At 45.9% G+C, this 72089-nt stretch overlaps 1 protein-coding gene across 9 annotated transcripts; it reads right to left on the bottom strand.

Annotated features, from left to right (window-relative positions):
* Positions 1-12463: 12463 nt before the first annotated feature.
* Positions 12464-64705, bottom strand: pbx3b (pre-B-cell leukemia homeobox 3b). 9 transcript variants are annotated; one of them, XM_029829893.1, is made up of 11 exons: positions 63237-64705; positions 62802-62881; positions 24258-24499; positions 23212-23402; positions 22091-22226; positions 21377-21406; positions 17843-18008; positions 16960-17037; positions 16111-16223; positions 15399-15488; positions 12464-13929 (listed from the first exon to the last, which is right to left on the bottom strand). In XM_029829893.1, the coding sequence occupies exons 1-11, from the start codon at positions 63482-63484 to the stop codon at positions 13837-13839; spliced, it is 1467 nt and encodes a 488-aa protein (XP_029685753.1). In that variant the 5' UTR covers positions 63485-64705; the 3' UTR covers positions 12464-13836. The 9 variants fall into 9 exon arrangements, with proteins under 9 accessions (XP_029685753.1, XP_029685754.1, XP_029685757.1 ...); XM_029829894.1 differs by having other exon boundaries at positions 62802-62875; XM_029829897.1 differs by lacking the exon at positions 16111-16223.
* Between the last annotated feature and the right edge of the window lie 7384 nt (positions 64706-72089).

The following is a 72089-nucleotide window of genomic DNA, read 5'->3' as shown; positions in this document are numbered from 1 at the left end:
ATTAATGATTTTCAATTTGTAAATCTGAGCCTGCCATGTTCTCAGGAGCTCCGTGGAAATCACTGAAGGCGGAGAGCGGGGTCCGTGCTCTGCTCCTCAAGCACGATTACTTTATCAAAATATAGCTGGGTGTGACTTACATTTCACTTCCTTTCCACACCTGCGGAGGCTTCATTTCTCTCCTCTTTGCTGTGAGGATTTTTCAAAAAACGGCGTCTAAACAGCAGAGCCGCATCTTATGCCATTGCTTGGCTAATCTTTTGAAGTTAGACGTCGGAATATTAGTTCCGAGTTCCTGACACGTGCACTTTTGAGGGCCCACTGTGTCAACATGTCAAATGGATGTGGCGGCCAGACAGCTGTACATTGCAATCTTTCTCAGTGTTGATGAGGAGCGCCGCCATCATCATCACTTTTCGGAGATAGCCAGCTCTGTGTTAATGTTTGCTCTGATGTCACATTGATGCATCAGGACGACTATTTGACTTCCACTTAATGTGCACGCTCACAGCAACTAGAATCTAATCTGCATGAGGCATCCTTTGTGTGGCATATGCCAACTCAGACATGAATAAGAATGGCACTTTGCTAGCTAGCACAATGACCACACAGCAAGACGTATGGCCGTTTGCTGAAACGTGCATTTTCCGTGATGCCATTAAGAACAAACATGTTTGATAAGCCTAATTAAATCCTTAATACTTCATATAATGACAGAATGATGGTTTTGCAAGCCTTTCTCATTTTTCCTCACACTTTTTCTTCTTTGTGTGGTGCATCTCACTTCCATCAGACGGTTGCTAATGGCGTTCCGTAGACGTGCTCCCATAAATATAACCCTTCACCACAGCCGAGATAGTGCCAACATGACTTCGTTTGTACTAATGTCTGTTTACATATTCAGAAGAGGGAGGTATTTGCATTGTTTCCTCTCCTCAATAGGACGGATGTTTGTTGTAATATGGACATCCACTGAAAGTGGACATGACCAGATAATACATTAACGTCCCCTTTGCAGGACAAAAGATTTTCTTTTTCCACTGTGGTAATCATGAGTATTACAACATTAATAAAAACCTACATGGGGAGATCAAATTGAACCGTTTTTTTAATTGTGAATAAACTGGAATCACTGTAAACAAAAGTGCTAACGAGAAATATCAGCATCTTGGCATTTACTTCTTGGCTACAGTGGCTACAGGATTCCCAGCCAGATCACAGCATGTTGAATTTGGACCAAATTCAGTGCAAACTGTACAAGATATTCTCTGTATTAGCCACTTTTGCCTGCTGAGCTCCTGTTGGAAATGATAGAAAACAATGCCCAGAACTGCCCATTTACCACGTCCCAATCTCTGTGCTCTCATTACAGAAGGCTGATTTAGGCTTGATAAAAACAGAAAAAAAGTCTGTTTTCTTAACTGCATGATTAATATGACAATTAAAATGCAACTCTTACATTGATCTCTGGAAAAATCTTTTACCTTTAATACCATTTTGTGAATTTACATGTTCTAAAACAGCGCGCGTGGGAAATGTTTGTCCTTAAATTGTGATTATAGTGAAAAAGTCCTGACAGTTAGAACCAGCGACGTACTGAGTACAATCCAGAGTTCTAACCGACTCAGCAGCGCTGTGTGGAAGATGCGGAACAAAAGGAGCGAGCAGACAGCTTTGTGTTCTAATGAATGTTTGTCAGCTCTGGAATAATAGGAAGGAATAGATTTGCTTCAATGTTCCACAAGGGAAGGACGCACATTGTAAAACGTTACACTGGACTAATCAATCAATTATGTCGGTTCCCAAACTCAGCCGACAATAAACAGGACGTTTGTCTTGGCATTCAAGTCTTCAATACGCTTGAAATTCACTTTTATTAATTTGTATGGAGTCATATCAGTTCTAAATGATAATTAATACAGAGCTAAGTGCCTAACCGTAAATAAAATACATAAAAACTTTGTAAAACTTATTTTCTATACCTGGACTGTTAAATTCAGGTGAATGTTCGTCCACTCTCACCCCCGGGAGCTTGTTTTAATTTGCAGCACTTTATCAACAGGACAGTTTTTAAACATAGAAAGATAAAAACCAAGAACTTAACAATAAAACAGCAAAAACATTCACTAATTAAATAATAGAAATTATGGACAATCACAACACAGCTTCTCATTCAGAGAGAAAAGCCAAAGAGAAGAAATGTGTTTTAAAGAGGCCTTAAAAGCAGGACGTGTCAGTTCCCTTTCACAGCTTGATGGATCACTTCAGATACTGTAAGAGAGGCTGGAGATGAGCTGGATCCAACCCAAACACCTGGACGGGACATCAGCCTATCAGAGTGGGTCCAGCTCTGCCTAAAGAGGGACATCGATTCTCCGTGTGTCCAGTGTACAGGGACACTGATGCAGTCTGGCTGTAACTGGGAGGACAGTTCAGTCTCATATCAGACACCTGCTTTATTGATGACAAACTACATTAGTTCTGATCTTCCAGATGTGACAGAGTCTGTTTAACTTTTTCCTCAACTAGAACAGAGAGAAATCAGCTGATGTGTTTAAGTTTGAACACTGAATCAGGTCGATTTAGGAATGAAGTTTAGTTTCTTTCCTAGTTGTTTGCCAAATTGTGAGTCAGTGTGAAGCACTGTTGTTGTCGTTGATTTTAAGTAGGGGTAATTATCAGACGAGTGGGTTGCAGCCAACGAAGTGAAATAAGGGATGGAGTCTCACTGTCACACTCCTTCATTTGTTTTACCCGTTTCTCTTAGGATGCGATTCAGGCAGGACCAACACAATATTTTAATTAACTCAGATAGCTGATCGCTGATCAGATCGTTCCTATGAACAAAAGGCACCAAACATACAGGCCATGATCTCCTGGTGCCCTACCAGGCTTCTGCGGATGGTCCTGGTAAAAGTTTTGCAGGAGGCTGCTATCCAGGAGGAGCCCAAGACCTTTCCTCAGGACCCCCCTGCCAATCAACCAAGAACTGGAGGTCACGTCCCCGCCGACGGACATCCAAATGTGTCGGACCATGTAGGCTGGGCCACCATCAATAACACGGGGCAAGGTGGGGGCTCGGCTGGAGGGACCAGGTTCGACTCAGAGACCGGCTTAATACGAGAGACATGGAACGTGGGATGAATCCAAAGTGAAGGAGGCAACTTGAGGCGAACCGAGAAGGGGTTGACAATGCGGTCGATCGCAAATGGTCCGGTAGATAGGACGGGGCTGGAACACGGTGACTGTTGGCCTGCCTCTGGCACTGTGAGGAAGCACGTAGAAGGGTAGAGCGGACCCGCCCCCACACCCTCTCGCCGGTTGGCCTGTACAGGAGGCACTGCCACCTCCTACTCCTGGAACTCAGAGGTGGCTGATATCCAATGAAGGCCATAAAAGGAGACATCCCCATGGAGGCCATGACCAACTAGTTGTGGGCGTACTCCACCCAGGGCAGGAAAGAACTCCACGATGCCGGATGTTCAGGTTCTCGTCCACGTACCGTCCAGGCTCCCGCAATGCCGTGCCAGATGCTCTGTTTTCGCCCGATCCCTCTCCCTGAGTCTAGCTCTATTTTATCGCCATCCTGCATCTTGGGAGCTGCCACCTGGCAAGTTGAGAGGAGGGTCCTGGAGGCCCAACGGACTGTGCCAGACCCGGGTAACGAGCCTCCCAACCGTCTCTTTGTTCCAGACTCGGTCCGGTCTGATGTCCTCCAATGGGGGCATTCTTCATTCCTCAGCTCACCTACAATCCTGGTCTCACTAGGACCCTTCACTTTCTTCAGCGATGTTTTTGGTGGCCCTCCATCGTCTGAGATACCAGGGCTTTCATCTCAGCGTGTCCCGTATGTGCCTGGGGGAGTTCCTCCCATCAGCCTCCAGCTGGCCTCCTCAATCCTCTCCAAATTCCACAGCGACCCTGGTCGCATATTGCAGTAGACTTTGTCACTGGTCTTCCCCCTTCGGACGGAAACACCACCATCCTCACGGTGGTGGATAGGTTTTCCAAGGTGGTCCACTTCATCCCTCTTTCCAGGATTCCATCTGCAATGGAGGCGGATAACCTCCTGGTCAGTCACGTCTTCCGTCTTCATCGCTTCCCGAGGAATAGTGTGTCTGATCAGGGGCCGTAGTTTACGTCCCTAGTTTCGAAGGCCTTCTGCAGCGCCCATTCCTCCGATTGAGGGGCCTAGGAAGGGAACACGAGAGGATACCATTGGCCCACGTTTACCACAAAGCCGATGAGAAAGGTCAGACTTTGGTGATCAGCAGCAGATGTGACGGTCACCAGCGAAAGGTACCCACGTGAGTCCACCACACCCCCTAGTGAGAAAACCAGGAAAACGAAACCCCAACAACAGGCACCAAACACACAGGCTTAGTGATGTCCAGGAGTATTTTGGGATTGACATGAACGTGCATCAATAAAATGTCACTTTTGCCGTGACTGCAAAGCATCAAACCACATCCTAAACCACGTCATCCCTTCTGGTTCTACATGCTGGACCAGAAACAACCAATTCTCAAAAGCGTAGAAGCAGGAAGACTTTATCCCTGGGTCATCTCTGGCTCTGAAGGTCACATGTGTCTCAATATAACTGAACTTTTTTGGTGAGAGGACACTGTCCAGCAGAGTTTTTACCCTATTTTCCGCCCTCCAAAACTTGCCGCCTGCTCACTGGCCGCCGGCCTGCGCAGTCCTGACAGGCTTAAAGAAGGGAGCTGCAGGCTACCAGACCTGACAAGTGCCTCTGACAACCACACAAATTGAGGATGACTTATGATGAAGAATTGTGGTCTGAGGGGCAAGACAAGAAAGCATCACAACTTCATTTGCGTCAGCCTCACAATGATGCTAATGAATTCCTGTGGTTTGGATCGCACTCTGAACCGATGCCTCAGAATCCATGCAATGAATATACTGCATGTATTCCGAGGCATTTATTGCATCAGACATACCGTCTCTCTGCTGTATGTGAATCTATTCTTCGATTTTATGTCGCTGTTGATTTCGTAAACAAGGTTTTTCAACCGTTGTGGGCTCAGACCACAATTTTAAAGCTCATTTTGTGCTGTAAGGTCCGCAGGCAAGCCTGATCATTTTGTCCATACAGTAAAGGACCTTTTATTGAGAATGTCAATAGGAGGATCTGGTTACCTATGTTGAGGGAGAGGGAGGAACTTAATTGCTCCCAGTGAGCGCAGGCAGAGGACTTGATTAGACCTTGAACCACTTCTCATGTTTTTCATTTGTGTGGTGATGACCTTCCTCCTGACTGGAATCACCCCGATCTCATTCCGTGTCCACCGCTCTCTGGAGATTCATGCCCCAGTGGCTTCAACTGACTGCTGACTTCATTCTAGCAACTCTGAAAAGGAGCATATTATGTTAACTCTAAAAAAGGTAGGGAGTTCAGCACATTTGTTCCGAGGGAAAAAACTTCTACCCATAACTACCTGCTGGTTCCAGTGAATAAAGGGATTTTAAAACGGGCTTCTCAAGAGCTACACAATGTATGAAACATAAGTCTAAATTTGATTAAATATCAAGAACAATAAAAGAAAGCATCAACATGTGCACTAAGTACACTGTTAAAACTGGCCTATGGATATAGAATTGTTAGCAGTACAACTTATGCTTGTGTTTGTGTGTGTGTGTGTGTGTGTGTGTGTGTATGTGTAAGCATACAATTTGCAATGTTACATTGACATGTATTATTTCACAAACCTAATATTGCTCACTGTTATATAACATAGAGTATTTAATGATGTACTGAGGTCTGTCTCATTTTTCACTATATGACAAATAGACATTTGTATAGAATATAAAACATAAACTATATTTTTATATAAATCCAGAGGCTGTTCATGTATGAGTGACCTTATATGCAAGTTTCTGACTTGATCTTTAATTTTCTATTCTATTCTATAATAATATTATTCTGTATTTTGTTAAACTGTTGATGCCCAACATGCTTCTTTACATACAAAATATATATAGAACCACTAAATAGAAGCAAAGAAAACAATCCAGGATTATAACACTCAGCTGACCCACCTGCCATTAGCAAGATGAATTAGCTGGGTTCACACTAGTGACAACAGCTACAGAGGGAAAATGATCCTGGTGCCTCCTAGACCCTCAGCTCCCAGACACCAGGAAGTAGACAAGGGCCACCCGGGCCCCAGAGACTCTGAGTGAGTGAGAGACACAGAAAGAGAGGGAGAGAGAGAAACACATTAAGTCTGTGATTGTATGGAAGACAAATAGGGCTTTATTTGTGCAGTGAAGAAAATATGCAGCACAGTGGTGCAGATCTTTACAGAGCACCCCCACCCACACACACACACACGCATACACACACACACACACACCCTGCTTTAAAGACTCTGCAGCTTAATGCAGAGACATGTTAAAAGCCTCAAGAGACGTTAAGAATGCAAATGTGCACAATGTTGTTTGAATGCCAATACCTGATTTACCACCGAGCTCACAATTATCCGTGGCTGCTTTGGCCAGTGTCAGTGAGTCCGTTTATTCTGCTGCTCGCAGCATGCAGTTACTGTCTGGAGCTGTTAATGAACTTCCATTATGAGCTTGCTTGATGACCCTTATCTGATGTTGTGTTGTCAGAGTCAGCGCGTAGGGAAGCGCTAACACCCAAGTATGATATACGTTACAGAAACGATGCATGGCACTGGGTCAGCCATCTTTCGGGACACAACTCCAATCAAAATCTGCTTTAAAAAGATCTTTTTGAAATGACCAAAATGGGCCTTTGAGGTGAACACTTCTCATCTGCTCGCATCCACCCTATTTGCATATCTCTTGAATAATAAATAATTAAATCACATTAACAATTGTTTGAAACAAGGCTCCACGCGTAGATGGCTTCTGGCCAGGTGTGCTGGCCACTGATTGGTCAGAATCACTGTCTCCACGGTCACCCGCTCTGCCCAAACATGCAGCCTGCAACACAGATTCAGCAGGTTTTGTGTTACCACCAGGAGCTCCTCTCACGGCTCCATTGATTTTTCCACGTTGTGTAGGTTCAGAGCGCTCTCTGCACATCACCGGATTCAAGCGACAACAGTCCACGAGAGCACGAGCAGCGTTGCAAATGAAAAATCATGTTAATTTCTTTGTCACGATGTTTGCGCTCATCATGGGTGCACTCACCAGAATAACTGATGACATCATGCTGGTGGGCAGTTCTGCAGGAGTGAGATCATGGTCTCACAGTGAACTCCTCAGGGTTTGCACCAGGCCTGCTTCTTTGCTCTGCTTGATTACGTTTTATTTATTTTTACGTGCGTTACCAGCCCACGGAGCAAAGTTCACAACTGGGTCTTGAACAGAAAGGCTTTGACCTCTGACGACACTCTGATGTCTCAGTAAAAAATGGTTTAGAAGAGTGCGGCGACACTGGGCTGACCTATTTCAGACATATTTTACATCCAAATTCTACTTTTTGCCCGAAATGAGTACCAACAGGTCAAAGGTCATCTTCTGAACTTAAATGAACTTAAATTTGGAAAGTGAAGCCTGTGAGTTTTGAACGTGAATAAATGAAGGGAATTCAAACACAAATCTACCATTACCACACGCCGTCCTAACTGGTTTTAATTTTGAAAATGAAGGTTTTAAACAGACTTACTTGAAATGTAATTAGAGCTTGTGGAGGGAAAAGACGGCGCTGATGTTTGCTTGGTTAAACCTCTGGCCGTCCTCGATGACACATGTGTATTTGTTCTGCTCTGAATCATAGGTGGCCCAAAGCTGTCTTGATAAATAGCTACTCCAGGCAAGTATGGTGTATGCTCCCTGACACTATAGGTCACATAACCTTGTTGTCGGGACTAAGACTAATGCAATGTGAAGTGTCAAGTTATTATACTGGAACTAGACTGTGGAGCGGAACCTGAGCTACTGCGGTGATAGCAAGTAGGTGAAACAAGGCAAGGTGAATGTAAAAAGGTCATAAAAGGAAGATACTCAGCAAATGAGAGGGTATGGGAGGGAAAACGCTCGACACTAAGTGGGTCTTGTTGGTAGTGAAAGGGGGCACCGAGGCTCTCAACACTATGCCAGGAAGGGAATGTGTTTGTTTATTTGAGGAGAGCTAAATAATGCAGTAATAATCCCCCGCACCGTGTCTCCTGAGCAAATGCCTCAGCACCTGTCAAGAATTTGCAGCACGTCGTCTGTTGAGAGATTCGCAAGAAGGAAACATGCTATCATTACAAAGCCAAGTGAACGAAAGTAATTGTCTGCAGATGGCAAAAAACAAGCTGCAGCTGTTAATACAGTGTGAAACATAAAATATGAAATATAAATGTAGCAGCGAGGGACCGAGAACAAACTGCATTAAACCAAAAAGTTAATGACTTCCCATTACACAACCTAGCCTATAGCAACACTGCAACAGTGATACAAAGATCAGTTGCTTTTCCAGATAATTACTGGAATCAAAGCAGATGCTGGCTGGATTGCACATTTGAAGATATTTTAATTCTTTTTTTTTTTCTGCTCTGAAATGCATTTAATTCATTTTCAGTGCATCTTCACACCATGTGATGAGCACCAGCACTGACTCAGAGAAGGCTAGACTACCGGTATGCTAAATGAGCTTAACTTAGCATAGATGATCGTAAAAACACAGAGCACAAAAACGATCTCACTCTTTTAATGCCTTTATTTGTTAAAAATGGAAAAATAGGGTTTATTTTCATGCGCTCATGCAGTGTTAAATAACAGAACTGCTTTATGTCAACTTATCAGAGCTTCCTTTTAGCATAAATGACAACATCGGAAGATTAGCAGGCATGCATGCAGCAGTACGAGGACAGCATATTTTACCCAATTCATATCTATTATTTAATACTGTTACCGCCACACTTTGCAAACATTCAGACTATATTAGTGGCGGTACTAACTAGCCGTATTCACGTTAGCTCAAAAACCCTTTCCAACACAATGTCTTTATTGTACAAGAACTGCAACGGCAGCCTGAATCATCTGCATTTACTCCGCCTGACGGGATGGTTTCTGCCTCTTTTTAGCGGCAGTTAAAATGAACTTTGTTCTTGGCTCTCAGTCAGTGTTGGATTGAGTGTTGAGGAAAATTAGACCCATATGGACCCTCCATAAACTTACTGCCATCGCGAAAGAATGATAAAGTATCACTGGTACATTTAAAAGTATGGTCATATCTGAAGTTTTATAGAAAAATAAAACCAAGTGCTAAAGAAACAATGATGAGTTCACTCCTTTATGAGCTACTGGAGAATCAGGCCTGGTGACGCTTCCTCTGTGAACTGGTTACGACCCAGAATAAACTGTGTTTTGCACTTTAAGCGTCGCAAGTTGTCAGATCTTGTAACTGAAGCACAAAAGGAGGTCTGTGGGAACACCATTCCCTTCTCCACTGTATGGAATACCTGTCTCACATTCACTCTTTCTGGCATAAAACTACTGTCACAAGCAACTAAACGTGTAAATTCTTCACCCACTCTAGTTAAGCATGGACTTTAATATAAAAATAGCTGACAGTAAAGTCCAGACTGGCTACATACGCGTTTATATGAAGACGGGCATCATATAAAGGTTCCATAAATACTCAACTTTGGTTTAGTCCTGCACACATTGTACATGTGAGCAGAAGCGCAGATGGATAAGAAAGTATTAGGCTTTTATTATCACTCCTGTCACGGAACCTGACACGACAGCAGTATGATAAGCTACCACAGGTACAAGGATGAGGCAGCAGATGACCATTAAGCAATCTCCAATGCCAGAAATGGGCAAATGAACTCAAACAGAAAATGAACTTAAGAAGGAGGAAGGATCAAATGTTAATTAACTCCACTGTTTTGAGCTCAAAGGCCACTCAGGACTCATCTCTTAATAGGAGACAGTGCTGGTGAGGAGAAGGTCCATTATGCCCAGTAAATCAAGCCTCTGTAATCCTCTTCCAATCATGTCTCATGAAGCATGATCTCAATGTGAACAGGACACGGCGGCTCCTGTAAAGCTGATTCTCAAGGCCCTGACTGTGAAGGGATCTGATCAAGGACACTATAACATGCAAATAAATAAGTACCGGTACACACATTTGGAAAAACTTGGACACCGCATTCAAAATGGGACCGTGAGCTTTGTTCCTAGAATGCTGTATTTCAACATGTCCTCCTTCAGATTGCTGAGCAACAACGTTCTAACATGTGAATCTTGGTGTACGCTGGCACCGACCCCCCCAACTGTGATTAGTTGGGGGGGTAGTGAGTCAGGCAATAACTGGCAGTTAACCAAACATTGAGGGACGTGGGGAGATGAACTAAGAGAAATAATCCAGGTGTGGTTTCTGTCTCACTCAATGAGGTTTTAATGTGTTATGTCGCTTTCAAAACCTTAAAAAAAAGATCCTCACTAATGAATTTGCATAATTTTTATATTCCATCCGAGACACGATGTCTGTATTAGAATATCAAGGGGCTGTGAACAATGACATGGAAGCTTTACATTAAAGATGCATCTTATATTTAAGCTAATACATCCTCTATCCCCTAATAATATAAACGATGTCATTCTCTAATTTAATTGGCACTAGATATGCTCATATTGCTAATATAGCCAGATTTGCATATTTAATGATGCATGAGGTTCATGGTGAATTTTACTTCGAAAATGTCTCCTTTAATGAACCTTGGAGGAATCTTTAATAAGCATAAGCTCAGAAAGTGTAACTTCTCTAATTGAAAGGCTGTGATGACAATTTTGCTGAGTGCGGAGTTTCAAAGGCAGCAGCGGAGTTTGAAAACGTTTCTGTTTGTAAAGGTAGAATGAGCAAATAGATCTGAATTAAAATAGTGGTGGAGAGCTGTCAGCGGTGGACCTCAACCTCCGAGGAGAGGGGAAGATGTGTGGAGCCTTTTATCAGGAAGGAACACTTGGGGGAGGAAATTCAATGTTGCAAGCAGAATTCTGTCATTATTAATATTTATAGCAAATACAAAAATGGTAAATGAAGTTTTATACACATCTGGTCTCCTGCGAAGCATCTTAACTGTCCTCCATCTTGGTTACATCTCTTTTCTCAACACAATGTCTGTTTCTTGCCATGCACAAGGTTGCCATGGTGTTTGAGACACAGCAACCCTGGACCAGAGCGCAGGAGTAAGGCAGGAATGAAGAAGCTGCCAGGAAAATGGGGATAAATGGACGTCAATCTCCATGTGGAATTGCTAGCCAATGATCCATTAAGGCAGCCTTTCCACAACAGACAGACAGAATAGCCTGAATTAGAAGTGGCTGACATTTCAGTTAATTGCACTAACCATGTCGACCCACAGGAGCTGCAGAGCAGGTTTATGTCTGCTCCTCCAAGCACCAGAAACGGGAGCGACGACCTTGAAGAGCCACATTTTAAACGTATGGCTCAGTTCTAACGTCGTCCGAGTGACAGTTAACACCCGATTGTGTAATACGATGCTCTCAAGTGCCTTGCTACGCAGTGGGGGGGGGGGGGGGGGGGCAAAATATCTGGAGTAGGAGCAGAAACTCATAAAGCTGTCTGGCCGTCTGCCTCCGTTGTGGTTCTGGAGATGAGTCTATCAACCAGACCTGAACTTAGAGTCCAGGTATGATGTGATCCAGTCTGGAGGAGGAGGGCGTCCAAACATCTGAGGCGAATGTGGACTGGAGAAGTGGTCGTGCTGAGGCTCCCCAAGTCCGTTTTGAGAAGGGAGCTGCCCTCAGCTTGAAACCACCTTCGCTCTTCCTCGACCCCCAGAGGAGCAACGGAGGGAAATTCTTTCTTCTAATTCAGGGGTCCCCAAACTTTTTCCTGTGAGGGCCACATAACTTTTCTCTTCTCTCAGGGCTCAGTTTGTAACAGAAAAAGTGTGAGGATTGCAGGGGTGCCTAAACGTAAAAATTTATTGTTTTCAAGAAAGCACAATCCAATAACCCTTTCTGGATTCTTCACAAAAAAAGCCAGGAAATAAATAACACTATTTATGAAATAAATAATAACCAAATAACCCTCTCTGGTTTCTTCACATAAAAAAAGTCCATGGAACATAAAGTTTCCATTGTGCCGTGCACAATCTTAACAGGTCCAAGTTCAGCTTAGTTGTCAGAGTAGAATCTCTTACTTAAATGACTCATACGAGCAGTCTCTAAAGTCCAACTATATTATCAAATACAAATACATATATATGAAAAAAAAATCAAAATGCTTTCTGGTATTGTTCAGGGGGCCGGACCAAATGTGGAGGCGGGCCGTATCTGCCCACAGGCCAGAGTTTGGGGGCCACTGTTCTGATTGGACTCAACAGAAACCGCCCCCCCCCATCTTTGAGTGTTCCATGATATGGTCATCAGTAGTTTAGTGGTCTTGACCTGCACACCAGCAGGTCTGTGGAGCTTCTGCAGGATGAAAGAAGCGCACACGCCGGCATCATGAAAGCAAAAGGTTTATTCATGTTTGAAATTACACAACTACCACTAGGAAGACTTCTCAGTCCAGGGTGTAGTCTGGTTAGAAAGTAACACTAAACATCTTTAATACGTTAGAATCACTGCCACAAATCATTTGTTATGACTTCTCAGATTCAGAATCACATACAATAGAAAAAAGAGAAAGACGCTTTTGAACCCTGTTGAACAGAGCCGAAGATGTACAGTTCAGAATACTGAAACCTCTATGCATTACAGTTTCCATGGTGATTTTTTTGATTTTTTTCCTTTTATTCATGATTTAGTAACAAGATGAGCAACATTCAAAATGCTTTTTTTTCTTTCTTTTCTTTTTTCCCCCCAGTATTTACAACAGTTTTACTGTTAGGTTAATTTATCAACAATGGTCATCGCCCCCCCACCCCCACTGCATAAAATCCAAAAGCAAACAACCCCACACCCCCCCCCACCCTCCTTTACTCATGGTATTAATATTGTTCTGGTGTTTTTAATCATTTTAGTTGCAGTACAGCAACGTCATTTTATAAAAGATTAGAATATACATTAGATTACATAGAGAATGAAAAGTTTACAATGTTTAAAGATGTCATCAAAGTAAACTACATTAAAACATGAAATGAGGAGGAAACGATGACACGATGGTGTTGGTTTTGTTTAGAGGTAGTAAGTGAGCACTCTAAGCTACAGGAAGGTCGGGAGTTATTGGTTTGTATGGATCTGAATGATGCAATAAAGCCGCGATCGGACAGATCTATAATCAAGCTGTATCATAAATGACTTTTCATGAATACTGTGGCCATTCATCAGGATCCGTTAATGAGAAATATGGAATTTTTAAAAAATGAAGAGTTTACATACGGTATGTACACACTGAACAAAGAAATTCTGAAGGATGGAATGTTGTCATTTAAAGTCAAGCAATCAATTATTCCTGTATGTTCCAGATTTTTAGGTTGTTTCCGTCGACGTTTGCAGCTGTAAGGCAAAATTGGAATCTTGATGGCAACTAACTCTCTGTGGATAACGCCGGTGTTTTACTTAGCTTAACGTGTGAAACGGAGACCAATTATCAAAGTGGGAAGCAGCAATTAAATCCACATTCAAACCAATATCCAAGTCATACTGTACTTAAAATCCAGATGGTCTGTTTAATGTTTGGGTGTGCTAACCCCTACAACAAACACGTGTTTAATAAAGATTTGTGACGACAGAAACGATGCTGCCTGCGGCGGGGTCGGAGGAAAAGCTCGTGGAAGTTTTCTCCACGTGTTTTTTTTAATGCTGTTGTGATGTTTGTCTTCTAATGGAAAACGTCCATGTCTGCGGTGTGGCTGATGATGCATTAAGAACGGATCAGTTCGAGGTATCGGAGTGCACACTTTCTGGCCCTTCTGTTGGCAATATTACTGAAGATGGAGTCGTTGCATCCTGCCATCCGCCATTACCCTGGAACAGAAACAGGAAGAGGGTCAGTCACTTTAAAGGGGGAAAGAGATGGAGTCGAGCACGGCGTGTGTCCAGAACACACCTGTGACATTACAACAAACTATAAAAGCAGATAAATGAAGATAAGACATCGCTGCTCTGACGTTAGCCTACTGCTGCGTTTTAGCACAGCACAAATTTGCAGTGACTCCTGACCAATGGCGGCGCTGCCTGAAATCAGTGTCTAAGCAGATTTCTGCTACGGCCGACAGCTTGTCGCTACATATTCTGCTGTCAGTCAGGAAGAGGGAGGGCTCGTGCCGGGCGAGGTGAGGGAGCTGAGTGGAAGTGACAAGGCCGGGCCTCTCGCAGAGAGAGCCAGTCTTAGCCAGTCTGACTCTGCTTTGCTCCAGGCGTGACCTAGCCTTTACTGGATCCATCTACGTCATCACAAACAAAGCTAAAGGTTAGGCTATGCTAATATCTCCATAATGCATTTTTATGGCTGCGGCTGCTGCCGCTGATGTGGAGTCAGAACAATGCTGCCATTTATGACCAATATTTGGTGATTGTGCCGTTCGTTCCGATTCGGTCTTTTCCTGCACCGCGGTTGTTGAGTGAGGATCACACTAAGCTGGGCTGAGCCGGTAGGCACAGGTTGACACCCTGCACGGAAGTGAGAAACCTTGTGAGAAAGTGAAAAACACTTGATCCTGGTTGGAGTTGACGTGTCTTAAGAGCTTACAGCCATGCGGCTTCAGCAAAAACTGTTCAAAGCTGAAAAGGACCTTTCTGGTTTCCTTTCATGTGTAAAAAATCTTTACAAATCTTTTTTTTTTGTGATAAATAAATCATAAATATTTCATCCTTTTCTCATGCATATATAATATTCTGTCTATCTAGACTTTGATGCAGGATGTATTAGAGATGCAATCCAAGTTGAAGTTTTACTTGTGCAACTAAGTGGCTTATCTGCATTCTCATATATTGCGTAACTCTTAAATTTAGTCACAGGGATTTTTATTTTATAAATCTGCCTTTAAATGACATCTCACTCTACTGGATTCCAAGCTTTTTAAAAGCTTTAGCTTTAGATAACATTAAATATAATTCTTAAAATGCATTTTTCCTGTAGGCACAACATCACCCAGCAAAAATACCAAAACTGTCACTTTGAGAGAGAGAGAAAGGCTCTCTCATCTTCTCATCAATTAAATTAATCTTTACTCCATCAGCTTCAGATAATCGACCGCTTTTCCAAAAAGGCGCCTTATCAAAGGAGATGGAATTCATATCTGGGAAAAAGCTGCCGGCAATCACGTGTTCACACCTTATCGCCGTGATATGGATGTGGAAGACTCAGTGAAGCGTTTCAAAACAGTAACTTTTTCATTATTATTATTTTAAAAGTCGGATTTTGTGAGTAATTAAAGGGTTTCCGCGGTAAATGGGCGACAGCTTGGCATTCCGTCTCTGTCTCGGCTACTTACATTCAAGCTGTGGGGACTGTACATGGCGTTCCCCCCGAGAGCATCATTGTATCCTGCCGTCTGACTGATAACATGGCGCATGGTATCCACCTGATGGGACAGACAAGGTGGACAAGCTGGTCAGCAGAGTGTCTGAGAACGGAATGACACTGACTGCAAACATGCTTAGCGAAGCGACAGATGCTGACTGGTGTGCATTTACCTACAGGCTCTATGGGATAACAGGAGTGATGGTAATGTAGTGGGTATTCTATGGCTGCTGAGCATTAGCTTTGATTTCTGAGGTTTTTTTGGTGTGTGTGTGTGTTGTGTGACTACGTTACGCAACTTATAAAATGGAGGACAACAAGACACAATAACAAGATGAGACAGCAATATTGGAATACAGGAAAAAAGGGGAGAACAACATACCCCCAAAAAAAACAAAAAACCCTAATACCAACCCAAGAGTTCAAGTCAAAGCCAAATGCATTCACATAAGTTGAAATGTTTGGAATTTGAGCCAATAACCTTGCCTGAAAGCAGTGGGGTCGGCTGTATTTTGGCAGGCAAAACGTTCCACCCACAGCAAAACATTCAATTGAAGGTCAGATGGAGCTGACTTTTTGGTGCTTGAGACGGCACTGTGGATGTTTGAGTCCAGCACACAGGCAAGACACGGACAGCCCTCTGCACTGCGTTATCAGGAACCGTCCCTGGTTGGTGGTCCTACCTGTGACTGTACATTGGCTCCGACTTGTGCCCCTTGGTAAGAATCCCCATTCAGACTCTGCATGCTCAAGAACATGTCCCCAGAGTTTGGGAGGTTATAAGAACCTGAAGAACCTGGAAAGGGAGGATGTAAGCAGCTGAATACACTAGAAGGCTATAAAGGAGCACATACACACACATACACACGAGAAGAACAGCCCCTCCAGAATTTCACATTATAGAAATGTGTTTGTGTGACGGCACTTTTAAAACAGCAGCTGTGTGTCAGGGTGACATATCGCCACTGTTGCTGCCTTTGGTTGGGGCATTCCTGCAATGGCCCACCATTGTTTACCGCCGTCTCCAGGCGGAAGGCCTCACAACTGTCCCCCAACGTGGGACGAGCGCGTCACACGCAGCGGCTGCGTCACAGCCGCAAACAAGGAAGCGGCTTGACTGACGTATGGCTCCGCATTATGCGCTGCTCTTACTGATAAAACTCAGCGTGATCGCTGCGATTCGCCGAAATTTGTAGAATGTGACGATCCCAGAGGGACTGGATGTGGATGACACACACACACACACACACACATCTGCATACACACATCCGACCCAGGCGGAGGGATACACCGAAGGACTCCCATGAAAGCAAGCAAGGGTGAAGGAAGGAAAGAGGATCTTTTCACAAATGCGGTTGATATAAATGAAATGAGAAGCACATGACACGTGGGGGGTGGGGTGGGGGGGGGCGGGGGTGGCACTTAAGCTCCCAGTCGTTCCACATCACCTACTTCCAATCTAACGTTGGCGTGAGGGTAACACATGGTGTGATGACAAAAGGACAATAAGAAGCTTATGAAAAGAGCAGTACCAGTAAACATGTTGGTTAAAAGAGTGTTTTTGCTCTCTGCAGAATCCAGCTGATACTCTTCATCTTTCATCTGGAATCCTGGGTGCAAGAAAAAGGGACCACTTCATAAGCTCGCCACATCCCAACGCAGCTCGACCAAGTCCAGTAAGCCAACTAAACATGCTTTATTGAGGCTCAGGGCCTTTTAAAACAAGATATTTACCATAGGGCTGATCAATGAAGCTCCATCTAGTGTGTGTCACAGTGCAAAGATCATTGGGAAGACATCTTCATCATTTAAGAAACTCAAATCTGCTGATATAAATAGTGTTTTCACCTCTGCTCTGTATGGATCTGGCCCAATACTTTGTCCATTACTATTGGAAAGTACCGAATTCAAACGCTCTGATGAAACATTGTGATGTTTATCGCTGCTAAGATTTATTAAGGACTTCTGTAGAAAAATAGCAAATGTGTTATATTGTGATATAACCACTTGAATGTCTGTTATCAGTATAATTCAAGGGCCTAATCTGGATATTATTTCTGATTCACTACTGTTAATTAAGATTCCCCCACTAATTATTCAGAAAAGCAACTATTCAGAGCGCCTACGTACCCTTACGATCCAAATGACAGGAAGTTGACAGAAAGACATGGAAAAACAACTCCCATGACATCCTTCGATGATTCTTATTCCATTTTAGCGAAAAATACATATGTTTTCGGTTCACAAGTCAGGAACGCTCTTTTATGCATGAGTTTGCTCGGCATCAACTGTCTTACGACAGGAGACACTGTGATCCCAGAGCTGGGAGCACAGCCTGTCGCTCCGACAGTGCGGGAGAGAACAAGGCAGCGGAAAAGGGCACACTTTGTCTTTGTATCTAAAAGCGGTGCCTACCGGAGTTAGGTGTGGTCGGGGAGTTCGCCTGGCTGTTCTGCGCTGCCACGGCTGCAGCTTGCGCTGCATTGACGGCGGTCTTGGCGGCGTACAGGTTGGCCTCCTCCTGAAACTTGCCGATATTTTTCTTGTATCGGATGCGCTTGTTGCCGAACCAGTTGGATACCTGTGTGAGAGGAGAGCAGAAGAAGGAGGAGGAGCAGAGGAGTCAGACATCAAGCAACCACAGCAGCGTGCACCGAGCAGTGGGATTGTTTCAAGATGTCATGTTTAGGTCCATCAAGTACCAAATTCCCAGCCCCTGCAGTAATGTCCGCCGGGTACACAACCTAATTAAGCCATAATCAGGAGCCGCTTGTGTCGTCTCATGGATGGGAGCGTGACACGCTCTCGAGCTCCGTCTCCAGACAAAACCAAAACACAAGGGACTCCGTCTGCACTCATGGCAGAGCTGATTGTAAAAGATAGAACTCCCTCTTGAATTTTTAGGAATGTTAATCTTCCACCCACTTACACGCTGACTTCAGAGCAGTGGGTCTGGGTGATTGACACCGGGTCTTTTTAAATTACAGTTGCTGATATTGAATGCCCCCGATACATTTTCCTGCAAGTGAATGGACCTGAGTATTGCCAGCACAAGACAACACGAGTTGAATGTGTTTCATTGTGGATCACAAAAGAACCCCCCCCCCCCCCCCCGGCTTCTTCTGCAAATTCTAAAACACAATCTGCAAAGCGGCGACAATTTCAATAAATGAAGTAATAAATACAGCTCAGTATAAAACCTCTTCATCAGATATGAGATGTGCCTCATATTCAACATTTCACAAAGAAATTGGGCTCAATCTGAGATCGACAATAATAATAATAATAATAACAGTAATCGTAACAAAGAATAACCCGCGCGTTTCAAGGATGTGCCTAATAGTAAAAGAAACATCTTATCCAGGTAAAAAAGGAGACAACAAACATCAGTGATAAGTTGTGTGAGGGCTGGACCCTGTGTGTGAGCACCGCTGCTGCAATAACCATGGAATAATAATGAGATGATGCCCATTTTTAATGGTTCTATAAATTAGAGTGTCTTGTCGCTGTACTGCTGTTGGCCCCCGCTCCCCCTCTCTGGCCCTAAAGCCCACGGCTGGACCAGCCAAAGAGCAGCTGCCCCTAATGATGCTTTATTTAATTTCCACCCATGTGCTTAAATTTTAATATCCCCCCAGCAGCCCATCGTTTCTGCGATGTAAAAACCGACTGCATTTGCGGGACATCAGATCGCTCCTATCCTGCACGTCTCTGCACCTCTAAATCTTTAATATCTAGGCAATTAAAATTAATGACCATTCAGGTGAGGACCACTGTTGGCAGGGCTTTCTTGACATCAATTGTTTGATGGGTTTACCTAGAGGTTAAACTAACAAGCTAGGTTTAATTGGAAGCAATGAAAGCCCAGGCCATCATCCTTTTTACTTAACCTGCTTACACCAAAGACGATGCAATATTCTGGCAGGTTGGGAGCGCTCGGAGAGTGGCCAACCCCCCCAGAAAAACTGCAGCAAATGTTTTCTAAACCTCATCAGCTTGTTTAATCAGACAAAATGTCCAGGCATGCAGTGTATTTACCCGGCTACATTTATTGAAGTGCCAGCTGGAGTCTGTTTGCCCACAAAGACATATTTGTGCCATTAAGCGACACCAATATGGCAGCAAAGCGCGCGGATCGTTGGGTTCCGGGTTCAAATGCGACCGCTTCCTAAGTTAGCAACGGCGAACGCGTCGATTTTAATCTATTTAATCTTTACGATGAACTCTCTGTATTAATTGCACCGCGCCGCTGTGCAACGTTTGAGGCTCGGACACGCCGCTGGTACCAAATCCTCCCATCCCAGCCGCTGGACGTCTCCGGCTCAGTGAACTCTGGCATTAGGGATTCTCCGGGTTCACATAAATATTGAACAAATACACTACGCTGGTGGGCAGAGCGCAAACCATGTTACAGAACTAATTCCCTTTTATCTTGTGGCAGGCCATGCATTCAATTGACTCCTATGTGCGGTGAGAACCAGGTTGTGAGATTGAATTACCTGACACCGGCAGCCTCAAAGGCGCCCGTTGTATAATGACCGTGCAGACCCATTGCCTTCAGTGCTGCCCACTGGAGAGGCCCTGGGAGTTGTGGTTAATAATTTAAACTATTTCACCCTATTTCTGGTCAAAACGAGGCAGCCCTTCGTCTACCATCGTTCTGAGTCTGAGGTTAGAGCGGCCTAAACCTTGAACACAGATAGGTGATGCCATTAAATATACATGCTACGCTAATAATGAATGAGGCTTCAAATCAGAGACTCTGGTTTCACTGTGATCTGCGATTGACAAATGGAAACGGTGGTTTAAAATCACAGAGATTATAGAACCCCGGAGTCCTGCACAGGACTTTCTACCGTGCTCTCATCGCCTTGGTAACGTCTGGTAAAATCCCATTTTAAATTTCATTTTCAACATCCCTGTGCCGTCACCGTCATAAAATAAAAATAACACTACGCAGTTTTGATAAAGCAAATCGTTATCTTCAGTGGAGGGTGGTTATAGTTTTATGTGCTTCTTTCTTTAGTCTTTTCAGGCATTTTACTCCCAAATAAATAAATAAATGCACTCCAACCCTGCATTGATTTCATTTTAGATGACTTTTCTCTAATCCAGCATTGCATTTCATCAGCAGCCATGCAATAAATGGTGCAGCAGCCTGATATTGGTGTCCTATTTACAAGGGATGTTTTTAACTTAATGAACTGTGGGCGCGCTCTCAACTGAGTCTGCGGAAAAAAGTTTCGGGCTTCGTGAAAAATGACTTGGCCGAGGCCTCAGAAAGTCCCGAGACACGGTGACAGATAACAAACTTACCATGCACTTAGCTGTCTGCCAAGCCCCTGACTTGGTTATTCACTTAAAACAGACTAAATCACCAAGAATAAGTCAATAAGAATGTCTACTGCGACCTCTGTGTGTCAAGAAGCCTGCCACTAATGGAGCCTGAGATGAGCTCAAGTGCATTTTTAAAAGCCCTCTAATTTCTGTGCGGCCTGATTTGTTCCCATGAGAGTCAGTGTAGAGAACCTGTTTTAATCATGAGGCAAAAGCAGACATTCAAGGCACTCTAGCAAACAGAATATATATATATATATAATATATATAATGTGGTAAACAATAGTCAAAAGTTCATAACACATTTGTACACACATAATATGGTGACATGGGTGTAATTTACAAATATGAATTATAAGTATCTGCTGTGTAACTCAGGGGTGGGATGTAAATGTTGACGGGTACACTTCTCATCTGTTTTTTTTTTCTTTTTAATATATATACATGTAAATATATATATATAACACTGCAACTCATCATAGCATTAGTGTTGTGATCCATCCAGCAGTGTAAGGGAGGGAGGGTCTGTGTAGTGGAATCACATCACTGTGAGGCTTAATATTACATACAAAAACAATGGAAGACAGTGGATCAGGAGAAGTCATGACATACCTGTGATACTGTGATGGTGCTTCCCACCCCCTGAAGGCAAAAAAGAATGGGCTTTTACAGTATCTGACTCTGCATGACTACACCCCTCCACACCCCCTCCCCGCACAGAAGAAAAAAACACTGTAGATTATTGTATAGATTCATGTGGTGTCTCAAGAGGACAGCCATAGAACAATAGAGTATCAGAAACCATCTAGTCACAGTGATAGCAGACAACAGAGATGTGGGGGTTAGGTGTGAGAGATATTGCCTTCAGTTTACCCAGAAAAGCGTCTTTTCTATATCATAAGTGTGACGGTTGGTTCTCTCAATGAGCAGAACTATCACCCTGTCTTTCTGAAGCACCGAGTTTTAACTAGTTGGGGGTTTTTTGGTTGTTTTTTTTTGCAGTAATGGATGACGCCATTTGTCTCTCCAGCTGATGACCTAGGTGCAACTGGGAGAGGACACATGGTGGATGGGAATGTGCTGGCAAAATGGCAGGGGACCACAAGGAAGGACAGCGTGGTGCTTTTGATTGAGGCCAAAATGATGTACGTACACCTCCTCCTGTCCCTGTGGCCCCGCTCTGACTGACTGGGACCGGTGTTGACTGAAGCCTCATTAGGCAGCCACAATGTCAAGGTTAGCTAAGGACATTGGGTTTTGGCGGTGTGACCTATACTAAAGAGCCCTCGTGTACCCACCAGGTACTGTTAGATGAACATTACCCACCTGGGAAACTGTGATGCTGCATTTCTTAGCCAGCTCCTCTTTAGCCTCCTCACTGGGATACGGGTTGCTGAGGTGCGAGTAGAAATACTCGTTCAAAATTTCTGTCGCCTGCTTGCTGAAGTTTCTCCTTTTTCGCCTGATTGAGGAGGAAAAACAGGAGAAAGACAGAGCAGGCCTATTAATGGCAGACCGGCATTAGCGCGTCCATTTGGAGAGCGCGAATCGCACAATCAATCTCACACATAAAGGGTTCAAATAATGAGGGATAGGCTCCGAGAGGCTTTGGGTGCAGGATTCTGTGTACGGCCGTGAATCCTGTCAGCGCACACAAGACCAGACTCTATCTAGTACGCTAACAAGCCCACATACACACACACACACACACACACGCATGCACACACAATGCTAAATGTGGTCTGTTAGTCTCCAATCTCCAGTCCAAGCATGTAATGTGTGGTGTTTAGCGTGGTGGATGGTAGGCTTTGTGACGAAGCGCAAAGCCCAGTTGGAGGGAATCTCAGAGCATTATAGAAATCACGGCATGCACAGTTGAGCATCGCTCCTGACGTGCCGCCGCCCCGGGGACCCCCGGGAGAAACAAGCAAACTCTAACTAGCTCTGGACCCCCCACCCGCCCCGTGCCTCCCAAGGCCACTACTTATGTTGAGCATTTGCTTGCCTTGTTTACCGCGGCCTTGGAGCGGCAGTGGGCAGAAAATTCGCTTCCACGCGGCTGCTCGGGACAGACTCGCCGCAGTGCCCGGCGCAGCTCCGCGCGGTCCGTGATTAGAGTAATCACAGCACCTGCTGGTGACCTCCCCTCCATCCATTACGCACTACTTCCCCTCCCCATTTTATTTGGCCTTAACTGCTCTCAGGTGCGGGGGGGGATAATCTATGGGACACAATCACAGTCATGCATCTCTGACAAGCTCACGCTGCGTCCTGAGCCAGAAAAGTTTGCCAGTTCGTCGATGAAATCCTGATTTCTCCCATTCACAGATATGTAATAGTTCTGTTCCTGTCTAATAGCTTTGCTTCCTGTTATCAATCTGTGGATCGGTGTTGTTGGAGGACCCAAGGAAAGAGCCCGGAGACTCCCTTACACGTCCTACACTCACCTGGCGTCAAGGAATCTGGAGCGCAGGATCATGACGGCCTCGCAGGTGCTCTGCTTCAGCTGCATCTGGATGGAGCTGAACTTGCGGTGGATGATCCCCACCATGCGCTCGATTTCTTTGGGCGAGATGGGCCGCGTGCGGGACTGTTCCCTCAGCAGGTTCATCACGTGAGTGGTGAATTCATTGCAGGCCTGTTTAAATGAAAGAGCAGAGAGCTCAGCGGTGGACCTTAAACCACTCCCCACAAGTAAAGCGTTCAAATAGGATTCATTGTTTTAATATCAATTATTCCCTCACGGTGTTTAAAGTCTTGCTCTATATGTAAACTGGTTTGAAGGCTTGGAAAGAAAATGATTTTCTTTATTTGTCACAGCGATTAGGTCGTCCACGAAGAGCTTTCAGGCATGTGAAATCAAATCAAAGCAAAGCAAATGAGTCCATTACACATTTTTGCTTCGACATAACAGGTGAAGTCATTTTAGAACATGTAGATTTAACAATGCGCTGAAGTCTTAATGGAGACTGAATTTACACAGCCTCATGTTAAACCACTACTTCATACATGATGAATTAGAATCACTCATTTGCACGGAGCACACTTTGGCTCATTATGCTAAATAAAATTTGTTAAGTATTTACATTTAGATAATTAAAACCTGGAAACGCTCTGAAGAAAGATGCATTTACTCCATGCAGAGTGCTTTGTAGCCACATCCTCTTTCATAGAGTGCCCAGTAAATTAGTCTAATTTACCTTCCTGGCTTTACTGAAGCACCACTCTTTTTCACCCATAATGCTCTCATGTTTGATGAGAAGCTCAAAGCATTGGTTCATTCAGAGCAGATGTCGCTCCACCACGACATAGTTAATAACTACAATGCTAATATTAGCACGCAGATCCTGGTTTAGGATGAACTGTGTAAAGAGGAGATCCAGATTGGAGCCCAGATCTGTCTCAATTTGTACAAATCTCAAAAGACTGTGTGTGCGTGTGTGTGTGTGCGTGCGTGTGTGTTAGTATAAGTATTAGTGGACTGCCCATTTACCTGCTCATATTTCTCCAGCTCTGTGTGGTAGATCTGTCTGATCTGGGTGAGTTTGGCTCTGTAGTCAGAATGTTCGATGGAGTTGTCTGCGGTCCCGCCCGAGGCCACCGCCGCAGCTGCAGCAGCTGCAGATCCGCCGCCTTTCTCTGGCCCGGCCACGCCCTCCGCCAGCAGCATGTTGTCCAGGCGCATGAGCTGGGGGTCTGGAGGATCCTCCTCCTGGGCACCACGAATGCTGAGACCTGCAGCAACAGCAAAACAAAGAGCACAAAGGGTCAGCAAGTGGTCTCCGAGAGCGAGACGTCACGATGCAGAACAGAACCAGATCAAAGCATCTCCACGGTCTCTTGCATCCGCAGGTATGAACCGGCTGCCTCCCCTTTACGAACCGTGTCGCTGTCGCCCAAGTCTCTGGCTGCTCTCTTTTATTTACACACGGCTCTGCACACTGTGTGTACAGAGCGGCTGACATGACAGCAACATCCATAAAGTGACAAATGCTCAGTGGTGAAGTGGCACTTGTACTCTGTGAAAGGATGCTAAACAGAAAAGTCTACCTGCAGAAAGCATCTGCCCAGCAGCCAACAAAACCCGCTGCATTATTTTACTTGCGGGTGACTTTTAAAACAAACACACCACTTATTTCCACTAGTCAGTCTGCGGATCCGAATATCAACAGCGTGCGTGCGCGACTTAAAAGCCCAGCAGTGCGACGGCGGGCGCTGCAGCGAGGTAGACAAAAGAAGCTAATGGTCAGAGCAGCACTTGTGAGCGATCCACGCTCACGAGTGGAGAAAGACGCGCCTGGATGGGCAGTAAATACTGAGTGGCTACTTGAACATTATGATTACCAGAGTTGTTTCGATTCAATAATCCCACAATTCAGGGATTTTTAACAGCTCATTACAGCTTCATTAAGATATGGTCAGCCTCTGGATTCTAAATAAGAAGATTAGCGGCTCCATTGTGTCAGGCAGGAGGCGTGCAATCAGAGAAGGCCCTTTTAGCGGCCTGCCACTGAGTGACCCTGCACAGTCAATGCTAGGGAGCAAACAGCAAGTTCAAAAACAAAGAGAGGAAACCCGCTAAACGCACCATGATGGAGGCACCCCACCGATGTCGTCGGAGATTTCTACAGCCTCACGCGCGCAGAGATAAATTTGCCTCTATTTCCAGAAGGACTGGCTTGCGGTGGTTATGGTGTAATGGTGTGAGAGGACTGGATGAATGTGGCTATTTGTGTTGGAAACACTGAGACGCTGGACGTTTCTCCATCAGGCTTCACGGAGCCAAGCCATCCATGTGGACAACACGCTGCTGCTCCAGTAAACCTCACCCTCATCATCTCCGCCCGGACCTCCTGGTCCCGACAGGCTCAACTTGTTCCTCCCCTACGCACGTTTTTATGTGGTGTAAAGCGAAATAATGGGGTGGGATTTATGTCGCCACATTGGAGCTAGACATTTTCACATGATGATAAAAATAAATATATCAACGCTGCTGTATTTGTGACCTCATGGGGGGAAACGGTGGCTAAAAAAGGAAAGAACCAGTTCATTTTTAAGCGTTCTGGTTTCTGAATCGCTGGTTTATGGACGTTTTAACATGCTGTTTTTATATTGTCGCTATTTTCCGTCAAGTCATGTAAGAAATTGAGGGTTTATTAATCATTACGTGGATCGGCAGATTGATAAATAATGAGAATAATCACTACAGGAAAGCCTGTTGGAAGGCTATTTTTCAAACTGAAAGCATCGTGACAGCATGAAATTGAGTTACCAAGAGAATAATCATAATGCTTGATAGACATTGAGGCTTTGCATCGATTCATCTTAGTTCAAATATCAACCATCTCGTCGGTGCGTCGGCCACCGCTGCTCCAATCTCTATTGTTCTGTTTACTCGCTAGTGGTAAGTAGGTAGGCATGTTTCCCACGTCAGGTATATTAAATATAAGTCTGGGGACATAGCGCGCCTTTCCACAACGAACCCCAGTTGTCACTTCCACTCCACTCCCCCAGTATCTACGGGGAAATGCAACTGGGGGAATTTACAGGGCTTTTCAGCTAAATGGGCATAAATCACCAGTTTCATTCAAACTGAATAATCACAGGCCATAAACTGCCACTACACTCTTACCATATATTACCTTAAAGTTCCTGCGCACAATAACGCGGCCGTTAACGGCAAAGGAAATACAGAGCGAGACACGGGAAAGTGACACGTAATCCTGTTAGCCCGCTGACATGTGGAGTGGCCGTGACACTTTTATCATACGTGCCCATTTCTATTTGGGAAATCAGTGGGATAAAAATGATTACTGGGCTGCCCCGAGATATGTGCAGCCCTACAGGAGTCCACCAGGGTGCATTTGTGCCACAGCGGCTGCAGCCGGCCATTCATAACGCGTTGGGAGGCGTGACGGCTCAAGCCCGTAAACTGTAAAATGAAATTTAAAAAAAGACAAGCGTAAATAAGAAAGGATAGCTGACAGAAACCAAACTATTTAATTAACAGCTTTATCTGGGTAGCATTTATTGGGAGGGTTCCCCGTCCGCGCTCAGAATCATCACACAACTCCCACAAAATAGGCTCCAGCCAAGATAATATCTTTAATTTGCTGTGCGGTTGACAAATCTGTGTAGCAACTCCGCAAAGCCACAGTCGCATGCTAGCAGCTCAAATCCTTATCCTGTTTTTGTCTGATGATACGGGTATTAAAACAAGTTTGGGCGGCCGAGTTTAGCTCTAATCCACCTCCACAGTCAAAGCGGGATTATTCTCAGTGCAGAAGAGAAAACGGGAGACGTGTCACCTTGGTGGGAGCAGCGTAAATATAAGAATGAGGAGATCCAAACGAGGACGACGCTGGTTCGATTAATTACAAGACAGCAATGTGTGAGGGAGGGGAAGACAACAGATGTAAAATTCCAACTTTCATGCAACATCTGCCTCATTTGTCCTTTAATAACACAGGTGGAGGAGCGGAGGAAAGAGCACTCGGCCACATGATTGTCCCTCATTTCTCCTGCGTGAGGCCGATAAAAGCAGATGCTGCGATTACTCCATCCCTATCAGTCAGGGGGAGCTCTCTTTTTTTTTTTGCACAGGTTTCAGTGGCGCTATCAGACGCGAGGAAGCAACAAATTTGACAGATAAAGACAATACAGCCCCTTTTCTCTCATATAGTCTCTCCTGTTCTCTGTTTATAATCATTTCCGGTCCTGGGCTGTTGTCTCGTACATCATCGCCTGCTTGAAGCCCTGACAGTGATCTGAGCACTGCCTCGGGCCTGCTCTCTTTTCTCCCCGTGCCTCCCCCCTCCTGCCCTCTTTATTCTGTGGGCTTTGCTGACCTTTGGCCCTCTGCTTGTTTACTCTCATCACTGAAGTGTGAGCAGGAGAGCCATAAAGCCAGAGCCCTGCTGGGTTAATGTGGCCTGCAGAACAGGGAAGGGGCTTCACTGCTGCGCTAACGCTGCTGTCAGACAGTAGAAGAGAAAAGCTCTTAAAGACAAAACTGGGTTGTTGCTTTTTTTTGCAGTTATAGAATATAAACACATCGCAATTGCGGAAAACTGAGAGGAGCTTTGTAATTTTACAAATGGAACATTTGTTTTGGGGTCAAGTCAACGTATCCCTGTGAATTTGGCTAAAACCTGCATTTACCTGCGGGTTTTTCCAGCCAGTTTAGCATCTGCCGTCCGTCAGTCTTTGTCGAGCATCTTGTGATGCAGTTTGAAATCCTGAATCGTCTCAGCTAAGATCCTTTGATTGATGGCGACACAATAAAGAGGACTAAAAGGAATTGATGCCGTTGATAGTCCTTGAAGAACGTCCAGAGACGTGTGGACAATCTTCGCGCTTCCATTCAGCGACCAGCGACAGCAGCATTCTTGCGTTAACATTCTAGAATTTGATTTGGTTGAGTAATTCCCGTTGACCTGAGTAGAATGTCTCTACAATCCCAGTTCCCTTTGCTGACCAGTGCCTCCGGTGCACAGCCACATATTGACACTCTGTTCATCTAATTGCATTGATCCGCAGAGGTCTACCAAAGCTAACTGATCGAAACAGAATTTATTTCCTGCCGATAGCCGCAAAGGTCGTCTCTCTTATACACGTGAGGTAGATGTTGCAGTGAAACAAGAAAAGCAGGAAAGAAGCCACGGCGGAGAGCCTTAGCCTGTTACCGAAGCTCATCCGAGGTGAGCTTTAACTCCGGATCTATAGCTTCTAATCCACCATGTTATTGTAGCCCACTGCCAAAGCGATCCCCCAGAGAATACGGAGGCCTCAGAGGATCCATTTCACAAAGAGGCTGGCGCACTGCAGCCTCGCTCCACAGCTCCTCGGAGTTCATATCGCCTCCTTTTGTCGCGGCGCCCAGATCAGTGACTTTCAGCTCCAGAGGCAGGGAGCGAGATCAAATTACCATTGGAAATCCTTTGTTCTGACAAATGAAACATAAGGATCCTCTTTCATCGCTGCTCTTTTAAGCTTGGCCTAAATCCACACGGCACAAAAAAAAAAAATCTAAGAGAATGCCTGCGGGTGTGCTCTAGCATGTACAGTAATTAACAGGCCATTAACACATTAATAGACATTAACTATTCCCAATGTTAATGACAGTGTAATTACCATACCTGATGCCACACTTTGGAGAAGCCAACGCACATTTTCCAGTCACAACGTCAGTCTCCAGTCCTGTATTTTACAGCATTAACATATTTTTATATTTGATATACCATATACTGTAGCCATTTAGCCTCCTGCTAAATTAGCATCACCACCTATTTTGGCCTGTTTCACGTTCATCAACGTAACTTTTAGAGCCCGTCAGCCCAGGCCAGGGGCAACGCTGCTCATGGACGTAGGCAAATAAAATCATCAAATAATAATTAGACCATAAAGGGGAATTGCAGAACATGTAAATGATTACATCCTGTTGTTAGCGCTCTAACTCTAATCACCTCATCTATACTCCTACACCCAAAGCTCTGGGATCGGCTTCAGAGGTAAGGCTGAAGCACTGGGGGGGGGGGGGGGGGGGGGGGGGGGGGGCAGAGTTTGATGATTAAAAGCAGACTCTGAACTGGGGAATCCCTGTCTACCGTAATGATGTATTTCTTCTCAGCGGATTGAGTGATAAGCTAATCAGCCCCCCCTGACAGTGAAGTGTTGCAGCTCCTTCATGCTGGGTCAAGCCTTCTCCCATCATACACCACCAGCATACACTCAACAGACAGCGAGGGAGGGTGGGGTGGGGGGGGGGGTCAAAAAGTGGCTGTGGTCAGAAAAGAAGATCATTGTCAGGTCAGGTAGCGCTTTGTGTCTCCATGATGATGATGAGCCCGCCTCCGAAAAGAGGGGGAGGCTGAGACTGCATGACGGCGGGGGTGGGGTGGGGGGGGGTGAGCTCGCCACTGTCGACCCGCGACTCCGAGACACGCGGGGGATCAAGGGGTGGGCAAGGGGGTGGGAAGAGACAACCCAAACAAACATCTTGAAGACATTTTGCCAAGTGCACCAAAATTAATCACTGTCCCACGGTGGCACTGACATTTGTGGGAAGCGACACGTAACATGACAGGCTGGAGAGGGCTTTGTTCCCCTCCGAAGACGTGGGCAAACGGCCAAAGCCTGGCGGCGGAGGGACGGGGGGGGTGGTCGAATGAGCGGACAGGACCTCCGCCACACGGGCACACTGACCAACCCCGCAGACCTCATGCGGGACGGGGTTCCATTAACACCCATCTGGTCACGCAGTGGATAAGAGACTTATATTTAATGTTGCAAGAACTTGTTTTTGAACATCTGAAATTAAAATTAGGAGGGAAAAAAAATCGGAATTCTGTTTGATGTACATGACGTATGATCCCGATCCTTTTCCATAAAACCGAAGCTTCTAGGTGCAAACATGAACGAGTCCCTCCTAATTCGACTGTAGCGGAGCAAATCTGCATAATTGCGTTGCGTCTATGTGTGAGTATACAAATGATTTATTCAGCAAAAGATTTAAAAAATGTATTCAGCCAGAGATTTCAAACTGTGCTTTGGAAGCCCACTTAGGGTTGGAATCATGGGAGACAGTTATTGTTTACTGTGTTTCAATACTTCATTTTATCCCCTATATTGTGTTAGCATGCTTTGCTTATTTCCTTTTTTTTTTCCCCCACTTCCATTTTATGTTTCATGTATTGATGATCTAGCTGCTAGCCTCAATTTGTTGCAAAGGTAGACTGATTTGTTATTCAGACCCCAAGCAAATAATGCAAATGTGGCACTGAAAGCCACTTATGAAATACCCAAAGGCAACTAATCACTCCTCCTCTCGTTCCAGCCTTTCCGCATCCTTCTAATTAGAAGATGGAGATTGCATGAAACCAGGTCACCCAGCAGGTCTTGTACACGCTGATAACCATGGAAATACGCAGGCAAACCCTACATCCACAGAACAAGCCAAGCATGCGTTATTTTAAAGGCTAGAGGTGAAGAAAATAATGCTATTCGGGTTATTAATCCCATATATTTCACTGTACGCTCCCGATGAAAGGATTTAGGCTGGAAGCCTTTTGTGTGGGTGCTCTGTTGTCGAGCGTGCATGTGCTCGTGTCTGCATGCATGCGAGTGAAGACTACGAGCCCGCATAAACAAGGAAATGGCATCGGTAGCATACAGCCAAGCATGATCCACTGCCAGAGAGATTATTCTTTGCAGTGGCATTTCTGCACGAGAGTTGACAGTCCATCATTTAGATTTAGGTGGATCCACGAAAAGGCTGCATTGCCTGGAGCAGAAGGAGCTGCTCTTTCCTTCAGTGTTCCTTCACTGCTCTATGGAAGCAAATTCAGTCCCCAACTGCGAAGCCACAATCCTTTGCTAGCTCCTCTTGCATGTAAGGACTCTGCTATGAGGCAAACCAGCGTTATGACACTGGAATAAACCCGCGCTTGACGTACGGATTTTTCCGAGGACTGATAAAGCCCGCTGCGGACCTCCGGTATTCCGGGCTGCACCTGCGTGTGTGTGTGGGGGGGGGTGTTGTTTGTGTGCAAGCACCCTGAGCTGCCGTTGCCACTTGGGTTGCAGAGTGCAGCGCAATCAGGTCTGGGCCAAACAACATCTTGTGACAGAAGCAGGCCAAAGAGGATGTTGAGACACGCAGAGACTTAACAGGCAGCCGGCCTGCCATCCACTCTTTTTCAGCTCGCCTTAGAGTCAACACATCACTTCGGATCAAGTGTCTCTCAAAGAACGCGACGAGAGCAGAGTCTTATTTTACCACGGGAAAGGAGCGGAGCAACTGCGAGTGATTTGGTCTCATCCCATCAACGGCGTCCTTTCAGTGCACACATGATCCACAAAGAGGGAAGGTTTTGGTTTCAATTTTGGCAGGGACGCCAGCACCCCCCCCCATTCTTACTACTCTGTACCTACAGACAATATAAGCAGAAAGAGACAACATTCAGCCGAATTGTAAAATCCAATGCACAAGAAACAAACAAAAAAGCCCCCCCAAATACCCAAAAATAAATAATAAAAAAAAAAATACATCCAAATATATACACACACACACTGCATAAATTAACACAATTATAAAACAATGTTTGTGGTTGAAAAAGACGCCTTAAAATGATTGATTTTTTGTCGACGATCCTTTTCTTACATGTATAAACCCATATTATCCCAAACTACAAACGAATGTCTGCTCATAGGAGTAAACAGTACAAATAAAGCTTTTCTGAGAAAAGTGGAGCATTTTTCAGATGGAACAAGGCAAGCTGCACGTTGCGTACCGCACGTAGTGCACGTGTGTGATACCCCGCGTTGCTGGATTTGATATAGCGTGGAATCACCTGCAAACAAGGTAGCGGGAAGGAAATGAAGGGAGCTGAAGCTAATTAGCCCCAGCACGGACTTTGCACAGTGTTTAATGATTTCAAATGGAATCGTGCTCATCAGCCGTGACTGACTCGCCCAGTTATCCAAGATGAACCGCACAATCTTCCCCCACGTCACCACTGTCACGTGTTGGTCTCACCCGACAACCGGGTGGCTGCCAAGACACCAGCGGAGCGGACTCGGGGGGGCCACTGAAGCACCACAACCGCTCTCGCGGCCTCTGCGAAGGAGGGATTGGAAGGCGGCTCACCCTCGTAATTACAATAATTAACAGTTGCAGATTTAATTGGAAGGGAAGACATTAGCAGGACCAACATGGTGGAGGGAACCTCGGGCGCGCGGAGCTTTTGTCTCCTCCTGTATGTGATGCCCGCCGCTGCGGTTGCTGGCTGCTGACACAACACAACCAAAGCAAGGGTTCAGGCGGTGGGGCTTGTCAGGAGCCTGACTGGAGGCAGATAATTAGGTGCCAGGTTAATGAGAGCACCGGCTCTTGATGGCGTTTGGTTACTGTATGTGGGCAATTAATGACTTTGTTTTTGTGTGTTTTTTTTTTTATTGCCCACTTGAGTGGAAAACATAATACATTATTTACTCCGGGCCCGGGCGCGGCGTTTGATGGGGTGGCGCCGACTCTGGCGCAATCAAAATTCATTCAGACACTTGAGTACGTTACAATCAGTTGGGTTTGGAAGTCGCGGTCCGCTCATTCCTGCAAAGGCCGCGTGACCTTTGCCGGGCGTTCTGCCCGGTGGGGGGCGTCGACGCCACGGGTCAGACCGGCGAAACACAACCGAACAAAGAAACGAAGCCCCGTCGCCAAAAGAGTTCAGTTTGTCATGCATATCAGGTTGCATAATGTATTTGTGAGATTCCATACTGGCTGGAAAAGCCCCGCTTATATTCTTGAGGATTTATTGGAGATGAATCCGCTGAGAGGTCTTTAGACATCCTCTTCTTTAGCCCAACCACTCAGCGCCTCCTATTTTGGAGTACTTGTTCCCTTGCCTGTGGTGGCCAATTAGAGCATCATAAGATAAATGGGTACTGGCAACTTTGATGTCCATCTTTTTTAATAAGCTTTGCTTAAGATGACATCTGTGTGAAAGAGTTCAATATTTTCACAGTGGGAGAGAAAAGAGGTTTATTCTAAAACGAAATAGCATTTAAATACTGCTGGGTTTTAGTCGGGGTAACGGCGGCGGCGGGATAGGGAGGGTTGGCTGCGACTCCCGTGTTGCATTCATTATCTTCTACTGCAGTTGTGCAGATTAGCCAGCAAAGATCATTCTGAGAGCCTTGAGAAATCTTTGCTTTTATATGACTGAATTAGCCTTCACCAGGAACACGGATTATAATTACCCTGAAAACAGCCTTTTTTTCCCCACAAATAAAACACAAGAAAGGCAATTAATTCATTCTAAACCCAACCACAGACACACACACACAAAAATGAGACAGCAAGTACTGTAACAATACCTAAAACGGCATTTTGATAAAATGGAGGAGGTAACGGGGGAGCATATATCTGACCTTGCCGGCAGACTTTTACCGTGAGCGTAACTCAGTCAGGAATAATGTAAATGTCTGGAGACTCTTAAGACTGAGCAGGCTCATATAAAAGCATCCGGTCCCAAGCTAGTAAAACAAGTCAATAAATAGAGCGGGAGAAGCCGCCGCCGCCGTCTGCTGGGCAGAAACGGAGGTGAGGCGCTCCCATTTTCAGCCCCACCGCAGAGGTTGACTCAAGCTTTTGGACCGTCACTCCTCTCGGAAAAACAAGGACTCCGCCGGATTTACAACTCGCTGCAGCCGACTCGGTCGCTACTCATAAACTCTTCAACCTCGTATCAGCGGCATACCCGGATACAGACAAACTCCCGCCTTATTATAATGGTATAACCTCAAAGGCCTTTTTGGGGTTTAACTTTAATTTTCAATAACAAGAGCTAGACTGAAACATTAAGACTGTCTGTAGCTACACAACTTTACAAAATTTTAACTGATTTCTTGGAACAGATCCAACGTGTGTGTTTAAGTAATATAATATCCGCGTAAAACGTTAGCGTGAACGTTAGCGACCCAACCAAAGCACAATGAAAACCAAATAACTCTCATTGACTTTAGCATTTAGAAGGCTTTGTGTCCTGGGTTGTATAAACTGTAATCGTTTGTCATGTTTATTGGTTACAGATGTTAGAGACACATCCATCAGGTCCTCGTGTAACCTGGGCCGCGGAGTTTCTAGTTAACCGGTCGGGTTTATGTGATTACACATGAGGAAGTCACGGAATTATGGCTTTGCACGCCTTATCTGAAGAGCTGTAATGCTGGACACACGGTCTCACTGGCGCTTTCGGCGGCAGCTCGACTAAGCTACGGACTGTTTGTCGCCGTGTTGATTCTCACAGGAAGAGCAAACACTAAACGCTAAGCTAGAGCGGCACTTACTTTACGAGAAAGCGGCTCCTTCCTGCTCCGAAGGGGAAGCTGACGACAAACGCTAACATGAAATGGAAACACCATTAAGTAGGCAAACACTTTATCGCGATAACGGCTTCTTGATAACAAAGTACAGCGGCGGTTCTGCTTTTTTTCCTTCCTGTGTCAACACTTTGGGAAAGCAAATATTTCAGTGACTAGCCTCTTCGCCCTGCAATCCATATGGCGTGTTGCGATGCACAGGAGAAGTGGCGCGGCACAATGAATACGCAGAGGTCACACGCGGTATCGTGGCGGGGCCAGTGTCAAACCATTATTAAATTACCCCGCTATCTCCTGTTATGTCCCCATACTGATATGAGAGTTATCTTTTTCATTTATGTACCGGATTTGCAGGGTTTTATGCATTAAAGATTACTGAACACTCTGGCGCCACAAGATGCAATAGCTCAGCTAGAACAAGGCTGATGTGTCGAAGGCAAAGGGAAACAAATCTTCAGCAGCTGGATTCAGACAGGGTTTATTCTCCTCAGACAATACGAGCTGTGACTACACAGACCGTTTTCCAACCCAAACTACTGTGGTAAGCAGTACAAATCCTCGGGACAAAATGAAATGTATTAAACATGTGGATTTCATAAATCTCCCCTCGCCCGCTCTGGGTCAGAGGTATATTCACTGTGGAGCTCAGCAGGCACTCTCGCCTCTGTATTGTTACTCAAGTGCTCTGAGTGGTTTCAAAATGAATGTCAGCAAAAGCCGCATGTGTGGGGCAAACAGCGGATCCTCGCAGCAGAACAGTTCATTGGCTCCAGGTACTCGGTCACAATATTACAGAGCGGGTGGAGATTTAAAGGTTGCAGCTGGATTAAAGACTTGCAAATGTAAACAGCTCCAGTGAGTGATGGTTTGGTAGCCTCTCCTCCGTGCTGACAGCATGGAAACATCCCAGACCGGGACTGCTAAACACCCATCTGGGACACCTTGAACAGCAAATTGAGGGTGGAGGCAGCCTGGGGGAACTGGCGGAACTGGAGAAACTGGCTCCCTTTCTGGTGGACCCCAACGTGGCCACACTTCCATTTGGCCATGAAACGTCCCTTTTATTCAGCTAAAGCATCACGGGATTGTCAATTTAGCGCAGACTGAATTCATCTTTAAAAGATTTCCCCTGTATGTTTAATCGTTGGGAACGCTGAGAACGCACTTGCACGTGATTGGCTGGTCGGGCTGCCTACAGTTAGGAAATATTAGCATTCAGAAGCAGCGGTGGACAAGAGGGCGACGCAAACATGTGTTAGCTTTTGAGAAAAGGTGAAAGGCAACGCACAAAGTTGCATTTGTCTTTTAAACACCGGGCAAATGCGGCTGCTTCCAGCCAAAGCCTGGTAAACAAAAGTAGTGAATGATATATTAATGTTGTGCTTAGCGGTGCTACATGTGGGGGCCTCGGAGAATGAGATGAATAAAGACGGCAGATAAATTAGCGTGTGAAAGGATATTCCTTCCCTCAAGCTCGCGTTGTGAGCTTGAGGTCCACGTTGTTTGAGGCAAAACAAACAATGAAGCCTACAACCTTTGAGTCATTCCAGCCCCATTGTGCTGCATAATTCAATCATTTTGGTGACAGCTGACGATTACTTCATCATCACGCAAAGACAGATTAAAAAGTTGTCAAATTAAATATTAAAGCCAGACTGCAGGCGGCAGTGAATTTTTAAAGGAATAACACAGATTGGAGATGAAATGAGGCACCTATATGCATATTTTATGCCAAAGGGAATGAATGCATATATATTCCTCTAGGCCACCTACTTTGTAATAAAGAACAGTGTGTGTATAGATGTGGTAATGCAGCGCAGCAGAAATGATGTGAAAAAGAAATTGGTTTTACATAATGATGTCAAAAGGAATCTGGCTCTGCACGGTCAGGCGGAATAAAGATAAGATTCTCTTTCTGTGTGAGTGAATATTTTGCTAATGGTTTCTTCATTTCCTTAAAGAATAAAGGGGTCGTGAATGAGCCTCGAATCCGACGCGCGTTGAATGAAGCTAGCGTTTATCTTTCAGCCGCACAAGAGATGCGTTAGAAACACCCCTGTGAAGCACAAGACGGAAACGTGAACGCTTTGTCATCCATTGAAATAAAGAGAAAGTGACAAGTGACAGTAATGCTATCACACTTTCAGCTGGTTTGAAGAGGAGAACAAAGCGGCAGAATGTGATGTGAAGGGGGGGGGGGGTTAAGCCTCTATGAAGAACAGAAGAGGAGGGCACGCTTCAGAAAGTCAGCATTGATTGGAGCAAACAATGACTGATCAATACGCACATGAGAGGCTCCCTCTTGCAACCGCGTGCGCGTGCGTTTCATATATGGCACACGCGTGTTCGCTGGAGCCTGTTGAATGCGGGATTAGCATGAATTTGCTGGCTAATTCACGGATGCACTCCTGCACCCGTACACGCACGCAATAAGCATCATTGTCACAGAGGTTTCCTTTCCAAATGTTTCAGCCTCCACCATCTGCAGGCGTTCCCAGACACACCGCTTTGAGTCTGCCATAATGATGCATGACTAAGTACACTTAAAGTGTTGCAGTCTGTTGGCAAAATGCAGTCAAGCACTTTGCAATAGTGTCACAACGGATAAACCATACAGCTGAAGGTTGACGATGGATAAAAGGCAGTGACAAGCCTGGTGATGTGACTCTGTGTGTGTGTGTGTGTGTGTGTGTGTGTATTCACCAGAGTATGAGAGGTAAGAAACCATGGCACCGCAGATTTGTGAGTGTACTTAACTAGGATGTGAAATCGGTTTGGACACAATGGCACCGAATGCTGCGCTAGAGTCTGCTGAAAGTGGGACGGGGTTTAAATGTTATTCCCTTTGCCAATGAGCAGCATCTCCGTCTACGCCTGTGGTTCCGAGGGAAGACGCGAACATTTGGAAGCACAGTAGTCGGAGTTCTTTGTCCCCTCCGCTGATGCCATAAACGCCATTTAAAAAACAAAATTTCAAATTAAAACTCACTGCAGCCTTGCTGAAAAGTCATGTGACCGTCTGAGTATCTGCTTTATAACAGCAATGTGGAAATCGGGATTTTGGCTGCTGGCGGAACCTTCTAGAAGGATTCCCGGTGTGGAACTCTCACCTGGGGGAGTTCCCAAAAAAACAAGTGGTTTTGACAGAAAAATCAGTGTGTTGAGGGGGGAACTTTCAGGAATAAACCTCGTGACACCAGAAACGGTGAGGGAAGAAAATCAAAAGCCTTTTTTTTTTTTTTTTTCCTTTTTTTCTGGGAGGGAAGTTCATTGTGGTTCATTTTAAAATGATGAAGATAATCTTAATGTTTGCGCTGGGCTTCCGCGATTGTTTTTCTGTTGCGCAAATGCATGTTTTTATTCATTCTTGAACGCAGCAAACCCTGGGGAATCTTGGAGGAAAGCAATGAGAGACTAGAGCTCCTCTTACAGCCGTAGCCGCCCCCCACCCCCCCTTCCTGTCTCCTCCTCTACTCTTCAGGCTAAATATTCAGCTTACAGTGAGGGAAAGGAGGCAGAGAACTCTCCATTATCCCGCGCTCTGTTTGCCAACGTCTTTAGCGTCAAAACATTCTGCAGCCTGCGTTTGCTGCTTTGTCAAGTTCACCACTGTGGCCGCGTTCATGTAAATGATCTGGAATGTTTTGGTTCTTTTTTTTTCTTTTGAAAGAATGCATTTTTAAGAGGAATTGGTATTTCTGCCTGCGCGTCTTGTCACAAACCCTTTTCTCTCCCATCCTCGCCTTCCCCCACCGCGCGCTGTAGACTGCATAATTGATGCAAATGCCGTCACATGTGTCAGTAGTTGGGCTCCTCCAGCTTACTTCTGTGCAACATTTTATCGCAGAACATTAAGTGGAGAAAGCAGCCCCATGGCGGCGGTGGAAAATCAGCTTGTCAGTGGACCCATTCATGCAGCCGTGTGCTTGCAGATTGTTTCATCAACGTGATTGAGAACAACAAAAAAAAAAGTGCAGCAGCAAATTCCAGCTTATGTTTTGGAGCCTCTTGCAACATTTATTATTTAGCGTCGCTGCCCACCCTCGTCTCTGGAGGCATCCGAATGCTTCATGGGCTAATTCCCGCATATTTCCTCACATTTCATCCGATTTGCCGTCTAGCCTTTCCACATCAGCCACAGCGAGCCGTTACACTTTGTTGTTCACGTGCGCGCGCGCCCGTGCCGGCAGGATTTCATTTGCAACAATGATACAGGAGGAATTATGTAAAATGGCAACAGTCCACGCTATTTAATGAGACTAATGTCTTTGGCGGAGCAGGAATAAAAACGCTTCTGTCTGTTTCTGTATGGAACAACGGTGCACAACAGAGCAGGAGGACGTTGGAGTTCTTTACCCAGAATGCTCTGCCCCCAGACAGAGGAAGCCGCTCGTCTGCTCCCTCCTCTTTTACTGTCTGTGCTGCAGATTAAGAGACTTGATCCTCTAAATATCTGAAGAATTCTGCTTGGAAAAAAATGATAAAAAAAAAGGAAGAAGGGGGGTGGGGGTCAGACAAAGGCCAAGGGATAGCTTTACAGGCAGATCTGTAGAGGTGCAGCATCGACAAGGAGGCTGCGGAAACCAGCAGGTTGGCTAACTGATGTTTATCTCCAGACTTATTATTAAATCCCTCACAAGCCCGCGTCTGCTCGGACATATGATCTCTGAAATTAATGGGAAAAATTGATTAGACTCCGGCTGCAAACGTGTCATGCTTGAGATGAGTTGGGAGATGAGAAATACACAGTATATTCTTGGACTGGTAAATGGGATGCTGCATCTTCTCTCCTTGTCAAGTCTTTTTCCCCCCCTTTTTTATTTTATTTATTTGCACAAACAACTTCTGGCTTGCGAATTGCAACACTCGCACGGAGTAAACTGCACATGCTGACTGCCTCTTTGTTCGCACCTCTCTTGATATAGAGAAAGAAACCGAAAAAATACCCCTTATTTTCCAGCATTCACAAAGAATATCTGGGGCTCCTGGAAAAAAAAAAGCAGAAAAAACAAAACATTTCAACAGTAATAAGCTTTCTCCGTGAGAGTCTGGAACGTTTCAGAGAGGCTCTTTGAAGCTCTCACTGTCGACTGTTCACATAAAGATAGAGCTTGGAAAGCCTGAGCACCATATCGCTGTAACCTCTCAGTGCTTCCGCATTAATAATTAATAGCCAATGTGAGTAAACACCACAGTAGATACACGAATGCCCCTAACAACACAAACCGCTGCTCCCCACGAAAGCTGCTAGCGCAAGAATAACTGGATAACTATTCCGCATTACTTGCTAATTGCTTTTTCCCTGTCACACTTGTACCAACTGCATGGCTCTATGTGCATATTCCCAGATTCAACCAAAATTTGCCAGCCTTTATCTGTCAGAGGAGGCTTGGAGGCGCCGCTCGTGCGCAGTTACCCTTCCAGACAACATGCTAATATATAGCTAACACAGCCTCATTTATATTACTTATAGCGAGGTGCGCATGCATGGGGCCTCCACAAACATGCTGACCTTGTCACTGCAAACAGTATCTTTCGAATGCAGCGTCCTCAGGTGCTGAACCACTTCCTGCCTGCGTGATAGAACAGGAGCAGGACGCTGAACTAGAATAATGTAGCATTTGATCCGATGCATCTGCTGGTTGTTTATGAACATATTTACAGACTAATCTTAGGTGTTCGATCACAATAACCCTTCCTTATATTTTAGTAGATGAAATACAGCCACATCTTGCTGATTAAGGTGCAAGAAGGTCATTTTCTAGCTTACTATAAATCCTCATTACGTCCCCAAGTACTTTTGAGAGCGGGAGACTATAGCAGAGCATGTTCTCTTTATTCAGCACTCACTGACAGACATGGCCAGGCATTCCGGGTTAATGTAATATCACAGTTGGATACCTCCTCAACTCACTTACATTCCCTGTTCGCTTAAAGGTCCTTATGGGGATTTAAGAAAGAACAATCAGTCAGTGCTCGACTGTGATATAAATACTGAGGGTTTGGCAGCAACAACGCCAAAAATCACATCTGAGCGATGTAATTAAATGCATCTTCCAACGTTGTTGGTTGGTTCTAGTGGGAAATGGTGGTCTAAGAATAGAAAACTGGACAGTAAAAAGGTCCGTGGTTCATCTACTGCGACTGGCATGTCAATTTGAACTGTGAATAAGAGAGTAATTGAAAGCAACAGGAGCAGAAAGAAGCGGAAATTCATCAAGGCAAGCATGGAAATGCTCAAATGAGTTCCAAGCGACACTGCGAGAGCCTCCTCTCTGATTCTCCTGCCGCCCGCTTGGCCACAACAGATGCGCCTAATTTTGAACTCAAAAGCCGAACCAAACAGTCTCCCCGTTGAAAGTATTCCAGAACGATCCCAAGCACGTTAATTGTTTTATTGGGAGTAAGTATTTCTTGGACCAGGTCTCCTTCCAGCCATGTGGCTTCATAAACTTGGTGTTAACAGCACATCATTAACGCGCTAACATCTGCAGGCTTCAGGCCTCCATTAGTGGTAAATCTGGTTTTATAAAAGTAACAACAACGGAGCTCTTAAGCGTTCACCGTGAGACCATCCGTCACAGCCTGTTGAAGCTCTTCGCACCCCGGACCCTGTTATTTAACGGAGTTAAAGTCAGAGGTCACCCTTGCTGGGGCTTTTAAAGGTGTCCTTACTGATATTATTGCTGTTTTGATGGCTTTCCAGACGTGGCTCGGGAGCCAACATCTGCGTCGCCCCGTACTCTTATCTCCGTTGGCAAGCTGGCACAGTGGCACGAGCCTGCCGTGCAATCATGGCAGCGCACCGCTGTCACTAAATGGCACGTTCTCTCAGCCTCAGTCCTCCTTTTTCCTAAGCACAGGCTTCTCCAGCTGCAGCCTAATTTCCTGTGACTTGCCTAATTACTGTAATTAAGGATTAATTGCCATTAATTATTCACACATAAGCTCATCGCAAATCATGGGGTAAATGTCTTATGAAAGCTGCCATACCAGCCATGTATAAACACACATGGATGCTCCAGGCTGCTGAATCGATCACTCAACCCCTCAGCAAATTTCTGTACCACACTTAGGAAAACAGCAATAACTCTCCCCAAAAGCAACAGCCCATCCAGGTGATGGAGGAACCCACTCGCTCGTGCTTTGTCAAAGACTACATCGGGTTTCTGCTTCCAAGAAGTCCAAGAGGGCCTAAACGCCGCTAGGTTCCCATAAGAAGGGTCAGGTGTTTGGGGTTTTGCTTCTTTTAAATCACACTGGAAGATGAATATTTGCCAAAATGGGCGTTTGTTGGAGGTTTTGTTGGGGTCACCGTCCTTTAACGTGCTCTAGATTTATGTCGCCCCGCTCTCGGAAGGGCTGTTTGATCTCTGTTGATGGGCCGACCCGAGTCAGTGGTGGGAACAATCAGATAGCGCGGGCAAATATTGTGTTTCGCCACATATCGATGATTCCAAGGAGTCATGAGGAAACTGGCTTTGAGGCTGCCGCCATCATAAAAGGGGCCGTAACGTCAGCGTGTCGAGGATGAAATGGCCTCCAGCCACGCGAGGTGACAACCGTGGACGGGATCAGGCTTTTGTGGTTGAGATGAGGAAGAGCGCTGATGAAGAAAAGACATTGGTGGCAGATTTATGCAAAGAACGTCTTCATTTTGGGGTGCATAAGTTTGTACATCTGATTTAAACATTTATGTTAATGGGCCTTCTGGCAGCTCTTTAATGTTGTACACTCTCTTGTAAACAGCCTGTTTGTAAATCCATCATTCGGCCATCCTGGAAAAAAAAAATAAAAAATGCGTAAATGCGTAAAAATGCAAGCTGCAGAAGAAGAGAGGAGCAGATAACAGCCTTCCGCATGGAGACGTGGGGATAACAAGACTTCCGGCTCCAGCCTGTGCTGGAGTTTCTCCTCCTCAGCAGTACTGCAGCCAGAGTTTCATTTCCAAAGCTGAGCGAGTCCACTTTTTATATCGTTGCTAGATTAATGTGCAGCGGGAGCGGGTTGTGTGTTTATTAAGATCAACCTGTGGTTCGATGTGACACATCTAAAGGACCCGGATTTCTCCTGCTGTAGGGACGTTTCCTTGTAAATTCCAAAACATTTTTCCCCTCCTCCATCCGACTGTTTAAGTTTGGAGCAGGAAAAAGGAAAACTGGAGGTGCGCCTATGTCACGTTCCCACGTTAGCCCGTGTCATCAGTGTCCGGTTACGATGAAGGCCAGCAATCGTCTTTGGGTTCCGTAAGTTACTGTCAAAGCTGTGCCCAAATGACAAGGTGCCAAATCGGAACATTTATTTCTTTACTTGGCTAATGCCTCACAAACTAGCATGCTACTCGCTAGCTCAGGAGGAAAGCAGCACTGTGTTTTGCTGTGGTGTGTAATATGGAAAGAGCCATCGTGTCACGGCACCCACAGCCTGTGCACCTTTCAGCGGACCTGTACGCCCCCCCCCCCACCCCCGGCTGTGCGACACCCCCAGCATGCAAATGCGTCATCGTGCTGCCGTGATGGCTAATTGCTACTTCCCTATTTATTGTCACATTCCCTCTCTTGTCAGCTGACTCTCGGTGTCACTTTGCATTTATGGACTCCCGGCTGCCTTGATCTCAGTAATTAAACTTTATGTGCTAATTGGCGTAAATGCAAAGATGGGAGTTGTGGGCAAGCGCGTTCCACTGCAGCTATAAATTGCGGCTGTGCTAAGTGTGGGCTGTAGCGCCGAGGAGATGGCACGAGTGTCTCGAAGAAACTTATTCCTGTCAGTCGCACCTCAGCCTTTCCTCTACACGTTCAGAGCGTCGCGCAATCTGGAAGAAATATTTGGACAGCTTTAGAAAACCTGCGCCCGATTCTGTAGGTGTTATTTCTGGAACAACATTGTCAAATGAATCGTTAAGACCTGAGAGCATTTCCATTGTGGATTTGAGAGCATAATCTAATCTTTAAAGGTCTCCTAATAACGCCCCAAAATGATGGTGCCGTATCTGCAACAGCGATATTTCATTTGTTCTCTCATTCTGTAAGCTAAAGGATATGGCGCTCTTCATTCTACATCGTTCTACATCTTCAGATACAGACCAAAGCCCAACAAAAGCATTGAGGAAGGCAGATCATCGCCGCACAACTGACATCACTGTGGACTCACAATGGTGTAGCTTCATATAAAGGAGATATTCAGTTGAAACTGTCCATGCTAATAATGTCTCATCGTTAAAGGAGTCCTAATGTTCGCTACACACATCTTTAAGATGCCGTTAACGCGACTGCTTCCCTCTGGATTCAACAGCCTAGGCAACAGTTTCCAGAGGAAGCTGCAACCGTTCAAAGAACGCACGGATTTAATGAACAAAAGAAAACCGTCTTCCCTTTACTATTTAATGTTGTTTTTAAGACTTCTGCTTGGAAAGGGGCGACACAATTATGATGAATATCAACCAGCGGACGTTAATTCTGCCTCGGCCGCGAGCTTTTCTCATGCAAAAATGCAGATGCGTGTTCCCTTTTCTTCCCTTCTCCCCTCTTTTCATTTTAAACTTGGTTCTTTTCTAAACTCTGTTGTCAGCAGATGTCCTTCTGATGGAGACAAAGAAAATGAGAGGGGGGGCTGGATATCATCAGCATAGCAATGAGCCTCCTCTCCGTGCCCCTTGCAAGGCGCAGTCACGGCGCCGGCTCCAGCCACTGCACTACCTTTTCAACTTGCAAATGACAGTGTCACCAAATGCTATCCTTCCATCAATCAAGTGGAGGGGGTCATGAATATACAAAAGGCAAAGCGGAGGCTGGCTGCCTCCCGCAGCTCTACTTGGCCCAATTATACGGGCTCAGCTTTCTCCTGTGAGCCTCCACTTTTTGTTTTCATCCTAAAGGGTACAGTCCTGCGAAGCCCCCGGGCTCAATCAAGGTAGGTCACGCATACTGGACCTCTCAAGTGGACTGCAAATGCAAGTTAAATGTGGACACCAAATGTCATCTTTCTTTTGCATCATTAGTGCTGGGGGGCAAAGACAGCAGGGGTCAGCCCCTTTTTATCCCCGTGCACAAGTCCTCCTCTCCCCACCCGAACCTAGAGCCAGACTCCTCGGCTGCCCCCCCCCTCCCCCGGCTCTCTCTCTCTCTGCTGCAGCCTGTGTGCCCCTTTCTTTACCCCAGCTGTCAGATCATACTAGTGAATTAGCATTCTAACGGTCACGCCTCAACCCCTGAATGAATCTCTGCGTCGACAGCGAGTTTACTAATCAATGAGTCCGCTGAAACCGATAATTGTAACTGGTTTTGATGAGCGTGCCGCTGACGAGAGGCTACCGTTACTTTAAAAGCGGACCGGATTGTCCCTTTAAACGATTTAACGAGTTTTTGGTTATATTAATCACCGCTAAATGCTGAGAAAAGTCTCCCAACGACTTGGCCAGAGATGATGAAACGCGTTCTCCAAAGCAGGTGGAACAAGCTGCTCGCGAGCAGCTTTTATTCCTTCTGTGTGTCGGCGAATAAAAGCAGGAAATCGAGGCACGGACGAGAAAGCGGAGGGTTAACACGGGACAACAGCTGAGTAAATAAATGACTGTAAATATGTACAGTAAGTGGATGTTGGAACAGGCCATGTAGGAGCTGAGAAGGTTCGGGTTAACCAACAGTCTGTCTGCAGTAATTTATAGGCAGCTATGATAAATACTCTTTGTCCATGACAGTCATATGAAATAATAAAGCAGGGCTGGTGATAAACATTACTAAATCCTGACAGTATTGATTTATAATGTCTAACAGTGACATCAAACTACAGAACTGACGGAAACAATGCCAGGGCTTTAGGAGCAGTTTGTCAACCATTAATTCTGTCAAAAGGGGTTTCGCTCTGAGCTGAGTGAGCTTGTCTTGCAGTTGTCAATCCCCCCTCGCTGGAAATGACTGCAGCACGTCTGCAGGCAAGGCCCCAAAGCTCTGCTCCGTTAGCCCTAATTACCCCCATCTCTGCTTTGGCAACGACGAGACCGGCCTCTGTTTAAAATGCATGTTAATTATGCAAATTATTAATTGGGCTGGTGCTTGAGGATTTGTGTTTATGCCCGGATTAGAGTTAATAACTGTATCAAGCTATGTTTTAAGCCTGACCTATGACAAGTAACGCAGAGGTGCTGAAAGGGATATTTTCCGATACATTACCCTCTGTTCCCTTCCGCAGCCGTACCCCATTACAGGAGGCTGAGCAAATGGCACACAAACCCAGCCAGCGCACAACAACAGCAAGGCAGCGAGCGTAGAACACGCCAGCGCCGCCGCACATGTAACAGCTCATATTCACGCAGGCCTACACGCGACTTTAAGGGTCCGAGGTGCCGCGTCGGGGGCCGGCTGTCAGGCTAATTGCCCCCACCTGCGATGGGGCCCACCCGTGCTCTGTCACCACCCGCCACCCAGTCAACAGTCAACACTAGAAGACAGAGGCACCGCACCTTCATCTCATCGCAAACTCCGCGAATGTGCTGATGCGTTCCTGGCTTTAACAGCCCCCCGGCCTCGTGGCTTCACACTCTTCACACTGGTGAATGTGTGTGCCCCCCCCCCCCCCCAACTCGAATAAATGGTGATTGTGTCATTTCCTGACTTTTCCTGTCAAAACCTTTGGGAGCTTCTACAAGTTCTCCCTCCAATGTGCGATAAAACTTAAGCTTGTGGGATGACAGCCGAGCGCGACACTGTTCCCAAGAGATATAGAACAGACCAGAGATAAGAGAACGATAGGGAACTTTGGCACCGAATACGCAGTCGATCGGAATTTTTTTTTTGCGTCAACAATCGACGCCAAGTTGAAAATCGCGTTAAAACAAACGTTCGGCAGCTAGCGATTCGCGTCAAGCTAACGCCACATAAATGCTCCAGTTCTTTAGGCTTTTCGTTAAAACGCACACTTGATCAGAACCGGACAGCCTCCGCCGTCTGCCGGCCCCACCGCCACCAATCTTCCCACTTCCTGCCATGACTGAAATGGTTGAGGGTGCGTTAGGCTGTTTTGCTCAATGGTCCCTGACCAATATAAGGTAGTACTGAGATAGCATGTTCTGATTTATGCTCTGTGACGACATTACGGATGCATGTAGGCGCACGCATGAACGGCGCCGTACACACGCGGCTGAACCTGCGCACGTGTAAAACATTTAATGCATAATAAAGGAAAACCAGCACACAAGTGGTGGATTTCCTGCGCGGGGTTTACGTTTAATTCTGAGAAAACCCTTTGTTTGTTGGATGTAAATTGCGGCCTGATTAAAGTCCAGCGGAGGGGGGTGGGGGGGGGGGGGGCACAGTAAATCCTGGGCGAATGTGCTGCACTTCCTCCGAAATGGGAAATATTGATCAGTGTGATTTCCCTGGGTAGTGGTGGTGGGGCTGTGGAAGAAGAGTGAGAGACATTATTTAAGGCGCATGCAGCCTAAGTTTAAAAAAATGTGACATTATGGTCTGTTCCGTGAAACATGGCCCAGTCTGAGTGGCCTTTGATGGTGAGGCAGAAAGGTTGTCCATCAGGGGGGTGGTTGTCTCGTGTTGATTTTACATTATTAATTTGAGGCACACAAGGTCACTGGGGCCGCCACAGCCATGAGAACCAGTTGTTATCTTAACACAGCTGTCAGGCGGAATCCGCATTGACTGATTATACCATTGATTGGTAGCACGGTGAGAAAGAGGCTTTTCGGATACCACTCAGAATTCCGAGGCTTTTAAGTGGCTCGAATGCCAAATACACCTTTTCCCGCTTCTCTAATGTTTTAACTAGCAACAGAGCAGGAAGTCTGGACTTCTGGACTGGACTTTGGAATAAGACAAGATTTAAAAGTTGGACTAACACACCCGGAGAGTGCAGTCTGATTCCAGGTAGCCCTGCAAGTGGGCCCGGAATGGGAAGGTTCTTTGAGCCAGAAGTCAAACGGCATTTTAGCCGGTGGAGAAAATCCAGGCGCTTGGACAGCGCTCACATTTGCGACGTTGTCCGTTGGCGTCACCTTGCAGGTTGCTAACGTGCTAGAGCCCGACTGGTCAACCGGAAACGGCTCGAAACCAACAGGCCGAAAGTGTGCAAATGGCCATTGCGGCGGCGTGATTCCAATTACGCAAACAGCCGCGCTAGCACTTGAACTACCCCACTAACTAGGGCACTAACTACGGTAGTAACTACAGCACGTACAGGTGTGGGTGCATCTTGGGCTGATAGACGCTGATGTCAAATGAATGTAAATGCGTTGAAGCGTGTGAGTAAAATGTAAAAAAAGGAAGTGAAAATTACAAAAAGTGTGAGATCTTATACAAAGGGGGTTGAATCCCGAGCAGCTGGCATGGAATGAACTCTCCTGGAGAGGGAATGCCAGTTTCAGAGCGCCCCAAGCATTGATTTGATGCCAAGGCAGTAAACAGCTTTTATCAGCAATAATGATGGCATAATCCCAGCTAAAGAGGAAAGTAGCATATGGTGCAAAGCTTACCGCTGCAATCCCAACAAAGTAGGGGGGATTTTCATCACTTTGCCCACTCCAGAATCGTTTTTCCTCTCCTTGGTTTCCGCACATCGGAATCGGATCATTGTTCTCAGACCTTTTTGGAATCGGCTGCTCAGAGCCTCGTGGGATTTATGTTACATCACTCTAAAATGTAAAAGTGGACCGCAAACGCAACAGTGACGTATAAAGGCCAAGAACCACCGGCCTACGAGCTCCGGAATGCTACATATAAAGTATGGATATGAGGAAGGCGGAATTTCAAACAGCGCCAGGATGCCACAGACAATGAAGTCAAACACTCTCCGCTGCAGCGTCTATATTCCGTTTGTCAGGATCCATCCCGGCCTCCGTTAAATCTATCAAGTTCTCCTTTTGATCAGACAGGCCAGGAGACAGCTCTTTTCCCAGGATCGGTGCAGCGCCGCCAAGCAGCGCTCCAGACGGGCTCCAACCTCTCGCATCGATTTTTCTCCGAGCTGCGACCATTCATTGTTTGTGACATTCTCCTGTCGGCTCTTTAACATCCTTCAACCAAATCAATTTCATATTTTTGTCAATGCGTCACAACTGGATGAGCCGGATGGGAAGGTGACGCAGCGTGATTTACGATTTCGGATTTGCAGGCGGCATTTGTATCAGCTGGAGTCTCCTTAAAGATATTTGTCAAATTATAGAAATGAAAAGTCGCAGTTAATGATACAAAACATTCACCAGCACCTCAATGTGGCCTTCGTGACTCTGAAAGTTCTTCTGGACGAGGAACGATGCGTTGAGAGGCACGTTTATCTCACCTCCCGATACGATTCTTTACGCAATTTTGCACGTTCTCCCCCAGCAGAGTCAAGATATGGCAACATATGAAGGCATCACGCGCATTTCAAAAGGATTAGCGTTGTGAATTTAGCAGTTAAGACGCAAACAGGATGTCGAAAGTGTGTTTAAGCAAAAGCGCCATCTGGTGGCGGGCGCCGGTATAGGTGACAGGTTCCTCCCGGAAGCATTAAAAAGGTCGTCCTCAGAATTTTAGTCCTCAAAATCTCTTTCCAGGTTCGACAGATGATGAGATTCAGTATTTGTCTCCATGAATGAATCCAAATACCGACATTATACCAACGAATCCCGGTGGACGCATCAAATATTTACTGTAAACAAAACCCATCTAGGAACAGCCGTCTGTTATTATACGTTAATAACAGACGGCTTGAGTCCGTCCTCCTTCTTCATAAACCTGAACGGCTTTGCCCTCTATTATTCTCTCAATATCACGCGCTAACACTGACAACAATAACGAGCGACCTTGAGTTCCAGCCCGGAATCGGAAAATAATATTGGATAGCGGCGTTAAGTGCGACAATAATGAGATGAATATTCCCCATTTAGTGGAGACAGCTTTAGGACAAATTCTGAGGGGGCGCTGGCTGCTGCAGCTACATGCTGGTCACTCTTAGTTGTCAGGGCTGATTTATTGCCTCCTAGCTGTTCAATTTCACATTTTGTCCTCGTCATATCCCAGACTCATGATCATTCCGCACTGACCCTTGTAGGGCAGGCCGGGAATATTGATAAAACAATTATCTGTTTGCCGTTCATTTGATTTTCCATTTCAATTACGGATTGGAGGAAGCAAAAAGAAAAGATTGAGGCATTGATTTTTTTTTTTTTCCCTCCCAGCGTACAACAGGAAGGAGGCAGGTTTTGATGGGATGCTTTGGTGACATGATGGAGGGGCGGGAGCATGGAGCCGCTCGAGGCCATGTGCTCTTTATTTTATTTCTTTTTTTACTTGGGTATTTTTCAATCCACCTTTTTCATTTTAAACATTTAATACAGAGAAACCCACAAACCTGCCTCTGTTACTGAGTCCTAAATCATGTCTAATTCTAGATTTTGGGACATTTATAGGTTGAGCGGGTCCTCATCCTGGGTTTTTTCCTTTTTTCCCTCCGATGAGGAGCCACGTGGTCACGCTGCTACTGACCGGAGGTAAACACCACATGTGCTGGGCACTCTGGAGGCCAAAGGGACTCAAAGGTCATAGCAATTTGTCAGCGACACCATACTGCCCCCCCCCCTTTTCTGATGCTCTGCCACTGTGTATTTGTCACTCTTAAATGACAGCAGAGTTGCGTCATACTTGGTTTTTTTTTCTGCAGCAGCGCCATGAGGCCCCACCACCTCTGCAGATGGAAGAGAGGCTGTGACAGACAAAAATAACCCAAACGTAACAAATACAGTAACTGGATGAATGGGGGGGGGGGCGCCAAAGGAATCCACTAGCACATAAAGTAAATAGATTCTCCTGTAAATGATTTGGAACATTGGTAATGGGTAAAGATCTAATGGGAATCTTGGTAAAATAGCCTTTGGGGAGCCTGGGAAAAATCTGCCTCAGTGAAGTGGCCGGCTCTTGGCCAAAGCTCTGTGTGGAGGGGAAAAGGGGGGGGGGGGGACAACATGAGAGGCGGCGACCTGGGAGGGTAAGAGAGAGAAACTCTTAAGGAATCTCCTCCCGCGGACGTTGATTAGCTCCACTGTTCCGCATGATTTGAAAAAAAAAAAAGTTGAAGAAGCGAAAGGGCCAATAACAATGCTATTGCTGCCCAGCTAGCGCTACCAAGCTAGGCCGCTTCGGCGAACACCACCGCTCCTCAGAGGGTTTTACACGGCCGACCCTAAGTGGGTTTGGCTTTGATCAAAGTTTAGCACCGTGGCTTCATCCGTCAGATGAGAGGGATGAGACCCGGCCTCCGTCCTGGCAGAGGCTCCTTCCCGGAGCTCCCGAGCACCCTTCCAACTTCGGATTATGTTGGCTAATTAAGTTAATGGACTGGCTAACACAACAACGCCACATAAGGATCCCTTTCTTCTCTAAGACATCTTCCTCGGGATTATTAATATGGTTCACCTCTTAATTCCACAAGCATCACAACCATCTTAAAACCGGAGCGCTCTGAAGAAGGCGTGCAGGGATTAAGGAGCGGCGGCGAGCTGCCGCAGCTCCTGGACACGCTGCTCCGGTGATCTGTGTAGCAACATGCATCCGCCCACAATCAACCTCCCACCCCATCAGCGCACAACTGCCTGCTCCCTTTTCATTTGAACACATTTTCTAGCCAAAAATTTCACTTCAATCTCACCTCATCTCTCCATACTACATTAACCCCTGGCAATTGCCTTCCAAATGACCCCATTAAGCTGTAATTGGCTCAGCAGGCCTGCTCCCCCGCTTGTAATTCTGTGCAGCGAACCCACCAGACGCTCCCCCGGCATTGTTTCATGTTCTGGCTCCCATCAGCCAGTTCAGACACTGACCCCCCTACCCCCACCCCCAACCCCACCACACACAGACACGCCCAACCCCCCCCCCCCCCGTTTCATCCTCACCTCATCTCTTCTGCTGTGGCCGAAGCTGTTGGTGGTCAGCGCGATAACGTCGCCTCCTCCTCAGCAGTCAGACTTAGTTACTTAGTTACACCTCTGACGCGTGAGCTCATCATGACAAAAAAAAACAGTTTTCCATCCCGTTGTCACGACAACTGACAGGACAACTCACACAGAGAGTAGCAAAGGAAGGCACTAGCTTCCCAGCGCCTCTTAATTTGATGCAGAATGTTATTAGCATGTTAAAGTCTGATCGAGGATGCCGTCGGGCGCTCAGTGGGGCACCCCGGGGTGCAACTTCACCTTTTTCCCGCTTTCACCGGGGAGCTGGTGTCAAGGTCGCTCAGCATTCCGAGGAAAGCCTTGGCGGATAGCTAACGCGCAGATGTGGATAGGTGGAGAAAGTGATCCTGACAGTGATCTATTGTATTGCAACGAGATGCAGGTGTCAAAAAGAAGAAGGCGTCGCGCGCCACAGCCGCTGGCAACGCACTGTATATATGAATACATGCACACGGCTGCTGAAATACATGTTTTACCCTGTGTGTGTGTGTGTGTGTGTGTGTGTCTGACTAATCATCCATTCAACATTTCCTCCACATCATCAGTGAGGTCTGTAACTAACTGGTCAGCTTGTACACAGATAGTGACCACCCACCCACACACACACACCCACACACACACACACACGCACGCACACCCACCCCCACACACACACGTGCGCGCGCACACACACACACACAGATGCTGAGCTGCATTCAGAGGTAATCAAGTGTCAGCGGAGCTAAATATAGCAGACAAACACACAGTGCTTCATTAAATAAATCTTAAAATAAACGATAATACAGTTCGAAAGGTTCAACCTAAAAACGTTGCTGCGTTTCTGTCTTGCTGGCTGTTTTACAATCCACCAATAATCAAATGCAGATGATTGTTTTGATTTTTCTCCAGCGATTTAATGCAATAAAATCGGCCCCTGCGTGAATTTCCGCTCCCAGAAGATGCAGGGGACTGGTGTGTACACAGGAGCCTTCCCAAACGCTGCGCGTCACCTTCTTCTCTGGTTGCCTGTTTATTTAAATTCATCCTTTTTCTTAAGCAAATGTTCCCAGCACCATCAAGGTGTTTTTGTTGCAAAGCTCTAACTGATCCGCGGGGATATGCTTCCAACAGCCTGTCTCTCCCTCGCCTTTCAACACAAAACTCTGCGCTCCAATCAAAATGAACCACAAGGGACCCCCTCTCCACCCCCACCCCAACCCCCCCCCCAACACTATCAACACCAGCACCACCTCCCCTCTTCCTTCCCCCCAAGCTACGCCTGTGATAGCAGCCTCTCTGCCATTGATCGCGGAGTTTAGCACAGAGCCCGCATGCCACCGTTAGCACAAAACAAAGGCCTGGCGCTCTTTAATAGCGGCGCGCTAACGTCTGCAGGTCGCCTCTGCCCTGAAAGAATGAATGAAAAAAGAAGATAGCAATTAAAAAGGTTAACGAGGGACCGCATTTTTCCCCCCTGACACAAATCGTTTCAACTCACAAACAGATGATATCTGTGGTTTGTTTTTTTAGCATTAGCATTCTCTTGCCACAAGTGATAAAAACACACATTTGCGTCTCGTGTGTAATTGCGTTGCATGTTGCAAATCTAATCGCTGATGCAGAATTCAAAAAAAGACACACAGCTTTATTGATTCACCTAACACCAGCCAGGAGGATCCAATGAATTAAGAAAAAGATAAATCACCGCTAACCCCAAGCTAGTGGCGGACCGCTGCCACGCCACGCCGACCGCTTTCAGAATCTGGATAATTCTCCCGTCCTCCTCCATGAATTCCGCATGTGTCTGTTTATTTAACAAGGGCTGATTTACTTGTGACACAGGATAAATTCCTGTATTTTCTGCGAGCCCCTCTAAAATTGCCATCATTTTTAATTAATTCTTAATTAAAATATATTACACCACAGCTTCCACCCATCTCTCCTGATATTCTAACGTAATCAATTCAAAAGCATTTACATATCATTAATTAAAAGCTTTCCTCTCTCATCCTTAAAATTATAATGAGGCCCGATTCCTCATTAGTAACCCAGGAAAGAAAATAAGAAAATAACACTACAGTAGAGAATGGATGACACATTCCAGAGTTTTACACACACACACACACACACACACACACACACACACACACACATATGTGTGTAGTAAAAACTGCATAAATATAAAAGCTGGCTCACTACTTGTTGGAACGTCACCACAATTCATTTCCACCCTGAATTTTAGAGGCATCTTTCTAAACTCTGGCTCATTTGTCCCGCTCTCGTTGGGTCTCGACCCCTCACTTAAGGAAGAGCAATAATCTCAAATGATAATAGGAATTGTTATGCAGGGCGTCGGGCGCGTCCCGATTCTTATCGGCCGTCTCTCACAGGTGCTGCGGAGCCGTGTGTGTCTGGCTTCTCCGCACGTCAGATAAAAATCGCTGCACTCGGTGCTCCGACATCCTCGCAGCAATTTATTTGAATGTTTTGTCACAGCGGTTGTGGGTGCATTTTGTGTGGGCCGCTCACCAAAACAGCAACAGCTCCCTGACACCTCTGTGTGTCACACACACACACACACACACACACACAGCAAAATCATAAATGTGCACTGCATGTGTGTGTGTTGGTAAACTGAGAGTATTCATTAATATTTAACACTCTAATAAAGCAGGTGACACGACATCGTTAGCACTCGATACTCATTTAAAAATATCCACTTTCATTTACACCTCTATGACCACACACACACACACACACACACACACACACACACTGATCCCAGTAGTCCTGGGAAAGAGGCTAGCTAAACAAAACCCTCGCAAAAAAAAAGAAAGTGAGCAAATTTTATAGAATTAGTTCCTATAAATATGCTTCTTTTTTTTCCTGGCCTGTGTAATATGTAAATAAATTCCGTGGCGGCAGAAATCCAGCTGTAATCTGGTGCTGACATGGAATATTGAGCAAGTTAATGAAATCCTCTCCAAGACAGGAACTCTATTTTTACACCATGATAATTAAAGTGCGACGCCGTTATAATTTACAGCCCTCGCTTAATTGCATAGGAAACGTAAAATGGGAGAGGTCTGCATGAGAGGAGATTAAATGTGCGCACGTGCACGCGCGCGGGGACGGGCGAGCGCGCCTCGTCACTCAAGAAGAGTGAGTGTGAGTGACTAAACAACAGGACTGTATCTTTTAGCATCGTATCAAAGGTTGGGTAATGAAATATGAAGCGTCTTATTTTTCTGCCACCGGCACCTTTGACAAATCGAGTACAATCCCAAATCTCCATAAATCACGATTAAAGACAAGTATATCATCAGCCGCGCATATATCTTCCCCGGTCTGACCTGTAGACTAATGACAAAAAGGCCCGACTATCTTGTCTGATTAATTAATTCAAAATGCCGGCTGTTATTCAAATGTGAGGCTGATGTTATTTGAATAACACTTGACAGCGACGCCTGAAGAAATAATTTCTAGTTTGTGAGGCAGCCGCCGTCGCACCTCTGATGGCTCGTGGAAGCCCCCCCCACCCCCCAACCCTCTCTGGGTAGCACTTCACCTTCTCGTCTTTGTATTTTCACAGGCCAAAATATTGATCTCTAATTACTTCCTAATGAGGAATGTCTGTGTATTTAGTACAGTATTTGTTCTTTAATCTTTTTAGGGAACTGGCAGTTGTTGTTGTTTTTTTCATATTTAGTAGAATATAATTCATCATTGCTGAGGGAAGTTGTTTTTTTATCATTTGGATTATTGCTGTTGTGTTTTTTTAAGGCTTCGGAAATCAGTGGTTATTGTTAAAAACCTTCCTGATTGTGTAGTTGTAGATTTCTATGTGTGCAATAATATTGTGATTTTTCAGCTCAATTAGCTGAAAATGGTGATCAAAACAGTTGGGGATGATTCTAAAATTGACCTTCGCAATAAAAAAAAGAAACTTCTTGTTTTTGTGTGGAAATATATGCATTTTTTGTGTTGATGGGTACAAAATAATCCTGTAAAAATATTGGTTCGATTCCAGCAGGTAGCCGGAGCACATCAGCACCAACCCCCCCGCCCCCAAACGGACATACTTCCCTTTTTTTTCCCGTCCTTCCATGTACGTTTGTATTTCCTCCGATCTGAAAGCTGCTCCAGCTCTGGGGGGGGGTCGGGGCTTGTGCATCTGCAGCCCCCTGATGCTGACGCCGAGCTACCAAAGTGACACACTCTGTTTGGCTTCTCCACCATGACGGAGACGCTCGCATCTTTGTCTCCAGCACAAGGGCGCGCACGTTTAAGCGCACGTTGAGGACGCCGCCGCCAAACCAGACGCTGCCAGAGAGCGTCGAAGCCTCACTCCAGTGCTGATTATTTAAAAGAAAATAATAATGAATGAATTCATTAACTAATATTATTATTTTTGCCAAACCCTGAGGAATAGAGAAGAAGTGGAAACTAGCAGGGAGCGTGCGAGGGCCTCGGGGCAGCACAACCCCCCCCCCCCTCTATCGCTTCCCTCATCAAGCATGGATTCTAATCAGGGCTAGGGAGATATAAGACGCTCAGTCATTAAATAAATTAACTCTGCCACTCCGCGCTCTCCTCCAGCACCCGCGAGAACCCCGCCGTGCTCTGCATACTTACAGAGAGCGCCACGCGGCCCCCGCTCCCAGCACACCCACGTCAGCACGCCACCCAGGGAGAAGCGAGCTCTCGTCCCAACCGGGAAGGAGTTCTAGCCGTTTTCCTCCCGATGCTGGGACACTGGGAATAAGAGCCGCTTCTGCAAACGCCGCGTCTTTTTTCAGTCGTATTGGAAAAAGCCGTCGCGACTCCGGGGAGGGGGTCAAAAGGTCCTCCTCTCACGCGTCTCCCGCTGCTCCGACGCCATCCGGAGCGTCTCGCCCCGAGTTCCGGGGCGTGGGCCGCGCCACGCGCCTGCGCTCCGGAGGGCTGATTCAATCATCAAACCCACTTTCTAGAATTCACATTCATAATTGTATCAGAGGAGTGAAACAACAACCCCCCCCCCCCATAATCCTCACATTCAGAAATCTGAATAAATGAGTGACGAATAACCTCGGAAGACCAGCGCCGCTCCGCCGTGGCGGCAGACAGCGCGGACGCGGCTTCTCCGAGGATCATGCCATTCATCAGGAGGGAGCGAGCTCGGCGTCGGCTCGGATCACACGCGCAAACAATCAAAGCTGACGCGGCCTTCGCGCAGCACCTGCCACTCCACCAGCACAAATAGATCAATATGAGGGTGGGGGGGGAGTCAGACTCATCCCCCCCCCCCCGCATCACCTCGCACAGATGTAAAAAGAGCCCGCTTAATACATATCAGTCACTCTGACAGAGGAAATGCTGATTTGAGGAGGCAAACGCGCCGCGTCAGCAGAACGGCGTTGTCAAAACTTGCCGTTTGAATTTCCGCCGCCGCGTCGCACGGAGACGAACGTCCCCAGAAATCGCTGACGCGGCAATCTGTATCATTTTAATGCGCGTTTTAATTCTCCATTACTTAGACAGGAAGTACCTGGAAGGGTGGGAGCACATTAGAGGAAGTAAGAAATGAACAGAAGGGTCTGGGGATCTCTCCAGCAGACACAATTAAATATTCATGCGTCTCCTCCCAGGACACAACAGATAGTGATCATTACCGCGGCAGCAGCGCGCCACCATTTTGTTCACATGTTTGGTGACCAATCAATGTGCGTGTGTGTGTGTGTGTGTGTGTGTAGAAGACGAAGGTCTGCCCCTTACAAAATGCAAAATGTAAAAGCAGCCTGAACAACGGTGGAACATGTCGCTATTCTGCGTCCTTTCACCTACTTTAACTTCCTTCTCAACTCCAAGAAACTTTGTTTTTCTTCTTCTTTTTTCGTCCTTTGTTTTGGGAATTTGGGGGACGGCTGCTCTTTAACATAGACCTTTAGTGAAGGACTAAAAATGGCAGAGGTAATTTTCCATCCGATCCCTTTTGCAGAGGTCTGGCAGCATCTTCTGCCTCTTTCACCTTTACTTTGTGATTATTCCCGGATCTCCGATCTGCTGCCATTGATTATCCACCATTGGGACGGACCTCCTCGCCGCGCTTCGGTGGCCATGAATGATTCTGCAACACTTTCCTTTAGGAGGAAACTGCATTGATGCTGCGTGGACGAGCATCGGGCGCTAAAGAAGGCTTTTTAATCCCTGTCCAGGAGGAGCTGAAGGAGGTGCGGGGCTCCTCTGCCTGCTGTCATTAATCACGCCTTTCTGGGACTGAGCACTTATTAATTTCTGTCACCTCCAAACATCATCTGATATTGTTACTCCGCAGCTCGGTCTCTCGTTCGGCAGCAGACGGCAAGCGTTTCCTCCCAGTATGAAGGAAGTCAGGCTCTATCTGGCTGCAGAGGCCTTCATCCCAGGGGCTCTGACACCAATTAAGCCGTTTCACCAGGAGACGAAAACAGGCCCCACAGTTCTGCTGTAACATGAACCAGCACCTTGCTGCTGGCCCCGCGCCACCTTTCCATTACTTTCAGACCCAAACTGAACTTCATGGTTCTCGGGACATTAAAAAGATGGAGGCGACATGAAACTACGGCGTCCCGAGAACTTCAGACGGCTTTGGCACCCGAAACGCCGCTTAACACAAACGTCTTTATTGACAAACAGCATCCAAACAACGTGTTAGCGTTCTGACACCACGGAGGAAAAGTGCTCAGCGGGCACTTCCTGTTCCGTCTTGTATTTTCTGCCTGTATTTTCTGGCTTTTGGCAGGCGGCAGAGTGCAGCTTGTCTCAGGGCTAAAGCAGAATAATGCAAGCTTGGCTATGAATAAAATATTAGAAATCTTAACGCAGCAGCCAATAAGAATTATTTGCCTTATTAAAGCAGCAGAAGACGCTGATTAAAATTTCATTGCATTGCAGTCTTTTTCCCATTTCTGCCTTCAATATATCACTGTAATGTAGGAAACATGTGGAACGGCGGCATATGGAACAATGGGAAGAGGCGCTTCATTTTCAAGCATGCAAATGAGGGGAAGTCAGCCCACATTCCTCCCTTTTTTACTCCTTTCTCTCTCTTTTTGTGGGTCCTTTTGTTTTTGCAAAAACAAGCCTGTGGAAGGAAAAGCAACAGTGGCATTCCGCTCGCTCTGCTGTTGTCAGCGAACACGACTGCAGACTGCTCGGGTGTCAGAATTCCTTCATCTACAGTAATCCATCACCTGTAGGAGCAGCACCTACACGTGCACACACACACACACTCACACAAGGTAACGCTAAATCTACAGAAAAAGAAACAGCCGTCTCCAGTCGTAACAAAGGCAACCGTGTTTTTGGTGTTCGGGTGATAGGGCGGTCCACGTGCAATGTGCACAGAGTAAATAAATATCACGGTGTCCACTGTCTCAGGAGGAAAACTCTTCCCTGGAACACTAGAGCTAATGAAATAGCGACCTATAAATAGCGGAGTCATTACTGAGAGAGGACTTGTTTTTGCACCAGTCTCTTCACTCTAACCCTTTTTACACTAATAAGCAGCCATACGTGGAATCACCCGTGAGCACCATCAGACGGGGGGGGAGCGCGTCTTTAAAAAGAATCCATAGCTGTGAATAAATGTATAGCTGCCGCTGAGTTAAATAAGGCTTTGCTAGACGCTTCGACCTTTATGCCGTCGAGGTAAAATGACACGAACGAGTCGAGTGATCTTCAAAAAATCTACAGACGTGACCAAAGAGGTGAAAAGATTTTTTTTTTTTAAATGCATTTAGAAATCACAAGCCTCTCCATGAAGTATATATATATATATATATTTATATAAAAAAAAGCATCACAGAATTAGTGGCAGCCTTATTGTGGTGAACCGGTTTCAATCAATCCTTCCGTTTTGCATCCCAATAAAGCCGCCTCTGCTGGCTGCCACTGCCTGAAGACAACCATTTCACCACCTCTGTCATGCCTAATTAACAACTCAGATGTACAATTCAGAAATTTCGCAATTAACCTACTAAAATATTGTTGGAGGATGCTAATTGTTATGCCAGTTGCTATAAAGGCTCATTTGCATAACGTATGTGCAAAAAACAATTATGAGCTGTTGATCGCGCGCAGGAGCCTGCAGGAAAAGCTCCGAGCGACGGGGCTGGGGGGTGGGGGGGGGGGGCAGGGATGAGTGCTCGCGTTCCCAGACGGAGGGACGGCACACAGGAAGGCGGCACCGATCCGAGCGGTCGTCATTTCCATCTCAGGGTGAAACTTTTTGTTTCGGAGCTGCTGCTTTTCGTCCACACTGAAGGGGAGATTTGGGATCTCCTTCGATAATGGCCACATGCAATTACTCCCCCCCCCCTTCTCGTAGCCACGGAGCCGGTCAGGAGCCCAGCTGGGTGTGAGCCAGTCAGTTGTGTCTCCTTTGTCTGTGTGCTGTTTAACAGAAAACAGCTTTGAGAACCTATAGCAATCATTTGGTGTTTACATGAACCCTAACCCAGTTGGAACGAGAGGGGTCATTAACTTTGTCAGGAAACATTAAAATTAATGCTCCCTGTAGATTTCAAAAATGCCTCCCGCCTCACGGCCCCCCGACTCGCTCTAGAAACAGGTAATGCTTTTAGTCAGCCTTGCATGTGGTAAATTACAAACTCATCCACAACCGCATTTAATTATCCCAGTTTTAACCGAACATCAGAGGTTGAAGGGGGTTCAGAGCTGCCCCCCTACCCTGGCTCGGACGGGGAGTGCTGTCCCTGCCTAATCCACTCCTATAAATACTGGGTCAGAGCACTTATCAGCCTGCATCTCCCACCCTCCCTTCCCACACACACACACACACACACACACACACCTTCCCCTGAGTTGGTGAACCTGATAAGTCAAAGGTCAGGAAAACAACGAGTCGATACGCAGCCAAAAGAAGCCGCACCGCTGAGAGAGCTGTGCAAAAGGCTAAGCCTCTCTGTAGCGCGCCGTGATTTAGCCTGTAATAGTTTCTGTAATCTCTTTCTATTGATTAAACCTCACATCAGAGGGGACTCTTGTTAAAGGACCTCTCTTTTCCTGGTCAGAAATACCGTACGAAGGTAATCTTTCACCTTTGTTATTCTAGCTGCTGCCGCTGCCGCTGCGACTCTCCCTTTTCAACCAAGCGTGAGAGAAAGACGGCAGGATAAAACAAACCCAGCACACGGGAATGGCTGCAAATCTGAACGGCGGACAATTTTTACTCGACGCCTTCCCCGCCGTCTCGGGCAGACCGGAGAGAAAAGGGGACCGTGAAAACAGCATTTAACCGCGACGCCACAAAACCCTCTTTGTATTTATTTTTTCCTTCTATATCTAAAAAATATATTTACAACAAACTCCACCTGCCATCCAAATATGACGTTTAGCTCATCTAAATGCATAAAGGGGGGGGGAAAAAATATACATTTCAAGGGGAAAAAAATATCCCATGCTAAAAACACTCAATTTAGTGACAGGCAAATGACTTCATGCTGCCACTTAATCTCATTTCTTGCATAATGCTCTCTAATTAGCATATCAAAGTGAATTAATACTTTGAGGGCATTAGCAATGCAGAAATATATGCGGTAGCTCAACAACAACACTTTGTGAACTGCCAGAAACTTTTAAATGCCAAGAAGACTTTCTAAATGATTATGCCAGCGCTAGAAAAACGCCAAAAACAACAACAACAACAATAGAGCAACCCAGAGTGACCTGGATTTCTAATGTATTTTCAGGATAAGCACGTCGTTTGAAGCTGGATGGACAATAATAATCTGATTCTACCTTTGGGTGAGATGACCCATGCGCAGAGTAATTAAGATTCTTGGAGCGCTTTTAGCTTTGGTTTTAAAAGTCTTTTCTAGGACGGCGTTGGGGGCACCGGTTAAAAAGACAACGGCCTCCGAGGAGGCGCGAGGAAGGACGCACTGTTGGAGAAACAAGCCGGTCAGCGAGGCCAACTGGACCAGCTGAGCTCTGTCAGTGGCTAAGAAGGGGGGGGGGCTGTAACTCCAGACCACAGGTTAACCACACACACACACACACACACTCTTTCTCTCTCCCTCCATCATCTGTCACGCCTTCAACAGGAGACATTGACATTTGAAGGTTTGTAGGAATATCGCCAGGCGACGTCTCCAGTTTTCCAGAGCCGACACACACCAGCATCACGCCACACAAATGACCCCTTTATCACGTCTCCTTCTTCATTAGTCCTATTTTCTTGCCTCCGTCCCACTGCTGCAACGCTAGCTACCGGCTCAGCAAGTCAGAGGCAGAATGCGCGATGTGCACGCTCTGTAGCTGTAAGCGACACACACATCACACACACACACACCTGCGCGCCTCTTCCTGTGAGTGGCACCTGCATTTGGGGAAGTTCATAAACTTTTACAGGCTTCTCCCAAGAGGATCTACCCATAAACAACACAAAGGTCACATATTGACGCATCCTGCCCTCTTTTTTCTGCATTATATTTTTAGCACCCGTAAATATGTAAATGATTTGAGAAACAGTCGCACATAAGAGTGTGTAGGATCGGTTTTCAGCTACATAAAGCATAAATCTGAGCTGTGACAGAGACACTTTGGGAGGACGCCTTCCCTCCTTAAAACAAGGGAATTCTCATTCTACATGCTCCAATTTATCAGGAAGCTGTGCAGAGCTCTTTTTAAATGCGCAAGCTGAAGAAAATTGGGGGAAAAATCACCAAAACTCCTGGTGAAAAAGGGCAACAATGTAATTTCTGCTGTCTAATATAAAAGAGTGCACACATGCACAGCTGTTTCTGTTTTACTTTACAATTCTATTTGGTGACGGTCACATGAATTTATTTTTTCACTATTTCTTTTTCTGTTACGATCTTTTGCTGATCTCAGTTCATTTACAGGTCGAGTCTGTGACCAGTGATTGTGGTCTCAGCTAGCATTTGCTTCGGGATTTCCCCCCCCCTACGCTGTTCAGATCAGGCTACTGTGGCTGCAGAGCTGCAGCCTGGTTTTCAGCCGGAATAGAGGCAGGCAGAGGAGCCAGGCGAGATGCTCCAGCACGAACATCCGTCTCTGAACAACCTGCGGTGCTATTTTTGTGGCTTCCCCATCGACTGTCTCAGGAAGTCTCTTTTTAACACGCTGCCGAGATGCAGGCTGCTACAAACTCCCCGAGCTTCAACAGATTCAATAAATCCACCTGCCTGCGGTGATATATTTAAGGGAAACAAAGGAAAATCTTACCTGTCTTCTCTTTGATTTCACACAGAACGCTGAAGAGTGCCGGTTTCATTCTGTGACAGTTCAGTCCATGTTTCCTGTTTCAGTATAAGACAAACACATGATACTGAAATAAGTTCACTGATAAAGGCCACAACAAACAAGGCAGTAGGACTTTCTAGCTATTTTAGAATATCGCCACACGTGTTTACAAAGTTACTGAAAGTCCTGGAATCAAAGGGTCAAATCAAAGCAGCTGACTGACATCAAGGGGGAATATTTTGGCGTTAACGTTTTCACATTTTCTCAGCAACTTTTTCATCAGTTTCATGAATGCAAATTGATTTACTTTAAACTTATTCTCAACTTTTAAATAGATAATTCCAACAATGATGCGTTTTGGGGACAGACAATAGGGAGGGAGGGAGCGAAGGGAATAAAACATATAAATAAACCAACTTTGCTTGCGCCTCGTCCAGACTTTGATCAGTTATGGTCATGATTTGATGGAGAATGTCTCCAATGTCCTGTTTCCTCCCGTCTCCGTCTGTCCCATCGTGCCCATGAGGAGGCGGCAATGTCATGCCTCCTTGTACCGAATGCCCAGCCAGACTCACGCCGCCGATGGACTGCATGATCCGGGCCTGATCGTCCATGGTAGACGCTAAAGAGTCTGTGCACTGAGCCACACAAATTGAAAAACTCATATACGAAATCGGCTAAAACATGTACCACAGACAAGAAAGGTGGAATCGGCTGCGTGCGGCTCCCCGCGGATACACGACACACGCGTTACAGTGTTTTTGTGAATCAAAATGTCTTGGGGGAGATGATTTTTAGCGTGAATCGGGTGTCCAAGTTGTCGCCGTTTTCTTACGCGCGGTCCAAAGTGGCAAAAACGCGTGACTGGACGCTTGTTTTTTTTAAAAAAAGGAATTAATCTTCTTCTTCTAAACACTTGGGCATCAAACCGTCGGTCCGCTTTGCCACCAATCCTCACGCCAACCTGTCTTTTTTCTGGTATTTGACGGCCGGTGTAGAAACAGGAACGCTCCTCATTTATTCAGCGCTCTTCGTGCGGTTGCCGACGCATGTCCTTTCCAAAGAAAATGTCCAAAATCCAGATAACAACGCAAAGACAACAACAACAAGAAAGAAAAAAATATCCAATGTTGAAATGTGTGAACAATTCTAATAAAATCTCGCAGGTGTCGCCAACTATAAATATGGAGAAATTGCTCCGGCGCCAACTGACAGCCTTAAAAAATTCACAGTCAACTGTCTCAGGTGTCCAACCGTGACTAAAAAAAAAATATGAAATCGCTACAAAAAGTTGGGAGGATTTCAGGTTTTTTCTCTCTTTTCTTTTCTTTTTTTAAAAAAAAAAAAGATAAGCCGCGAGAGGAAATTAATGAGGACGCGGCGCGTAAAAGGCAACGGGCAAAAAATATCGCGCCCTGCTGAAATTTATGAGCTCCAGCTTCTGCCTGTGTGTGTTTTATGTTGTTTGATGGCAGCCGTGGTGAGCGATTGACAGTGTGCCAATGCCACTCACTCAGTGCAGACGTGTCAGCACCGGGAACCCGGTTCGGAAAAATTAATAATAAAAAACACAAAAATGAAAATGCACGCTCCGCCCTGCAGAGGAGGGGTCTGCCGTCTTGACACTCTCGCCAGAACCCAGGGAAAAAAAAATGTTAAGAGCTCGCACTTAAGATGTTGATTAGAATGATGAAGGCACGGCAGCGTCCGCTTGCGCTCCCCTCGCGTATCCTCGTGTCCTTGCGCGTGCGCGTGCAGCTATGTGCATATTTTCTAGCAGCAATAAAGCTTTAATCCTGCCACAAACACAGGCAAACACATAATGAGCCTTTTATACAGTTTGATGTAAAACTGCACAATCTCCTGCGAGCCTTGGCTCAAGCCAGTCAGGCAGGAGACATGTTTATATTATTGGAAGTGCGGCTCCTCCACCAATCAGAGGCCGCGCTGACGCCGACTGACGAGCCGCGCGTCCTATTGCGGGCGCATGCACGACGCTGGGAGCCCTCCCCTCCGTCTTCGCGCTGCTTGCACAAAGGGGACGGCAACTTATGATTGGACGTTGCCACAAGCGATATCCATTACACAAGCAGGCGGCACTGCTTCGTGCTGCTCCGCAGTTGCTATAGCAACAGACACGTTGTGGGGCTGGATGCGAGGCTGCAAATCCACCGCGCACCTCCAAAATAAACACGCAGCGCGCAGATCTTCTCCTTTCATTCGAGGCGGAGCAGACGAAAGTGTGACCGGATGTGATTTATAAAAGTTGCAGTCATTTTATTTATCTATTTACTTATTTCTAAAAGTCATTTGCAGAGATTCTGTGCAGGTTTGACAGCCTTGCAATGCTTCAGAGAGTCGCGTATTTTAATTCCTCACTCCCTTTCACTTTTAAAATAAGCACTAAACTGCTACATTTCATAAATATCCATCTGTGCTGGGGGCAGGTCACTATTTAAGCTAGTTAAACTACTGCGACTTTTATTGTGGAACTATGAGATTTTTATTATTATTACAGTAACAACAGTAATGATAGAATAAGCAGCCATGAGAGTAGGATGGGATCACGAACCAAACTGTAAAATCCCAAGGTTCCCCATTCATCCATGACCTTTGACCTTCATCATTCATGCTATTTTCAATGGTATTTTTGATTGTTTATCAGCTTAACGTCGAACAAACAGGGAGGGGGGGGGAGCTGAAGAGCAGCACGATCCAGGCCGATTATCTCTGTGACAATTAAAGGGAAAATATCATCCACGCATCGTTACAGTATGGACACATTTAAAATAGCTGCAGGTCGCACAGACGGCACACGTGGCTCAGAGTTGGGCTGTGTGTGTGTGTGTGGGGGGGGGGGGGGGGTACAGAGATAGAGAGAGCTATAAAGGTGGTGTCATTCAGACTGTATTTGTTAAACTCTTGTCTGTGTTTATGGGGTTATAGCAGTTGACTTCATCTTTTAGAGCAGATATGAACATCGAGCTATCCCCAAACACACGTAAAACCATCCCTAAACAATCATCTTGACCGCTGGATTGTGTTAAGACACCAACAACAAAGTGTCTCCGTGAATATCGTTTCCTACCAGTGTTGCCGGGAAGTAAAAAAAATAAATGTTGTTTTGTTGTTTTTTAAGGAATTCAAATCATATGTTCGAAACCCTACGAGGCGACTCAAACAGTTAAAACCAAACGGAGCGTTTTGGTGCGCGTGTGTGGCTCCGTTCCCCCGTTTGACCTTGAAGCCTGGGAGCAGCACACTCTGGAGTTTAGTGACTGGGAGTCCCGGGACGACTGCATTTATCATTGAAATACTGAGCTGTCAAGTGGCGCTACGCACCTGTCAAGGAGGGCTCAAAGGTACAGCTCTGGCTGTTCTCCTCTCTTGCAGTGCATGATTCTTCATTGCATTGCATAGCAGGCCGATTCGCCGTTGTTTCCAGACATATGTCAGCATAATTCACTTCCTCTGGTGACAGCTCCTCACGGTGACACGCCGCACCGCTACCAGTTCACAAAACCCTTGTTTACTTTAGCGCGGGCTTGCGCTGTCCCCTTTTTTCCTCGCGCTGGAGTTCTAAAAAGGCGTGCTCGGCCAGTTTATTTGAGGGGAAATAAATTAGATGTAACCTGACAAGTTGTTTCGGCGCATTAGGCGAAATAAAACGACGATATTTTGCACAAACGAGCTGAGCCGGGCACAGGAATTAACGCTCGTGAGCACGGAGACGCCACTTTGTCATCATACTTCTCATTGTGACATCTGAAAAGACCCACAGGTGCTGTAGAAAGTGACTGTGTTGTCATATTTCATTTAGGCATCCTTCTGCAAAGCTGTAATTGCCTAATTAGCTTGTTAATTAGGAGATTAGCATTTACTGATAGAGTGGCTTGCTCTGTTGTGATGAGAGTAATGCAGATTAAGTGAGAAGTTATGGGTGCATAATTTCACAGTTTTGGCCGTCCACTAAAGGGTCGCAAATCATTCCGAGGGTTGCGAGAATCACCGCCAGATTTGCATCTGAAGAGGACGCTCGTCTGCTCTTCAGCCTCCTTCCAGCACAACCAGGAGAAGAAGGAACCTGTTCTCCCTTCCGTCCTGTCCCACCTCCTTAGCCCCGAGCTTCCTAGATCCGACCAAGCGGACCCAGCTCGACGCATGACTAACCTCATGATGACCAGCCTTGTCTTTGATTTGGACCCTTTATTCTTATTTATTTGTAGTCATCTCAGGACAACGTCCAGAGAACGATGCGTTTAAGGACTCCTGTGAATGCAGTTTATTTAAAATGAGGGATTCTTCATTCATTCAGGGCTTTTATTGCTCCTATTTAACAGATACCTGGCACTCAAGAGTCAACATAATTAAAATTAAATGCATTTAAAAGTCACATTGCAACCAAGGCCTACCCACCTTTTTAAAAGCCAAACCCGGGTCCGAACCTTAACCTGAACCCAGCTCTTACCTCCCATTTATAAAAGCACGTTTATATGCTAAGACACAGCAAATAAAGCACTCAAACAAGCTAAAGCATCTATAGACGTGAGCTAGAGCAGCGCAGGATCTATTAGCTCCGTTAATGAGGGTTGTTAACTCCCTCTGTGCTTATTACATCACATCAAGCCTTCGTGTGGGAGGAAAAGGAATAAACTCTCGTCAAGTGTTAAAAGCGCCATTATAAAGTCGATACAGCTCTGACACATCTGCCGCACATCTGCGAGAAAGGACTCACTTGGCGACTCTGGACTGAGAATTCACTTAGGCCGGAAAGGTCTTTGTGAAGGCGTCCGTCTGCGGCTGTTACGTAAACGTAAAGTTTGAATAAGTTTCGGTCCCAAGTGTGAAAAAGTAGGAAGGAAACTGTATCTTGAGCAGCGTGAGACAGATGTGAGAGATCAGGAGCAGGCAGTAATCAGCGGGAGGAGGTGAGAGGTACACAGCTATAGCGCTCGCCACGATCAATCATACTATACTTGTCCTCCCTCGGCCCCCTCGGCGTTACCGTCTCTGCCGCATGCGCGTCTCTCTCTGCTTAAAATGATCACGCAGACCATAAACTCAGAGAGCTGAAAGTCCTGCTAACGTGAGGACGTGCGGTGGAAGCAGGAACCTTTAAGGCGCCCGTGCGCCAGGAACGCGGGGTCCAAGAGGTTCACCCTTGAACTGCGATCCAGGGTCCGATTTTTGCTGTCTCTAAGACGCTGCAGAGTAAAAATCCCTAAAGTCACTTCGCAGCCTGAAACACAAGGTTCTGGTTCACGTCCATCAGATCACTCATTAGTCGTGACCCAAACAACATCAGGAACCGAAGCCTTTTCCTTCCAAGCTGCCTTCAACACCCTCCCTCCCATCTTCAACACCCAACACGTCCAACAAATTCCCGGCCTCTTCCTCGGCAACGCGACAATTTGCCCGGTAACGAAGGGAAAATCATCACGGGGGGGTCAGAGTTCAGCCTGTCTAAATCAGCGCGGCCCAACTGGCCTCCGTATTGACATTCCGCCAGCTGTGACGCCATAACTCAGCCCGCCGTGATGGTCATTTGATAAATGGTATCATAAATTGTTGACAAAACAATTTGTAATGTAAGATGTTACCGGTGGGTTGTGCTGCTTCTCAAATCTCTCATTCATCGGCGAAGAGCTGCAGATGCTGATGTCGCCGACAGGAACGCCGCGCGGAGGCCCATCGACAGGAGGAACGTATCCGAGATCAGTCTGAAGGAGCTGACGCAGATGATCAAGGTTGACCGAGAAGCTGCTGATGAACAGAAACATCTGTCTAAAAGCTGTAAAATGAAAGTGGGCTCAGCGTTGAGGTCATTCTGGACATTCGTTTACACTCACATTTTAAGAAAATGAGCTTTTTATCATGTGACCAAAATAGCCAAAAATTGTTAAAGCTGCATTTCCAATCAACTATTTGACTTTTTATCTTTTTTTCCCCTTTTACCTGTAAAATATCCCAAAGAAGACATGTTGTTTTTCTCCCGTCCAAATATTTGACGCCCTTTATTTCCCATGAAAACCTGCCAGACAATCACAGTACAATATCCGACAACTCAGGAGCGCGTTGACTGGTGCCGTTACGGAGACAGGAATTGGCGTGAACGTGACCCCGCCCCCCCCAGCACGCCACCGCTGTCGCGTTCCCTCGTAAACGTCCTGTAGCGAAAGCTCAAAGATGCTATAATGAACACAAAAGCGTCTCAGCAGTCAGCCCTGGTGCGTGTAATCAGGAGCCTTTTAATGAATTCCAAAAGCAAAGTTCTTTATTTTTAGTCTCTATGAAGTCACAGGGACACAGATTTTATTGTCAGGTTTCTTCAAAGACCTCCAGGTGAACACGTCTGTCCCGCGGATCTTGTTAGCGTTCGCGTGAAACATACAGTCAAATACTTGTGAAGTCCGCCGCAATACAGCTCGCGTTAGCGCCAATTTCCACTGGAAATGATTTGATCTTAAAAGCCAGTGCGGCAGAAAGACGCCTGGTGCTCTTGATCATGAGACAACAGCGTCTTTTCATCATGCGGCTCTTTGCTGGGAGTCGCCTGTCCATCCTCTCGCTGACAGTGCCACTCCTGTTTGGATGGCAGCGGGCGACCCCTGGGCTTCAAAGATACATTGAAGTTCTGCAAGTATCTGTCAAGCACGGAGACCAACGAAGAGAAAAACATCTGCCCAGCACATCTCCGCACACCTATCCACGGAGGCGGCGTTTGTTGTTGACGTGCCGCGTCTCGGCACAGCGGAGGCCTCCGACACAGCCGCGTCTCCTTCCTTATCCTCGTTTTAATTCGGTTTGGAGGGAAAGGGATTAGGTAAAACACTGGTTTGTGACATTTAGTATCTGCTATCTTCCAGGGAAGGCGACGGGATTTATGAAATGGGTCACAGGCGTGAACATGAGTCTCGCTTAAGCCTCCCGTTAAAGCCACATGACCTTAAGAAGGAGGAAAACATATCGCTGAAAAATGCTAATGTGGTTGCATTTGGCGCGCATTAATTCTGTGCATGAACGTCGCATATTTCCCCCTTTTTTTAAAAAAAACGGAGCTCGGAAATGACGAGTTCTTTTCCCGGGAATAGTCAGATCTGCTCTTTGGTAGTTGGGAACATGCTCTATCAATGAACTGGTGACATCATCGCGGATTTGATTCTTTTCCTTTTGGTGATTTGTGAAATCGGGAAAAACTGCTGATTTGTAAGGTTTCCGTGGCGTCGGCGAGGTCATCTAGAGACTCACTAATTGTACAGTGAACGAGAGTCTCCTGAAGGGCCACAGCAAGGTTAGTAACTCCTGTTTAACAACACTGTTACAGAGCATTAGCCCGACCCCAATGCGTTTGCTAACATTTGCTCAACATTTTATCTGGCCCTGAAGTTGGAGTATCAGCAGGTCTGGAAAGTTCTCAAGGTTAATGCCTCTTTGGAGGCTTTTCACTCGTGCTTTTACGAAGCAAGAGGCCTCCGATCAGTGTCAGACCTGCTTCCTCAACAAGACGCTAGCGCTGAGTTCAAAGGTGCCATTTTAAAAGGCTCCGAGCAGGGAAAATTCCGACTGTTTTCTTCCATATACTTGTGTCCTGCGTGTTATCGTAGCGCAGGAAGAGGCTGGAATCCTGACTGTGAGTTTCAGCATGTGTTATATTTGACTTTTACTACAGTTGTGAGTATTTGTGGTTGAAATTCACAACAAATTACTGTACCTGCATAAACTATGGGAGCCGTATTTGTTACCAAGTCTACTTTTTCATATCTTAATCAATATTTCTGATACGTGTGAGGTCAAAATTCCCTGTTTTATCTCTGCTTCTGACTGCAGAACAGGAGACAAAGATGCTTAAATATAGCATGAAAAGGTCTGAGCAGGAATTTGTGGGAAGGAGTATTGACCTTAGCATCCCGCTGCATGTCCCTTTAATCCAAAGAGGGCGGGACCACGAGGAGGGACAGACATCCTGACGACACGTGCAAAAGGTCATCTGTGTATGGAAAAATCAAATCAAATGGAGGGAAACTTACTGCAGGACAGTTTAGAATAGAAATGATAAAATTGACTTGAACTGCAATTAGCCATGCATGCTAACCACGTCTCTGCTCAAGCCTGAGAAAAGACTACATTAAATTCCATATACCGGGAGGATATATCGGAGCTGGAGATGAAGGAATGCTGCCTGTGTGAGCAGAGATAGCATAAATAGTCCTGTTGATCAGGAACAATTTTTTTGCCGTTTCATTGTACTGTGACATATCTTTCATTAAGGTTTAACCATTAGATTAAACTAGATCCAGTATCCAATAGTAATTAACTTGAGTATATCGCGAGGCCATTATTCACATTAAAGTAACCTTTTAATAGCTGAGCCTTTAACTCCACTGCAGGTAATGACTTTAAAGAGTGCTTATTAAAAGAGAAATGGTAATGAGCTTTAATAAAGCAGAACAACTTTGAAATGAAGAGCGTTTTTCAATAGAAAAGGATGGAAGGATTGAACCTGTGATTCCATTAACGAGACTAATGATTCTTTATCAGCCCTCTTATGTGAACACGGAGTTAACATTAACAGTGATTGAGGAGGGGTTTCGGTAAAAGATGGGTCCTTTCATTGCCCTTTAAAAGATCAGATAAGAGAAAAAGAACTTTGGTCATTTAAATCATTGAGAAGGCGATAACATGAGTAGCACGACCTCAAACCCAGACGGCGGAGCCCAAATCTCCCTCAGCACTTATGGTCTGTAACAATACAGTACAGCCACAATTATAAAGCAAATCTGTTTCATTATGTGTGGAAATGAAGCCGGTGAAAGCAGGCAGATCAAGTGATAGAAGAGCCGGAATTGGCCTCAGAAAAGGCAATTATATATGTAGCGCTGTGTGTGTGTGTGTGTGTGTGGGGGGGGGGGGTTAAATCAAAAGTGCCAATTTAAATATATATCACATATTATAGGCGTTTTGCTGTCCTTAGAGAGCGACGGGAAACAGCAACAAGGTAGAGAAGACAAAGAATTTAAAGTGTGCGGGGACGGAGAGAATGGAAATAATTAAATCAATCTTTGGCGAGCAGCTGGAGAAAGACTCCAGCTGACAACAGCACCTGGGTGTGCAGCACAGGCTGCCTGGGGGGGCTGCACTGGCTCCCCCCACCACCACCCAGCATCCCTCCACCCGCCCCTCCCAAATACCCTAAAGGCCCCCCGGCCCCTGCTGGAGCTCTGGCTGGTCCCTGCATCCCCGTCTCCGTGTTCCCAGACACGCCGCGTCGTC

Source organism: Takifugu rubripes, chromosome 21 (assembly GCF_901000725.2).
Source record: "Takifugu rubripes chromosome 21, fTakRub1.2, whole genome shotgun sequence".
In the NCBI taxonomy this organism is placed as follows: domain Eukaryota; kingdom Metazoa; phylum Chordata; class Actinopteri; order Tetraodontiformes; family Tetraodontidae; genus Takifugu; species Takifugu rubripes.
This window is presented reverse-complemented; position numbering and strand designations above follow the sequence as displayed.

Excerpts from the sequence above, each read along its gene's own strand:
- pbx3b (XM_029829893.1), bottom strand. The coding sequence starts at position 63,484 with ATGAGTTTTTCAATTTGTGTGGCTCAGTGCACAGACTCTTTAGCGTCT. Across the intron at positions 16,224-16,959 it reads TTTAACCAACATGTTTACTG|GTTCTTCAGGTTCTTATAAC; the intron begins GTACTGCTCTTT and ends CTCCCTTTCCAG. Across the intron at positions 13,930-15,398 it reads ACAGTCCCCACAGCTTGAAT|GGTAATGGCGGATGGCAGGA; the intron begins GTAAGTAGCCGA and ends TTTCTGTTCCAG.